We start from the raw sequence: 72,089 nt of genomic DNA, 5'->3' as shown, positions 1-72,089 counted from the left end.
TTTACTCAACGCTTCACTGATACACCAGCAGGTCTTCTCTGTAGATTATGGCAAGAAGTTATGAGCTCGAACCAACAATGAAAGTAATGAATCCATTTACATGGCGAATGAAAGATATTAATGGACGCCCCCTAAAACGAAAAGTTTCATCCCCTAAAACAACAATTGTTGTGTGGTTGCATGAACACAAGAATACCCAAGATCAGAGAGCTGTACCAAACTCCAACTATCTGCCTGCTTTCAACAATGTGTAACATCTTTACAACCCAATTAATCAACGATATCGAAGATTTATGCATCCCTTCAAACATACTCCAATCCTGCGTTAAAGAATAACTCATGTCGGATCAGAATCTATCCAGTAAAATCCCTGCCATCCCAATAACCACATGGTGGGTGCATTGTAGTTGATGGTAGAGTGGGTATCTATGCCCTTCACGTCCCTGGTAAGAAGAAATGTGCACAAATTATGAAATATTGTGCATGTACAAGGTATTATAAGTATGAAAAATATAGTGTTTGAAAGGTAAAAGGAATTAAGGTGAATACGGAAAAAGGAAAGATGGCAAACCTTAATCTACAAGTAATAGCCAACACCAATATCCTACAACCAAAGTACAAGAAGCACCCTTGGAAAGCTTATGAGGTAATGGGGCATTCTCTAGAATCCCATTGTATGGAATTATATATGGGGGATATCTATAAATACATCTATGCATTTTTGCATAGCAATTAAGAGGACAACACTAGATAAATGTCTGGACTTTCCCATGTTCTCTTGTTTTGATAGTGTGTTTTGATAGTTGGGTTAGGGTTCTGCTTACCCACATATATGAAGACTTCTAATATCTAAGCCTCATTAGACTGGAGAAAAACATTAATGTGAGTGAAGACTAATCAACATTAATATTTGACCAAAGAGGAGCACTAAATGTTATGCAAGTTATGGCACTCATGTGCATAGCTCCAGAAAAAAGGAATTTGTTGATCTAGATGAAAGAGTATGGTATGCAACCAAGAGGATAGCATATAAAATCTACTACACAAACTAGGACTCCTCTATCGCAAAGGTCGTATAGATTATATTTGAGATGCTACACAAGGAATAATATGATCTCCACGAAGCTTTAAATAGTAGTTGTAGTCACATAAATCTGTCCACTTAATTAAATGAATATTTACTATTTATTTCATTATTTAACCATCAATAATCAGTTAATTAAATTAATTTTTAATTAATTCATCCTCAAACCCTTCTCCTATTAATTAAATAAATTATTCAATTTATTTAAATTAATTCATTTAGCCACACTTAAAATCAATTAAATGAATAAATCATATTTATTTAATTCAACCCCCGCCCCCCCCGCCCCCCCCCTCTTTCCTCTTTTTAAATAAATAATTAAAACATTTATTTAAATCCCTAAAGTACCCCTCACTTGCATTCTCCTACAAATGCAAGTTGCAACCATAATTGAAATAAATTAATTTTATTTTTAAATAAAATCTTATTTTCCCTCACCCACCAAACCCAATTGCAGTCCTAAATCCCCTTGTAGACTCTTCTAAACCATTCCTAATTAGCCCAATCCATCCCCTAAATATTGTCACATTCCTAAGCAACTTGGAGTCACTTTTCAAAGCCTTCAAAGTCTTTGAAAAGCATTTAATGTTTTATGTGTTCAACAAGCTAACCCCTAAAGTCTTCCAAACCACTAATGGCTCTTACATGACCATTTATGACTCTTACATAACCATTTATGGTTAACTCCACTTGCCCCCATGGTTAGAGACTTTCCCTCTAACTCAACTCTCATTTAACCCATGGGTCTCTTCAAGCATTTATTGTTTTGACCATGGTTATCCTCACTAACTCTTGCACAAGAGTTTATCCATTGGATAAAAACATTATATATTGGATAATGGCTTTATTCTTTCAACTCAACATTAATCTTACCTCCCAAGTTAACCCTCAAGTCATGTCAAGCATTTAATGCTTATTCCCTCTCCTCTAAACCTATCTCTTGTTGACATTTGTTGACATTTGTATCCTGGGATTGGATTGAAAGCCCTCACATGGATCATAAACCCCTCAATCCTGACCTTTGTTGAGATTACTCAATCTCAACCATTCATTGCTCCATTTTACCTATAAATAGAACTCACATTCCTCATTTTCAAATCTTCAAGCATTCTTAAGCACATCTATAATCCTGAAATCTGGCATGCATCTAATTTATAGTGAATTTTAGAGAGCATTTAGCATAATCATCTATATTTGTCATTTTGGGCTAAAATTAATATTAGATAATGAGATAATATATCATTTTAGCTTGTTCACAATTGCATTCTCATAATCATCCATTTTACAATCTTGAACCTCCATAAGACATCCAAAATAGTGCAAAAAGCTACTGAGAGCTACACTCATTTGGGAACTTGGAGAGGAGAGAAACAAGGGAGGAGAAGCTACAACCATGGTGGGGGGCATTTTGAGATGCCTTGTTGCATTTCTTAGAGTTATCAAGCTTTCTATTTTATGTGTTGTGTCTCTCTTGATATGCTTGCTTAGGATAGTGTTTGATTTGTGAGTTCTAACACTAACATCTGGTTTTGTTGCTTGTTGTTTTGTGTTTGTCTTGACAATATCATAACCATCCCTGTTTGCAGAGCATCAATAGCTAATAGATAACCTCACAAAGACTAAAATGGTATCAAAGATTCTAAGACTAGAAGGGAAGCAATATGGGATGCAAGTCCAATGGTCAAAAAAAATATTAAATAACATTAAATCCTATGGAAATTAAATGAGTTATCTCCAAGACTAAGGAAACCCTAAAAGATAGGTATTTTGAAAATATTAAGGAAACCATAAAAGATACGTATTTTTAAAATATTAGGAAACCTTAAAAGATAGGTACTTTAAAAATATTAAGGAAACCATAAACGATAGAGAAGATTATCAAGGACACTCAATGAGTACGAGCAAGTTGAAACCTTCATAATAGACATTGATTATACCTACCTAGAGGATATTTAACCTAGAACTACATTTGTGTCACCTCTACCCAATGAAGAAGAATAAAGTGGATGTAATGTTGTAAACTCCACTAGGTTATCCAAAGGATGCGAAAGTGCCAAGATTTGGGACATAAAAAGAATTTTAGAAAACAAGGTATAAGGAAGAAAAAGAAAAAGTGTAACAAGAGAAACACAAATCTTAAGGAGGGAAAAAGACTAAAAAGAGAGGACCCCTATATACAACCCCACTAGTTGAGATTTTTGATAACCTTGAGATAGAAAAAGGGAAAGGAAAAATAGGAAACACCCCAATAAGGTCCACAAGACTCAATTCTTCAAGTCTAGGGATACCACAAGATTCCCCATAATTTGAAATGAACTCAAAAAAGTCAAGGAAGACATTGGGCACTTGTGATGGTACTTTTCTCTATGGTTAATTTTGTCATTAGCAACAGATTAAATAAATAAAATATTAATCTAAATCTAATGTAATCCACCTTTTACCTACAATAAATAATTTAATAGTAAGGTGTTTAATTTACTATTTATTATAAAGTGTTTACACAATATTTTAATAAAGTATCAAAGTAATTTATTCAAGTAATGATAAACTAATTACTCATAATATATAAAACATCGAGATAATGATTTGCAATAGTGAAAATATTGGGGCAATGACTAAATAAAATCGATTAATACATATATGTAAATCACGGAGAGACTGCTTTCCACACAGAGGATTAGTTATAGGCCTAGGGTTTCCAGGCAAGGAAGCACTCCAGGAGGACACGGTTCCTACACAGAACCCCACATGCCTTCACGGCATGAAATAAACATAGTCTTGGCCAGGACACTCTCGGGTGTACGTTGTACCCCGAGTTGGACACACACTGTATGCGCCTTCTCCAATGCCCAACCACCAGACCTTAACTATCCTCTCACTTTTGCTTCTTTCAATTTCTTTTTCTTCTATTATTTTCTCCCTCTCTCTGTGTATCCTTCTTTATTAATTCACGGATTTATATAATGTCACAGGGTGGTCCCCTTTCATAACTATAATAATGTTCATAATTACATTTATTTAATTATATTATTACAATTTATTTCCATGGGAAAAAGTCCCGTAACATTTCTCCCCCTGTAAATCAGTTGCTGCCCTCAGTAGCATGAGGAGTTTCTGCATCATTAACACACGTAAAATAATATTTAGTCAAACAATTGTGGATATTGAACTCTAATAAAAACAGCTTTTTCCCATGTAGCACTATCATTACCACAATGACTCCATTTAACTTTTACTTCTTCTATAATTCTATTTCTTAATGTTCTAGTTCTTTTTTCAATTATTCTTTATGGTTCACGAGAAGGTTCAATAGAAATACTTTTCCAATCAATAACATGATCTACATTATAAACATATTTCTTAAGTAAACTTACATGAAATACATCATGAATTTGTAACTGAGGAGGTAAAGCAAGTCTATAAGCAACATTTCCTATTCTTTCTAATATTTTAAAAGGACCACAAAAATGAGGAGCTATTTTAGAATACTTTCCAAGCTTTAATGAGCTCCTTTTCATTTTGACTCTTAAGAAAACATGATCACCAACATCAAAATCTCGAGTAGCCCTCTTGGAATCAACCCAACTTTTATATCGATCCTAGGCATCTTTCATGTTTTGTTTGGCTTTGTTAATAATAGCATCCATCTCTAACAAGTTTTCATTTTCATACCAAATCTTATGAACAGGGTCAGACCAAGAGATTGGTGTGTTACAATTACAATCATACATAGCTTCAAAAGGTGACATCTTAATGGTTGAATGATATCCTTGATTGTAGGCAAACTCAACTAAATGTAAGTAGTCCTCCCATGATTTGGGTTTATCCATGGTATACATGTGTAGCATATCTTCTAAGACTCTATTAATTCGTTCAGTTTGCCCATCAGATTCAGGGTGATATGCAGTACTGAAGCTTAATTTAGTGCCAAGTTCAAAAAAAGGAGATTTCCAAAAAGATGATGTAAATCTAGGGTCTCGATCTGAAACAATGTTCCTTGGAATACCATGCAATCTAACAATTTCTTTAACAAATATGTGGGCAATGTCAGAAGCAGAAGATTTTATCTTGATGGGTAGAAAATGTGTCATTTTGGTTAATCAATCTACTACTACAAAGATAGAATCATGACCTTTTCGGGTTCGAGGTAATCCAGTGATAAAATCCATACTAATTGATTCCCATTTCCACTCTGGAATAGACAAGGGTTGCAAGAGGCCAAGAGGTTTACATTGTTCCGCTTTTACCTTTTGACAAGTTAAGCATTGTTGCACATAAGTACGGATCTCACTCTTCATTTGATGCCAAAAGTAATTTTTCTTGATTGAAAGATGGGTTTTTTGAAATCTAGGGTGTCCGGCTATAGGTATAGCACGAGAATCTTTAAATATTTGTGATTTAATGCCAAGTATTAGGAATACACAATCTTCCTTTGAAATAGAGGAGTCCACTGCTACTTAGTAAATATTGTTCTAATCGATCTTTCAAATGGATATTAGGAGATTGATTTTGGAGGCCTTCATAAATTGGTTGGAAATAGTCATCGATAGGTAATTTGGATTTGATATCATGTTCAAATTGGCTCCTTACCAACATCAAAGCATTAACACATAATCTTTTTCGACTTAAGGCATATGCCACTACATTCTCTTTTCCAGGAACATACTGGATAGTGAAATCATATTCAATTAAGAGTTCCATCCACCTTCTTTGTCTCATGTTAAGTTGAGGTTGATTAAATATGTGTTGAAGACTACGATGGTCTATTTTCAAAATAAACTTGTTTCCCAATAAATAGTGTCGCCAAACCTTTAAGGCATGGACAATCCCTAATAATTCAAGATCATGAATAGGATAGTTTCTTTCGGCAGGTAATAATTTTCTTGATTCATAGCATACAACTTGGCTGTCCTGCATTAGAACACCACCTATACTTGTCCCACATGCATCTGTAATCACAACAAAAGGTTTGCTAAAATTTAGGATGCAAAGAATAGGTGCAGTTGTTAGCAATGTTTTTAATGTTTTAAAAGCCTTATCACATTCATTAGTCCATTTATAATTTTGATCTTTCTTAGTTAGGTCGGTTAAAGGTGCAGCAATTTTTGAATAGTTTTTAACAAACTGATGATAGAACCCAAATAATCCTAGGAAACTTCTTACTTCATGAGCATCCTTGGGGATAGGTCAATCTTGAATTGCTTTAATCTTAGCAGAGTCTGATGAATACCTTTTCCTGAAACCATATGACCTAAATAAGATACCTCTAATTTAAAGAATTCACACTTGCTTAATTTGGCATATAATTTGTGTTTTCGTAAGGTTTCTAGTACCATCCTCAAATGTTGCTCATGTTCTTGCTCATTTTTTGAGTATATTAATATGTCATCTAAAAATATGATAACAAATACATCTAGAAATGGTCAAAAGATATCATGCATCAAGGTCATAAAGGTTGCAGGTGCGTTAGTTAGACCAAAAGGCATTACCACAAATTCATAACGACCATATCGTGTTCGAAATGTCGTTTTGGAAATGTCAGATTCTTTAATACGAATTTGATGGTATCCTAACCGTAGATATATTTTGGAAAAGCATTTGGCACCATGTAACTGGTCTAGAAGGTCATCAATTCGAGGCAAGGGGTACTTGTTCTTTATGGTTAATTTGTTAAGTTGTCTATAATCTACGCATAACCTCATGGTCCCGTCTTTCTTCAAAACTTAATAAAATAAAAAATATTCAGCATATCAAAATTCAATTTTCTTAACAAGTTAATTTGTTAAGAAAATTGAATTTTGATATATATAGAACAAGTTATGTGTTCAAACGTACACCTATATCTAAATTATAATTAGTCAAACTTCAAAACTTAATAAAATAAAAAATATTCAGCATATCACTATCAAACCAACTGCATGCCCTGGGTATTGATGTTATAAACCAAAATTCAAAAGAATTAAGTTTTTATCATTTATAGAAAAAAAAATTATGCCTTTCGGGATACACATCACTTTTAAAAAATGTTGTTTGCTATAAAAAATTACTTTTTGAGGGAGATGGAAAAATCAATAAAATTTTATTCACACAAATTTGAAAAAAATATATTTAGAATCTACAAACAATATGTTAAAAACCACTAGTTTGTATCATCTTCAAATTCTTAACGGTTTAAAAGTTGTAGGTGTCTGAAAGTGAAGGTTTTTAACAAAATATTCATATAAGTGTCAAAGTTGGTCAAAAAGTGGGAACCAGTATTGTGAGTTCACCTATCATACGTACCTAGATTTAATATGTGAAAATGATCATATGTTACAAGCTTATCTAATTCAAATTTTAAATTTTCAATAATTGCACCTGTTTGTTTAACTATCCTACCATCTGCCATTTCGACATCTAAAGGTTCTATTGATTTAGATGCAATCCTTAGTTGTGCTACAACCCTAGGAGAAATAAAGTTATAACTACTTCTTGAATCAACAAGAAAAACAATGGGATGATTATTTATAGAACCTTTAATTTCAATTAAAGAAGGTTGGTAATGCACCGTACCTATATCTACAACTGCATAAATCTTCATGTTGGAAGGGGTGAAAACTTTATTATCTTGATTTTGGTGTTGTTGGGGGTTGCATGAACGATCATTTTTACGGTGGTTCTTGCAACATTTCCCACAATAAGGGTGCATTCAAGGACAATTTCGTTGAAGATGATTCTCACCACAAGCCCAACATTGCATTCTTGATGATGTTTTGTGGTCTTTGTTGAAATGGGACATATTGGTGGATCTATACTGAACTGTATTTTGGTTGGAATATTTGCTTCCTTGTTTGAAAGTTTCCTTATATGATCCTTCCCTATTTCTTTTGCGATTTTCTCTTTTTTGTCTTGAAATTTGATGATAATTTTCAATTTTTTCTGCAATTTGTGTAGCTTCATCTATTGATACTGGCTTGTCGCACCATTCTTGAGCTTGGTATTCATATCTTAAACCATTGATAAATCTAACAACACGATCATGTCCTTCGATGAAGGGTACAAATCTATTAAGTCTTTCAAAGTTTTGTTTATATTCACTTCCGGTTTGTAGCCTTTGTTTCAATTCAAAATATTCATTCTTTTTTTTTTGTAAAAATAAATCGGAAAGATATTTCTATTGAAATAATTGATTAAATTGTGACCATTATGTTCTATCAGTTTGTAGCTTTAAAGATCTAACTGTATCTTGCCACCAATTTAATGCACTACTTATCAATTGGTAGGTGGCGATCTTTGTTCTAGCATAGCTACTTGTGTTTTGTAAGTAAAATATCTTTCTAGGTTAGTCAACCATTGCTCTGCTTCCTATCCTGTACCAGTGTCACCACTATATTCAAGTAGCTTGATTTTACAGGCAAAATTATATAATTCTCGTTGTGTTCGTTTGCTAAATGTATTTTCTAAGGATTCTGATTCATGAGTGTTAGAGTTGCTTGATTTGGAAGTGTCACTCTCTTTGAATGATTCTCGTCGTCGTTCACTTTTTGTTCTATGTTTTTCATTTCTTTTGTTTTGATGTCGTGTTGATCGAAAACTTTTCTTGCTTTCTAGGATTGACATATCTTGTTGTTTGCTTCGTTCTATAGATTCCTTCTTAAGTTGATTGACTCGGGCTGCTAGTTCAGCGATTTCATTTAATAGGACTTGATTGATTCTCTCTAGGTCTTCGTAAGCTTTTCGGTCATTTTTTAAAGCCATTGTGATGGGTCAATTCCCTTTTTCCTAAGGTCTTACCAAATTTTTGTCTTAAGGAGATTCTCTAGCTTAGAGTTGTTTCAATTATTTAAAGATATATATGTTTACTTTCAAATGTACTTCCTTTGCTTAACCAATTTATTTTCCTTACAAGACAATTTAGATTTTTTTTTCTAAATGCCAAGAGCAACAAATATCAAGTTGGGAATCCAGCAAGGAACTAGTGAAAATAATTTTACAACAAGGGATAGAAATGCATCATCTTATTTAATGCCCTGAGAGAGTTGCAAAAGGCAAAGATGATGTGGATCTCTCTCTCTCTCTCTGAAATCCAGGGTTTTTGTTAGATACTCATAGACAATTAAAAAAAACATAAATAAAATTAAAACAAATGTCATCGGTTCAAAAAAAAATTAATACATACAACAAACTAAAATATAATTTAACTCTAAAAGATTGATAGATTATGTGTAATCTAAGATTTATCTCCCAAATCTTCCAATTCCTCCCTCTTTAAAAAAAACATACAAAGGGTTAATTAAAAGTTACTGTCTACTAAGAATGGCTACTTTTTCTCACATAATTTACCATATTTACATTTAAAGATGTTAAAATTTGGCCTATTCTATTAGTAATTATTTCTTAATGAGAAGTAATCCACTCATAAAGTCATATTCAGTAATAAAAATGTGATGGTAAATACTTTGGTAAATGATTTATAGAGAATCTAATAATCTTGAATCAAAACCTAAAGTAAAAAGTAACTACTATTTTATTGTCTTGGTGGTAAATACTTTGGTAAATAATTTAATAGAGAATCTAATAATCTTGATTCAAAAAGTTAAAAGTAACTACTATTTTATTGTCTTTGTGGTAAATACTTTGGTAAATAATTTATAGAGAATCTAATAATCTTGAATCAAAAAGTTAAAAGTAACTACTATTTTATTGTCTTGGTGGTAAATACTTTGATAAATAATTTATAGGGAATCTAATAATCTTGAATCAAAAAGTAAAAAGTAACTACAATTTTATTGTCTTTGTGGTAAATACTTTGGTAAATAATTTATAGGGAATCTAATGTGTAATGCAAGGAAGATAAATGTGTAACAAGAGAATCAAATAAAATTGGATGATCTCTTATAGACTCTCAAGATCCATTTGGCTTTGATAACAAATGTGATGGTACTTTTCTCTATGGTTAATTTTGTCATTAGCAGCAGATTAAATAAATATAATATTAATCTAAATCTAATATAATCAACCTTTTACCTACAATAAATAATTTAATAGTAAGGTGTTTAATTTACTATTTATTATGAAGTGTTTACACAATATTTTAATAAAGTATCAAAGTAATTTATTCAAGTAATGATAAACTAATTACTCATAATATATAAAACATTGAGAATGATTTGCAATAGTGAAAATATTGGAGCAATGACTAAATAAAATTGATTAATACATATTTGTAAATCACAGAGAGGCTCCTTTCCACACACAGAGGATTAGTTATAGGCCTAGGGTTTCCAGGCAAGGAAGCATTCCAAGAGGACACGGTTCGTACACAGAATTGCACATGCCTTCACGGCATGAAATAAACACAGCCCTGACCAGGACACTCCCGGGTGTACGTTGTACCCCGAGTTGGACACACATTGTATGCCCCTTCTCCAATGCCCAATGCTCAACCACCAGACCTTAACTATCCTCTGGCTTTTGTTTCTTTCAATTTATTTTTCTTCTATTATTTTCTCCCTCTTTGTGTATCCTCCTTTATTAATTCACGGGTTTATATAATGTCACAAGGTGGTTACCAAAAATCACACCCTTTCATAACTATAATAACATTCATAATTACATTTATTTAATTATATTTATTACAATTTATTTCTACGAGATAAAGTAAAGAATTACAATAAATATCATCACAATATATGATGAGTAGAAAGGGAGAAAGAAAAGACTAAATCACCAAAAGAGCTACAATGATTGTCACATATGAGTCCTTGAAGAATAAGGTGGAAGAGCCATCACTGAGAATGAGAATGAAAGCCAAAGCTGAGAGAGATTTGTTATGATAATCAAGCAATGAGTCCTCTACAAGCGATAAATCGAGACAAGAACAACAAGGCCAAGATGAGGTACATAAAGTTACAAAATAGCCATAGAGGAAGAAACACAAGGTCAAGAGAAAATATAAAATAAAATAAGCGGCCAAGGAATCTACAAAAGAAAAACAAGAAGTGAAACAAGAAATGAAACAAAAAGAAAAAGATGTTTAACTGAATGTAAAAACATTATATAAATCTGTGTTTGCAAAAGGGATAACACTTCGAGTAGCTAAAAGTTATCTGATCACTGCCACAACAAATAGATAAAATTACAGAGGCAATGATGTGCTATACTATAGGTAACCCATTCTATAGATGCACTGTGTAGGGCTTCCAAAAGGAGTTATGCAACAAAATAAAAAGGGAAAATGGAGAGATATCGTTTCAGAAATAGAGATCTCTATAGAGCAAACTCCTCAAAAACTTACTTGAAGAATTGAAACTTTCTCCCTTAACATAGAATGAGCTTCAAAAATATCAAGACAAAGAAGTGTAGAATAAACAAAGAGTAGACTCCTATACAGATGGGGCACAAAGATAAGTGCACAACGAAAATTCAAAAGGAAGCTATATGAGCACCTAGGGTTGTATGGCAACTTTTGGGTGAAAGGGTTGTTCAAGAAGCAGAAAATTTGGAGGCAAAAAGATCCAACCTCAGCAGCTGCTGCACACTCGAAGAAAGACCCTCAAGAAAAGTGAGACAAAATGAAAAGCACCTCCAAAAGGAGAACGAGAAAAGAACAAAAGAAGAAACTCCCATTCAAACTGACCAACAAAAAAGGGCAAATAGAAGAGCTTGTGGAAGCAGAAAAGAATAATTAAGTACAATTCCAAAACAAATAGCAGAGTTTTGATACAATATAGGGGTCAAGCTGAGAGAATTAACTACAAGAAGAAAACCAAACCCAAACAAAAAACATAGAGAAGCATGTGGAAATAGAGGGAGATATAGAACATGAAAGGAAAGAACAAGAAGGCAGCCAAAAGGATGAAGAAAAAGATACAACTAGAAAGACTCAAAAATAGATTATGGTTGGAATATCACAACCCTCAACATGGGATACATTGAGCAAAATCGAAGAATTTTTAACCTGAAAAAATCCGTGATTACAATTGTAACTTACAAGGGAATCCAGTGGATCTAGGCAAGCTCACCGTAAAAAAAATATGACCTGGTGGATGTATTGGAGATAAGTGCACATAAAAACTACATAGATAGATGCATAAAATCAGAAAAATTAAAAGTAAAATTGTTACAAAAACTGCAGTGGCACAACCACAAATCAAAATTGATCTGATATTAAATACCACAAAGAAATTGGATGGGGTAGTATGAAGTTCAATAGCACATGTAAGTAATTTGCAGAGTGTGTAGACCCAAATCAACCAACAGACAATTCAAGAAAATGAACCGCAACAACTTGATAATGCAAAAACATAAATTGGTGTGGAAAAGGGAGATTTACTAACTGTAGTTAAGGAACTTGAATACAATGTGCAGTAACGCCACAACACTACAATACTCTCTAAGCTATCCAGCAACCACCAAAAAGCAAAAGACAAAGTTGGGTGCCTTGAAGAATAATTTTCATAAAGGTCTGCTTCCTATGACCCTAATCATGACACAACAAATAATTGTTGTATTATATACTCAATATCAACTGAAAAAGGAGCATATGGCCCAAATAATTGCACAAATGAAGGAACTTAGTATACTTAATGTTCATTTGGCCCCGATAGCGAATACATTAGAGATTTTAAAGAACCTCATCTTCACTTAAGGGGCTAAATCAGATCCATCAACACTTCAAGATGCAAACTCAAATTTGGTTGAGGTAAAAGTTATTGGAGATTTTAAAGAACCTCATCTTCACTTAAGGGGCTAAATCAGATCCATCAACACTTCAAGATGCAAACTCAAATTTGGTTGAGGTAAAAGTCTTGCTGTGGCAAGCCAAGAAAAGTCATTTTAGTAGGATAATGCCTATCAGTGCATTCAGGTCAAATATTAGAACATCTTACCTAGAAAAATGAGATCGGTAACACAATTTTGTAGAATTTTAAAATTTTAAATCAGCTTAAGAGCATTTTGAGACAATTTTAGTTAGCAAATCCAAAACTGAATGTCTCAAAATATAATTTCAAGTCTGAATATAATGTTGGCAAGATCAGGACTTGATTGATAAGGCTGACAACCACTCGGCACCTGATTAAAACTCCTATTAGGTTGAAACCCTGCAGAGGTAGCCTTAACAGACACTTGAGGTGAGCCCAAAAGATTACCACAAGTTAATCTACATAAGAAAATCCCACACTTGGCAACAAAAAGAGAAAAGCCATAACCGATACTACACATGCAAGAAAGCAAGGACAGAACACAGATGTGGCTAAAAAGGAAGATGTGTGGCACCTACAGAAGAGCAAATAAATGAGAAACATACTAGAGAAAAAGTATTACCTCGTGAAAAGCAACATACAAATGTAAACATGTTGCACATGAGATATATATAATAGAGGATAATGTAGGATGATGAAAAGACAAGATATGTGTGAACATAATAGACTCGTAAATATGAGTACATCATATGAAAGACACTGTATATGACCATGGAAGGAATATATATGGTCCTACCTTATGGTCTTTAATAGTATGTGAATGTGTATGTTTTATTTTTGAGTTAGTCTGTTATTTGCATACATAACTCCTCGTTCCCTATTGCATGACACCAAAATAAAAATTAAATATAATCAAAACAAATCTCAGGTATAGTTTTTACGTCAACTATAAAATTGGAATTGACCAGCTACAACTTAAGACCTTCAATTGCTGCTAAGTGCACACAATCGAGCTATGCATTCCTCTACGAGGTATTGAACGTGTATTGTTTCCAAAACCCCTCTTAATCCACACTTGTGTGCTTCATGTTTGTAATCTTGACTATGATTCCCTACTAAATTATGATGAACCAGCTAGAGCTCGAATCTAGAACCTCACCCATTGCAACAAAAGTTCAATAAGAGAGACAAACCTCGATAAGTAACTTTACTTTTATCATGATAACATTCATTGCCTAATAAAGACCCACAACATCATCACCAGGTGTATGCTTTACATAATCTTGTATAGGACTCCAGTAAAAGAATCCCAAAATTTAATCTGGTTAATAAATTCGAAATCAAGTTAAGGTAAAAAAGCAATGAAAATGAAAATGAAAAATAATCTTGTAGAATAAACATTTCTTGAATTATGATTGTTAAACATACAAGGGAGTGTGCTTCACCTGGCATACAACTATACAACTACAACTTATGGCTAATGTATCTTAGCTAAAATATACAAAAAATACAGAGTTAATAACCATGCAGCAAAAGAAAAAAGGAAAGATAAAAATGACTTTGTTGCATTGCAGCAATATATCCTTGGCCTTTAAAGTTAGCTTTACAGAATGTAATAAGTTTGTTTCAGTTAGCAGAAGGATTAATCAATGAGAGGCAGTGCATAGTCTAAAATGCCTCATGATTTCCAATACATAATTTTCCTTTACTTAAAATCAACAATACCTGCTTCTGCAAATGAAAATACTTACTTCTGAGGTGGCTGTTAAAACCTATATGCTTCTATAATGCTTATTAACAGATTCTTTGTGGTCTGATTTTTTTACAGATTTCAGTATCTGGACTAAGTAGCATCAAGGTTAATGGACTATATTTGGCAAACCATCAATTTGTCAAATCTCATCTTTCAACAGTAAGGAAAGCAGTTTAGAAACATTAGACTTGGCATGACTATAAAAAAATATGTATGTCATCGGCCAATTTGAGCCTCAATGGAAATTTAAATGCATAACCCATGTTGCTGATTTGGATATGAGATTGGAAGTTCACCAAAAAACATACTGCGTTTGGTGATTTGTTTCAAAAACATTAATAACTGGGGGAAATATCAATTAAGGCTCAGTGACCAGGCATATGGGCATAGCCAGCAACATAGTTAAACCAAATACAGTAGGACTATCGGCAGTTAAGTTGTGTTGTTTTCTGCTTTTAGCGTATCAGATTTCCTTTTTTCCCCTTTAATATTATAAATATGATAAAATATCCTACCTGGACCTGCGCTGTTTTTTAAAAATGTTTTTTCTATGACAGACAGGTACTGAGTAATAGAAGAACTTGTGAGGTCCCCAGACAGTACCAGGAACAGAACAATACCGGAAAAGTGGGCATCTAGGGCAGAACCCAATAACATAGTGATAACACTATATTCCCGGTATGGGAGGGACTTACCTTGTATCAAAATAATTTATAATTTCAAATACTACAGCACAACACGTCATCACAACTAGGGTGTTAAATCACTTAATTACAAAATACATCTGTCTCCAGAAAGAGGAAATATCTATTTCATTTGAACACCATCCTTTTGACTTAGGGTAAATAAATCATTTGTAGGGCAAAGCAAAGTGGATAGATGTACAATTTTATCCAAGTTACATTTATATCAGTAATGGAGGCATTGCGGATAGATGTATAATTTTATCCAAGTTACATTTATATCAGTAATGGAGGCATTTGTTTACAAAATGAAAACTTCTATTTCCAACTGAATCTGCATCTTAGGCCATATCAATGATACAACCGAATCTACGCCAAAAAATTTATTTACAAAGCTAATCAGACGTTACATGTGGTGTTGATGTGATCCTTAAAAACATTGACTTTCGGAAAGGAGACTATTCCTCAGTGCAAGATACTGCAATGATCATATCAACCTTTTTTTGCAATTTAGAAGCAACACGTTTACTTGATGATATTAAAAACAATGGTAAGTCTCATTGTAAAACGTTTGGAACATGAGGCTGTCCAGTCCAGAAGATTACAAAAATTGAAACTGATGTAAATTTGTTCAGTATACGAAACTATAACCATAGTACAACCTAGATGAATCAGTCACACAGTTGATCTGATCAAGTCCACAGGAACAATTAACCAATTTCTTAGAAACCAAGTTCCTCCTGCAGGAAGACCATATAATACAATATAACCAACTTTGTATAAAACTTCCAGAATTCTGAACTGTGAAATATTTACTCAACTGCGCTGTGGTCCCAGAGGAACTTGGAGCAGAAAGCTAAGATTATTATTTTTTATTAGTCAGATAAAGATAATGAAACAACTATCTTTGATCCTTACAGAACCATGTGTGATTCTCGAGTGTCTTTTCTCCTTACCAAACCATGCATGATTCAACATATCAAATTACACTGGCACCCTTCTCTGCCTCGAGCCAAATAGCTATAGAAAAATTACAACTATTGATTAGTACTTTAATACATAGAACCCCCAAAACACTTAGCATTGGCAGGAATTTTGGATTAAAGTTTTCCAGAAGTAGCTCTAGAACTTTAGATTAAGTAAATGTTACTTACCGATTTAATGAATGGTAGTTGGAATACCCAACCGAGTACAGGAATCCTGTTCAAGAATACCACAAAAGTAGGCCAGAAACCACTGCCAAGACAAAAAAAAAAGGGTTGACAAAAAGCATCATAAATTATAATATTAGATAAAAATGTTTTTCTCTAGAAATAGTGCGTACTTGAGTGGTCAACAAAGTGTAATAAAGAGGATTTGAATGAAATAATAAAAAGGCAGCAAGCAACAAAAGGATTAACCTGAAGAGAAAAATAAAGCCATAGGTTTCCAATATCATCCCAATGACAGGCCATCCAATAAGAACAAAGAAGAATCCAATCACAAAAGAGATGGATCCCTGCAGACAGCAAGAAAAAAATTACTTCATAGAATAATTCACTGAGATTGATACTTTTTCAAGATTATAAAGGTAACCTCCTGTACCTAATATCAAATATGCTCTATTCTTCTGGTTAATCTTCAACATATAAATAATTTTTTTTAGTTCTGCAATATTATTTTTCACAAATCAAAAGCCTGTTAATATCAAGTTAATCTTCTTGACCCCTATCTTTCACAAGAAGCCATACTCATGAGATTGAAGGTCTACTTGGCAGTCAATGTGTCCAGGTAAATATAATTACCTAGGAAATTGCTGAGTTCTTACTATTTATTACTAAGTAAATATTTGATAATGCCTAGAATACTGAAACTACTAGAACTCAGTTCAAGTTTAATATCCAAATGATTGCAATTGACTAGAAAATATAATATTTTATAACAAAGATATGCACTTTTTACAAACTCAGCTTTAGAAAAAACAGTTTTCAAAGTTTTAGGAATATATGCAAACTATGAAAATTGGTATTTGTAAAAGATTTTCTGTTTCTAAATTGATATACTGATAGTACTGCAGTAACACATAATGGATGTCTGCACAGTTGCGTGCTGTATATCTATGCTGAAAAGCCTGAAACACAAACTACAACTATCTTAATGAAAAATACTAACTTGGAGACTTGGAAAACTTCATACCTTGTAATGGCTGCGTTTCATAAAGAATTGTGCCGTTGACTTCACACCAATTGTTAACATAACGCCTGCCAAGAAGAGGATCTGATAAGGATCGCAAGTTAGCATTGCCTGGGTGAGCATTCATATCGACATCTTGAAGCAAAGTGTCAAAAAATGGCAAATGCTATAATAACTTACATTTCCCATTGCCAGTAGACCCTCATCAAAGAAGAAGATAATTCCCAAGAAAAAGAACAAAACACCAAAGCCTGTTAGGCCCATCCCAATTTCTGTTACATGGCAAAACACAATTTGTGTAAATATGTAGAATGTTAAAAGCCAGTAATCTATGTCAAATTTGGCCAAGACCATGTCAACCAATATGTCAGATAAAAAAGAAATAGAATAGCAGGTAATATCTTTAAGTATGCCAAATCAAAAGCCTGGAATGATAATGTGCCAATCGTATGAGAACCCTACATCTTAATATTTGCATAAAAATGCCAAAGAGATGATCAAGCCATGTGAATTCCATTCACTCATCATAAATTTACAAAAAAAACACCAAAAGCACATCTAATCAGGATCTTAGTGTTGACAGTCAGACAAGGCAAAAACTTGGCAAGTCGAATTTTGTCTCTGACTCAGACTCGGTGCCAAAACTTGGTGAAGCCTCAGCAAAACTCGGCAATTTTTAAATATCATTGGAAAATAGTGGAATTTATGGGAAAAACTTACTATATCACAGCATCTCATCTCAAAATAACCTCAGATATCATAATAGCATCACTCAGAATCCTGATTGACTGGGCAAACCAGAAGCATAAATCGAATTCAATTACTCAAAAAAATGCTACTTTTCCATTCGCCACAACACGAAACTACTTGTGTTGGGTCTATATGATCTCTCACAGACTCACCGAGGGCACCTCATACTCGGACTTGCAAGACCAGGGTGAGTCACAACACTAGGTAGGATTAGTTCTGCAACAATCCGACCATGGACTCATGCAATCATCCTAAAAGTAGAGAAAACGGAAACAACAAACTGAAAATGTTTTTTTTTTTTGTGAATTTTAGCATCCTTCTGATTCTTTCCCGTAGTCAATATATCAGCCACAAGACTTATCCTATTCATACCAAATAATTGAGATCACTGGGATGCATTGCATGAAAAAAAAAGAAGAAAACGCTAACAGATTGAAGTTCATAGTGCTGCACTTGAACACAAAAAATATAACATACGACACATCAAAGATTGATACAAACATCACACAGAAAAGCATACCAACAAAAGCAACATCATTATAAAAACCACTTCTTTATGGTAAGTACTTCTATAATCCAGAACAACCCAATAAATACCTAATTTGGTATCCATCATCTAAATTCTAAACTACATAAGAGTATATTGGAACAGCCCTATATATTATACGGAAGATTTGCCTGCAAATAGGTGTTGCCTATTCAACCAGTGAATCATAAAGGTGTATAAAGCCTATGATTAATGGCCTCATCATTGCATAAATTATAAATATCAAACTATATTTATTCCTTCAATATCATTTCTTCACCATAATGACATTTTAAAAGATCAAATTCATCGGCATATCTAGACTAATGCTCAATCTCAGTAACAAATGTATGAGCAAAATAAATTCAAATGGATTCTCCTGTCCCCAGCAAAGTAAACCCTAATGTGATGGATGTGACTATAGATCTAGGAATAGGTCATGTGGCAACAAGATTCCACGATGCATCCAAGCTTGGGAAGGATTTTAATTACCCATACAAAGGAATCCTCCCTGGCAGCTTCCAAGGGTCCCGGGGTCCCTGTGATACCTTGTAACTGGGCCTGACACAGAATATTTGTGGTATGAGAGCCACTAATTTAAGGGATTAAGCAGAAGTCAAAGGCATCACTGCTTTTGGATGCGGTGGAAGGTGTCAAGGATGCTGAAAGGAAGAAATGCTTTAAGTAGGATGATCATAAGTGGAAGCAGCAGCCTATCCCATGTGTCGAAGTGCCTCCGGTGCTCAAGTGGGGAAAGAAGTGTTGTAGGAGAGGATAAGTTCTCCAAGAAAGAACTAATTTATAAGTTTGGTGCCTTTTGGCCAAGTTTGGCCAATCCACATGCCTCGATCTCTAGCTCCTGGAGTGCTAGTCTCAAAAATACAATAGGAAGGATTTTTTGTGCTTTTCAATGAATCCTCTGCAGATAGATCAATTATTTTAACAAAAGGTCCTTAGGTCAAGATAAACATGTGATACTGGTGAAACCTTGGAATCTGGAGTTCAATACAATGACCAAATCCTTCTATGTAATGCCTATATGGGTGCATCTTCTAAATCTTCCACTGCACTATTTGGTAGATTCATGTTTTCAAGGTGTAGATAATACCCTAGAAAGATTTTTGGTACTAGGTCTGGGAATGGATGGCATTGCTCATTCTACGTTGGCTAGTATACAGGCTGAGCCAGATTTAGCCATAGTCTTCCAGGTGAAATTCAGCTGAAAGTGGAAGCAAGTGCTGGAATATGCAAATATCCCATTTCGATGTAGGAAATAGTTGCAGATAGGTTCTCTAGCCTCAGTGTGTAAAGCAGGGAAGACTATGAGAGTAGCAGTGAGAGTAGTGATAGTGAGAATGATGAAGTTGAAATTGAAGAAAGAACTCAAACTAGACCTAAAACTAGAAATGGGGCAGCCATTGGTGGGACTTCAGGAAGTGTGGATGTAGACGATCGAAGAAGTTAGTGGTTGTTCACAGTGCATTGCTGTACAAAGATCGCCAGAATCCTGAGTATCGCCAGACTCCAGACTTACATTGGGATGTCAATCCCATATAGATGATATGCAGGTTGAGAAGGAGGAGGAGACACCTCCAGGATTGGTTGGGGTTCCATTGGTTGAGGCAGCCGCTCATGGTGACATTGCTCAGACAGAGACTCAAGCTCTGATTTTGATTATGGACAGCCATATTTTCATAGTTCTATCTTCTCATTATTATGGACAGCTGATTATGGACTTCTATGTTTTTTGTTTACAGTTCATGTCATTTCAAGTTATGGATGTTTAATATTTATGTCTATTATGGATGTTTATGAGATATGTTTATTGACAATGATGAATGAAAGCATTTGAATTTTGGTAATATGATTGTCAATTCTCATGTGAAATCTCAATTGAAGTCTAATGCTATGTATTAATGTCTATGATGAATTCTTTATTATTAGAATAATACTTTATTATTTTATTATTAATGCTCAATATTGTAAACTTAGTGTAAATATCTTAATAAGATCTTACTCGATCTTATTGGCAGTGTCTTTTTAGAAACTTGCCCTCTTGTAATTCTTTGTAATCCTATTTATTGAGCGTTTGCTCATTGTTAATAGTCATCCATTTTTTTACCAATTACTTGTGTAATATGGTATCAGAGCCAAGTTATTTTCGAAAATAATTTTTCAATTAAAAATCCGTCACGAATTTTTAACAGTTTTTTTGAAAAATTTATTTGTTTATTCGAAATTGCTACTTTGGCAGTTCGTTTTGGCTGCAGCTCCTAGGGTTTTCTCGCTATTTTCTGCCCTCTCCCGCGACCCGTCTCTCCTGCATTTCGCGCAACAACGCGACGCGTTTTTTCCCCGCCTGCAGATTTTTTTCTGCCATTTTTGGACGGAAATCTGCATTTTCGGCTAGGGTTTTGACCCTCCAGATTCAGTTGAAAAATATTTCTGAGCACAGATTTGTGGTGGGTTTTTCGAGATCTCAACTGGGTCGTCGTCAGAATTTTTTGGGTGCCTCGATTTTTGAGCCAGCGGATCCAAATTCCGACAACAGATTCTTTCTCGGTTTTTTGCAAGGATTTTTGGGTTGTCTTTGGATTTTTTTGGGTCAGCCAGAATTTTTTTCTTGGAATTTGTGCCAGTCGTACTTCATTTTTTGAAGTTTGTACCTACATCTGCCTCTGTTTCTGCAGTGGGATTCAAATTTTTTGAATTCCGTGCCAGCACCTCTTCTCAGTTTTTTCATTTTCCGTGCATTGGGAAACGTGCAAGATGGCATCATTGACCAACTTGATGTTGGAAGACAGTCAGCGATTTAATGGAACAAATTATAACACCTGGAAGCAGTGCATGCTGACTATTTTTTAATATCGCCGCCTGGATAATCTTGTTTTGGGCACGGAGTCCCGTCCTCAAACACCTAGAGCTGACTAGGACAAGTTTGATGACCGCAATCAAAAAGCTGTTATGCTTCTCAAGCTCTCTATTACAGATGACCAGCTACCTCAAATTCCTTCCGGCAAGTCAGCTGCAGAAATCTGGAAGCATCTGAAGGAGTTGCATGAGACATCCGACAAGAGTCTAGCCTTTTTTCTGAAGAATCAGTTGTTCTCCATTATGATGGATGAACGCATGTCCTTACAGAAGTATCTTAAAAAGATTAAGGACATTCGAGATTAGCTCGAAGCTATTGGTCGGCAAATGGAGGAAGAGGATATGGTAGTCATTACTCTTAAAAGTCTACCAAAACCGTATGAGCACTTTATAGAGACTCTCAACCAGAGTTCCCAAACTCGTCGCAAGTCAGGCAAGTTCGCCGAGTTTGCCAGTCGAGCCAAGCTCGGCGAGTTTTGCTGACTCGGGACTCGGACTCGGCGAGTTTTGACCATAACTCACCTGACTCGCGAGTCAGGCGAGTTATGGCAAAACTCGCCGAGTCCAAGCTCCAAGACTCAGCCACAACAGGTCAATGTTTTGACTTGTTTGACAAGTTAGTCTCTTCGTCATGATTCATATATGGAATATAACATTTAAGTATAAGTGACATTTCCTTATGTCTTTTCTCTTTCTTATACTTTAAGTTATATTCCATATATATTGTCAAGATGTTTGAGAGTGGTTTCGAACCTCCATGAGTTATAATGCAAAATCTAGTTTTTGGAGGATCCTTCAAATTTCCAAACTTAGTCAAATTTCAGGCCATTTCAGGATCAGGATGACATTCCAGACTTAAGGCAAGTTCACTCTGACCTTGATGTAAGGGACGGGACCTAGGAGGACACTATGCATACAACCAAGGTTTGATTTAGCAACTTGAAGTGTGACCAGATAGTACACAAAAACCCTAGGAATGATCTAAATAACCCCTAATCACTCAACTGACCTAACCTCCTTCACTCCACCTTGAGGAGATCCACCTGAATTGATGACCTTTGAGAAGCTCAATCCCTTCAATGCAAAGGCTAAGACACTAAAACGACCAACAACAAAAATAAAAGAGCTAACCCTAGAAAGCAAAAAGTGGGGGTCTTCATTTGCAATGGAGCGATGTGTGAGTACCTCACAACAGGGATGTTTCTTAAAATTTTGAAAAAAGGGGGTGAGTTGGGGACATTTCCTACCTATCCCCACATCCCAAAAAATCCCCCCTGGGGCACAAGGTTATTTTTGGCAAGGGACATGTCTCTGAGGAGCATATTTTCAAACCCTTATGGCCTCACAATTCCCCCTTCCATCCAACATATATATAGCCTAAAAACTAAGAGGTCCAAGAAAGACCAAGCTCAACTATAGTCCCAAGGTAAAACCTAAGTTCAACAAGCACACTATTTAATGCTACCATACACAAGCACTCCTTACAGTTTCCAAGTGAAGATGTTCATGATGTCTCATGTTGGTGCTCCCAGAATTTCAATTTGGCCAAAGAAAATACTAAACAGAAGCCCCAAACAAGTAGATACTCTACCAGCATGCCTTTCATGGCATAACAAGCTAGCACACACTATAATTGGGCTTTATTCAATAATGGGTGCATGAAACAAGTTTTAAATTGATAAAAATCTCTTAATTTCAAGGGTTTTTTAATTTTGCCGAGTCATTGCCGAGTCGTTGCCGGGTCATAGCCGAGTCACGAGTCGAGTCGGCCTTGCCGAGTCCGAGCTGAGTCCGAGTCTGGGAACTTTTCTCTCAACATTACTTCTACTAATGTTGATCTGAAATTTCCAAAGTTATGCACCAAACTTCTGCAGCAGGATCGTTGGAAACAACAGTTTGGTAGCGGTGCTACTTCAGCCTCCTCAGAACATGCCTTTGCTGCCAAATGCTTTCACAAGGATAAAGGCAAATCCCAGTCATCCCAGTCCTTTCAGCAGAAGGGCTCTTCTCAGTCTCAGGATGGTTCCAAAAAAAAGAAGGTGCAATGCAATTACTGTCACAAATTTGGTCATGTGATCAAAGATTGTCGTACCAGATTGGCTTCCGAGCAGCAAAAGCAAGGAGGGTCTCACCCTAAAGCCAATGCTGCTGAGCACATAGAGCAGAAAGAGTCTGCATTTTATGCCTTCGTGGCTAAAAGACCTGCAGATCATGTGAAGTCTTTTGCCTGGTACATTAATTTTGGTGCTTCTCGTCATTTCACTCATAGGCGTGACTGGTTTGTTGAGTTCTCTCCCTATACCGATTCAGTTATTTTTGGAGGTGGTGAAGAGTACACTATCGGCAAGGGCAACATTCAGATACAACCTAGAGGGAGGAATCTCATATTCCTCAATGTGTACTATGTTCCTGGTATGGAACTTAACCTCCTTTCTGTCAGTCAGATTATGCGGCATTCTCCTCAGCTGGATGTCATTTTTAGTAAACATAAGTGCTCGATTGTTGATCGTGCTTCTAGCACTACTGTAGTTGTTGGCATTGAGATTCATGGTCTATATAGACTTGTGGATACAGGTGATTCTCTTGAGCATGCCTTTGTAGCTAAATCTTCATCTATCAACAGTCTCTGGCATCAGCAATATGGTCACCTGAACATCCATTATCTTGCACAGCTTGTTCGGGAAGACTTAGTACATGGTCTCCCTGATATTCAAACTCAGAATCATCGTGTTTGTGAAGCTTGCCAGGCTGGGAAACAACACCAGACACCGTTCAAGGATGGTGACTCATGGCGAGCCTCTAAGGTACTGCAATTGGTCCACGCTGATGTATGTGGTCCTATGAATACTACTTATGTTACTGGGTGCAGGTATTTCTTGCTTTTTGTTGATGATTTCAGTCATAAAATGTGGGTGTATTTCCTTAAGCACAAATCAGATGTGTTTACTGTATTTCAGAAATTTAAGGCCTTAGTAGAAAAAGAGTCTAGTTCTTCTATTATTACTCTTAGGTCTGATAATGGGGGGGAGTTTTGTTCTTCTGCTTTCTCTACTTTCTGTGATACAAATGGCATCAAACGTCAGTTAACCACACCATACACCCCTTAGCAAAACGACGTTGTAGAACGTCGTAACCGCACCATTACAGAAATTGCTAGGTCTACGATGGAACATAGAAACGTTCCTAAGAAATATTGGGCAGAAGCAATGTTCACAACAGTCTATCTTCTTAATAGGTCACCCACTCATGTTGTTAAAAATAAGACTCCTAAGGAAGCATGGTCTGGTCGCAAACCTAGGATCAGCCATTTGAAAGTTTTTGGCTCTTTAGCTTATGTGTGGATTCTCGATGCCAAGCGCACTAAGTTGGATTCCAAGAGTCAGAAGCTCATGTTTACAAGGTACAGTGACAACCATAAGGCTTACCGATTGATTGATGTAGACTTTGATCGTCTTATCTTCAATCGTGATGTTGTCTTTGATGAAGAACGAGGACCATTTCAGCTTTCCTCGTCTCAGCAGCATTCTGAGGATCAACCTTTGAAGGCTTCTGACTTAGGTATCTGTCTTCCATTCGGTTCACCTGATGGGAGGGATGATGCGGATTTTGTATTTGATGATGCACTACCTGAGTTTCCTCCGGAAGATACTCATCTTCCTCCTGATCCTAATCTGCTTCCTCTTCTAGTTATTCCTCCTGCTCCTGATGTTGGCACATCTACTCTTCGGCCTAAATGGTGGGCTAAGACCATCAATGATCTTCGTCCTGATGAGCTCATTGAGGGTAGAGCTTCTAGAAATAAGGGCAAACAGCAAAACACAGTTAATTTTGCTCTTATGGCTAACATCCACAGTATCTATGAGCCTTACACATATGCGAAGGCCAAAGGGATTCCAGAGTGGGAACAGGCAATGGATGCTGAGTTCCAAAGTCTTCAGAAGAATCACACCTAGGTTCTTTCAAATCTTCCTCTAGGGAAGAAACCCATTAGCTGTAAATGGGTATATAAGGTCAAGTATCATGCAGATGGTACCTTAGATAAATATAAGGCCAGATTAGTTGCTCGAGGATTCACACAGCGAGAAGGCATTGACTATGAGGAAACTTTTGCTCCTACTGCTAAGATGAGTACTATTCGTCTTCTTCTCGCCATTGCAGCTCAGTATGGTTGGAAAGTCCATCAAATGGACGTGAAGAGTGCCTTCCTCAATGGTGAATTGCAGGAAGAAGTCTACATGACGCAGCCTCCTGGTTTCAAGGTTGCCGATTCAAAACCACAAGTGTGTAGACTCCGGAAAGCACTCTATGGACTTAAGCAGGCTCCTCGAACATGGTACATAAAAATTGATCAGTACTTGGTTGCTCATGGCTTTCAGCGTAGTCCTTCAGACAGTAATCTGTATATCAAACACTCTGGTAATGATATTCTCTTTCTTGTTGTCTATGTGGATGACTTGATCATTACTGGGAATTCAACACATTTGATTTCAGAAATCAAACAGGATTTATGCAGCACTTTTGATATGACAGATTTAGGACTTCTTCATTATTGTTTGGGTGTTGAGGTTTGGCAGACTGATAACAGCATCTTCCTTTCTCAGTCTAAGTATGCTAGAAGCTTGCTTGAGAGGTTTCGAATGCAGGATTGCAAACCTGCTTCCACACCTATGGAGACTGGTCTGAAATTGTCAGCCAAGTTTGATTCTCCTCTTGTAGATGAAACACAATTCAAGCAACTAGTGGGCAGTCTCATCTATCTCACTGCCACTAGACCTGACCTCAGTTTTGCAGTGAGCTACATCTCACGCTTCATGACGGCCCCCAGGGCTGATCATTAGGTAGCAGCGAAGCGTGTCCTGCGCTATGTGAAAGGCACCTCGGATTATGGACTTCTTTACACTAGGAGTGATGATCCTCGACTCAGTGGGTTCACAAATTCAGATTGGGCAGGCTCGGTTGATGACAGGAAATCAACCTCTGGATATGTGTTCAGTTTGGGATGTGGTGCAGTCACCTGGACTAGTAAGAAGCAGCAGGCAGTGGCTCTCTCTTTGACAGAAGCAAAGTATAGAGGAGTTGTTAAGGCAGCTTGTGAGGCAGTTTGGCTTCACCGAATGCTTGGAGATATGCAAATATCTCAAGCAGGTCCGACTCCCTTGTTTTCGGACAATCAGGGAGTTCTCAAACTTGCCAAGAATTCAGTCTTCCATGAAAGAACCAAACATATAGAACTTCATTGTCACTACATTCGGCAGTTGGTTGAAGACGGATCCATTCAGTTGCTGTATGTTCCTACCTCGGAGCAGACAGCAAATATTTTCACCAAACCCCTCACTCCAGATAAGTTTGTAAAATTCAGGGGGTCTATTGGTGTAGTTGATAGATTGAGCATTAAGGGAGGGTATTAGAATAATACTTTATTATTTTATTATTAATGCTCAATATTGTAAACTTAGTGTAAATATCTTAATAAGATCTTGCCCGATCTTATTGGCAGTTTCTTTTTAGAAACTTGCCCTCTTGTAATTCTTTGTAATCCTATTTATTGAGCGTTTGCTCATTGTTAATAGTCATCCAATTTTTTACCAGTTACTTGTGTAATTTATCATTGTTATGATATCCATATTTGAAATTTCTCTATATTTTTAAAATTCTCCATATTTCTTTAACAACCATCCCCTGCTGTCCTCAAGAAAATGGCCCAAAAGTACCCCCACCCCCAAAAATCCATGGAACATAGAAGTATATCAAATATTTTCTACATCAAATCATTATATTTTCATCTCATTCCATTCACCACCAAGCTAAGCACGAGTAGCCCAATTACAATTAATTAATCATTTACCATATCAAGCTTTTAACCATCAATTTAATAGTTTGGATAGGTCTATATCATAATTCACAACTCAATTTAAATGTCTTAATCACTTAATCAAAATCGCATGGCTCTAGTCCAAATCCTAGCTAAACTACTTAAGAAGAAAAGAGTGGTCCTTTATGGCCCTAACACTAGATCCCACCCCCCCTTGCATGAGAAACAACAGGTTTCTTACATCTTCTCTAGATGCTTATTAGCAATTGTTCCAACAGCGGATGGTAAATTGATTTAATATTAGATATTGTTCAATTTAAGATATACTAGTTCTAAGGAAGAGCATAATTTTGGCTAACTTTTCATAGGATGTCTTGTGCAATAGCTCCATCCAATCCAGTCGCCTTAAGAGCCTCAATATACATTCAATTAGTCATTCATACAGTTGACAAGCATATATGCTTGTCTAGATGTTGGGATACCACAAAAACACCTACAAAATCTTCTAAGAATTCTACTCTAATCGTCAACAAACTCTAATATGTTTTGTTGCAAATACTCAACTCTATGTCATGTTCATTACTAAGCTTTTTACCAAATACATCCAAGAGAAGAGAAAAGAACTCATACTAGTCAAGGATCTCATCCTTGAGATCATCTTGAAGATCCAAGTCATGGTGATGCCAATAAGCGTATTGATGCAAACTGATTTTTTTTTAATCGGTCATCAAATGCACGTTAAAATAAACATCAAATTTATGAATCCATACATGTGGCTCAATTTCTGTTCTTCAATAAAAAATGTCAAGTTTTTGCATCCAAGGTCAGATTTCAGCTTTAGAATGGTTATTCCTTTCTTCCAGCTTGCCTACATTAGCCCTTCTCATATCACAATATGCCTGAATATTATAATTAATATGAGGTCATCATCTGTTGGCCTTGTAAACTCCCCATATCCTTCTACTAGTGTCTCCGTTAATGTTTCTTGCCTCTCCCTTTGGATTCCTTTTGTCTTGGACAAGGACAATATTACTGCTCAAAAAGTCTCTGTGTTTACTTATCCTGATGGCCATTTTATGCAATAGTCGTTACATGGCTGGATTATTTCTCTAAAATCCTTACTCTTATAATTTATGTTTTCAACCATGAGGCTCAAAACCCTCTTCCATTGCTCGTTTGAACTTAATTCTATCTTGTTCTTCCTAAGACCCCATTTTGGGTATCCTGTTATAACTTCACAGGTTTTCATATCATTGCTTTGATACTACTCTTATGAGCCTAGAAAAATCTCATCTGAAATTATAAAAATCTAGAAAAGAAAAATGCCTATAAAATTCCAAAATATAAAATTGAGATGTGAAAGAAAATGAATTTTACAAGCAAACATTATGTTAGATATAGCACTATTCTGATCAAAGCTAGTGAACAGTACAGCCCAAGATCACGGAAGAGTCACTTGAAATTTTGAGGACAACCAATCTCAATTAAGTGTGAAATTACATAACTTCATTTCAGATAATCTTGCCTCTTACAATAAGTCTTGGCATTTTATAGCCAAGCAAACCTTGTCTAAAAATATCTGACCTTTGCTTCCCGATGGAGCAATCCAAAGAAAAAGTAATTTTACTTAAGCAGAAAGCAACCTAATATTTCCTATAACAAATCTACATGTAGCCTTCCATGGCTTTATTTCACTGCAGTGTTCCATGGGGGCCTATGCTCCAAACCTTGTCTAAAAATATCTGACCTTTGCTTCCCGATGGAGCAATCCAAAAAAAAGTAATTTTACTTAAGCAGAAAGCAACCTAATATTTCCTATAACAAATCTACATGTAGCCTTCCATGGCTTTATTTCACTGCAGTGTTCCATGGGGGCCTATGCTCCAAAAAATGGGTTAATTTTTCTGGAATTTTCTCCTCTAGCTCTCTATTATCCTGATGAGGATCACAGAGTCTGACTGAAATGTTGATGCCAAATAAATTTTACACTACCAAATCCAGAAACTATGTGTGTTCAATCTTATGGATTGTGGAAATCTAATGTCTTTAAAATGGATCATTTGAAGCATAAATTGGGAAAAAATCTCCAACCCAAAAACGGTCCCAACTTTTCGAGTAATAAAATTGTGATTTTTGTATAAGTAATTGACTCACAAGTTTGACTCATTTTTGCACATTAATCATTATTAAATTGCTGTATTCAGATTTGACCGATTTTCAACACAACTTTCACCCACCCACACAATTTCTTTTCCAGTTGAGTTTAGGTGCAATTTAGTCATGTGATTGAATGCTTTTTGCAATGTTTTTCATGCAGTTCAAGGCCATATTTTGATCAACACACAACTAGGGCATATTCTGCTCATATGCAAAAGCAACTTCATTTTCAACTACAGCCAGTTCATTTGAAATTGCAGCAACGGGAAGGTTTCAACATTAAGTTTCAGTGAATCCGTTGAAGATAATCAGCACAGTAAGGTAGTCTGCAACCGCACCCTTTTTTTATCTTCTTTCATTTTGTCAAGGGGTCAACCAAGAGATTGACACTCAGATAACGTCAGTTAAAAATAATTTGGATTTTTTGCTGAAATTAATTTGTTTGCATTGGGTTGCTGTGTTCAAACAGTCATCCAGTCAGAAATAGTTATCAGCTACAGTCATTTCTCAAGTTTTAGGTAGCTGGCTACTATAAAATCATGCAAAATTCTCTTGAAGTCCTCAACTATTGTGCTCATCTTATCATGATATGACAGAAATCAAACACATAAAGAAAAACAAGATAACTTGAGAAAGTTTTCCATATCGAATGATCGAGAAGGGAAAGCCTTCTTGATAAAGTTACAAACTAGTGAATCAACCAACTTTATAAATGTGGGATAAACCAAGAAACACAGTAAAGAGAAATAAAGCATAAAATAACCTAAAGTTAAAATGACTTAATTAATGCCCCTGTCTAAAACCTAACCATTACTATTTTGATATTTTTACTTTAATACATCTAGTGTAATAATTTAGTGCAAAGTCTCACAATTGACAGAAAGATAACTGACAATACAAGCAGTAAATCAATACAAGAATGCTCCCATATAAAGGGTGCCTTTTAGGGTAGCTAAATACAAGAATGATCTAAAAAGCAATAATGAAATTAAATTGAATTGATGGATATAGGTGGAGGCATAACCCCTCATGTATCCCACCTGTTTCTAAGATGACATACATTGCTGAAATGTGTCCTCAAGTTATACCATAAGATTTGTAACTCAAAGGGAATGATGAGACAATTTTATTTACTCTTAACATCCCCTTTAAAACACAATTAAAATGGACTACCAAAGGTGTCATTTACTTGCTAAGCTCCTTGGAAGGGAGGCATTTACTTGCCGTTTAATAATAGTTCCTTAAAGCCTAAACAAGTCTTAGAATATGTTGAGCCTTACCTCAACAGGTAGCTCTGTTTAGACATCTGCCATATATCCATAGGTTTTGACAAATTAGAGATCCGACATCCCTTCTTGAATGCAATGTTGAATTTAAGTTTCAAGATTAATTGGGAATCTTATGGACAACACATCAAATTGCACAAATGGGTAAATGTATTAGAGAAAAACAGAGAAATTGTGAGCAACACAACACAATACTGAGTACAGTGAATTTCCAGCCAACAATCCCTTAGGAGTTAGGTGCTCTTTATCCACTAATTGCAATTTGTAGTGTTGTGACCATTTCACACATCACCCCATCAAAATGGGGACCCCCTTTTTTTCTAGCAGCTCAAGTTGATTGATTGAGTAGCTAATATTCTTAGTCGGACTCCAAATTGAAGGTTTCCCTTGCCTTAGGATAGTTCAAATCTTGATGACAATTCAAGAGGTCTTTTGGGGTTAAATGAATACAAAAATGAAAGTTGAAGTGGTCTAGGTCTGAATGAGAAATAGAGTCATCAGGATCACTCTCAGGGAAGATAGATGATGTGACCTCATAGCACAGGCCGAATAGGGATTTTAAGATGAAAATAGGCTAAGGCCTCATTTCGAGTTTGAACAGATGAGAACTTTGAAATCCAGATTTGATTGAGGTACGAATGAAACATAAAATGAACAAGGTATGAATAAGGGTGAAAATTCCGCCCTTCAAGTTGGAGATTTCACAAAATGGAAGTGGTATGAATAAAATGAGGAACGAATTTAGTCCAAATGAAGGTGAAAATTCCACCCTCCAAGATTTAGAGTTTTGAACTTGGAAGTAGTACGAACGAAATATGAAAGGAATTTGGTGCGAATGGATGACAAAATACCGCCTTACTCAAGTTTGAAATTGATAAAGAAAGGAGGTACGAACAAAATATGAAACGGAAATGGTGCAAATGAAACACCTAAGTGCAAATAAAGCTCCAATCACCGATTTGAGGAGGTTTTCATCAAGTGCAAATGAAGATCAAAATGCCGCCATGATGATGAAGTGCAAAAGAAGAATGAAAAGCTTGCTCAAATTAAATGGTGCAAACGAAGCATGAAAGGCCGCCATGATGATGAGGTGCAAACGAAGCATGAAAAGCCGCTTGAATCATAAGGTGCAAACGAAAGGGGAAAAGCCGCCAAGATCTATAAGTCCAAATGAACTCAAGAAAACCACCAAGTTCAAAGGGTACAAATAAAAATCAAATCTCACCCAAGGTGTCAAAATGAAAATAGTGCAAAAAAAGTGCAAAACACCGAGGTACAAACAAAGAGCCTAAGACCAATTTGAAAAGAAGTTTTGAATCAAATCCAAATGAAGATCAAAAGGCTGCCAAGTTGTCTAAATGCAAACGAATTCAAAACAACCGCTTACGATGGTAAGTACAAACCAACAAATGTTTCGCCATCAATGAAATCTGAAAATTTGACTTGACATAAGTCCAAATGAGACATCAAAAGCCAAAAACATTGTGCAAGTGAAAAGACCAATCAAAAAGAGAAGTTGGCCATGAAGGAGAAGCGCTCAGCTGAAAAAATGAATTAAAATGTTTTTGTTAAGATACAAAGTCGGCCTATGTGGGATTTTGAGATGAAAGGTGTTGACTCTATGTCTTTAGCGACTATATAAGAAGGCATTCAAGTTCATTTTTAAAACATCATTCAAACAAAATTCGATCTGCAAGTTCAAAGACATCAGCGATTTTATCATTCAAGGCGATAATTTTGAAGAACAAATTTCATCTTCAGGCCAGCAATTGGACAAAGAAAGTCAGCAATTTAGACAAAGGATTTTGATCATTTCATTGATCAAAATGAACCTTTAAGAAAAGCGATTTGGAATAGAACAATTCTAAATCCAATCCGGAAAATTTCCAGTCCAAATTGAAGGCGACATTGACAGAATTTAGTGAAATTGTATGCATCATTAGACTTACAGCAGCATAGAGAGACAAATAAAAGTTAAATCCGGTGTGGACATTTGGCAAATCTCTATTTGTAAAACCATTTTTCAATGCAAAAAATACTTTTACAAACCCTAAGGTTTAAATAGTTGCTATAAAGGTTTGAAAATCAGATTTTATTTTCTCATTTCCAGGTCTGATTTTTGTCATCTCAAAGGGTTGTAGCTTGTAAGTTTCTTAAGGAAAGATTTTGTTTGTCTAGTTCAGGTATGAGATGTCATCGATCAAACTAAATTTTACTAGCGTTCTTATCTATCATACCTTATTCTTTAGAACTTCAAAATCCATATCAACTTGGTAACAAGATCATTCTGTTTGTAGGCTAATGTCTGACATAAAGACACAACAAAATCGAAGGCAAGCACTAATGAAGAACGAATTCAAAGACATGCTCTTTGATACTAAGCTCATATCCAAATGGCGGAAGATTAGCAACACCAACTTTGGACACACAGATATGGATGACTTCCGAGATCGAGTGTTTGGGAGAGGCAAGTACAATACCTCCAAGATAGTGAAGAAGCTCACAAGGAATGGCATATCTCATATAGCTTGCTTCCCACCGGCAGTCCAATGTAGCGAGCTGATCCTCGAATGTGCTAAGCATTACCACCCGGAGCAGAGGCAAATCGTAGCACCAGATGGAAGGAAGATAGCATATCTCACAGAACTATCAGTAGCTGAAGTGTTCAATGTTCCTACATACGACAAGATGATCTACAAAAGCAAAGATGATGCCTGAGCTTTGTACCAAAGAAAACCAAAAGCTTGTGACGACATCCTCAATAGGAATTGGATCCTTGAGCCTAGAAAAAGTCATACGAGAGTACCGAAGAAAACACTCCTCAAATCAGATTTCAAGGAAGGATTAGCAGAATTGATCATGATGCTAAACAGAGTCATGGGATCTTCTCAAGCTTCATCATATGAACCATGGATGTGGTACTACATTGAAGAAGTAACCAAAGGAGCTAACACCATCAACTGGGTGAAATTAGTAAGTGATAATTTACATAAGCAATTGATGTATGTGGAACAAACTAAAACATTTTACATGAGCTCATACTTGATGTGCATCTTAGCTAGATATGGTAAATACAAGGGATTGAATTGTAGAGCACCAGTAGGACCAGCTGAGGGTCAAATGTTGTCATATGATGCATATCCACAATTGCAATTGAAGAATAGTATTGCCCATTATAGAAGGGTGAATGATGCCTTCACCATGCACATTGTAAGAACCTTGCAAGGAGGCACCCATATTTGGTTGTCTGAGGAATCTAAGAAGTTGATGAAAAAATATGGTTTTTGGTACATTCAGTTTCCAAAAATCATCTACTTGAGAATACAAGGATGCTCTTCTTATGCTTATCATCTTCCTAGATATCCTAGGAACAGAATGGTACTATTGTTAGTACCTAGGCATGTTAGAATATGATGCACTCGAGAGAAGAAAAAAGAAAGCTAAGACTACCTTCCCAGTCAAGATAGGTAAGTCACTTGAAACATGCCCAACTATTTCAGCAGCACAAGGATCAGAGGAAGAGCTATAGCACTACAATCTCAAGAAGATTATGACATAAGAGAGATAAACATTGGTCCTATCACTCGGCACTCAAGTAGTTGAAGAATTTAGAGGATCAGCCTCTAACGTGGAAGAACAATTGGAGATTGAGGTGAGGAAAAGGAGGCAACTTAAGGAGGAAAACAAGCAATTGATAAACTACATTCACCACATGACATCCCGGCAAGAAGAAGACACACCATGCCCACCATAGATACTCTCCAAAGAAGCAGTTGAAGGAATGGAAGAGACAAGGATGATAGCCCAAGTCACTAAAACATGGATTGAGAATGCTTTTCAACAAGCTAGTACTTTTACTCAAGAATTCATGCAAACATATAACAGAGTCACCACATTCTTGTGCAAGATCCAGAACATCATAGAGATATGGGAAGAGTTTCAATTTATCTGGGATAAGACCATACCACGATTGCAAGCATTGAAGGAAATTCCCAAACAAGTGCTAATTGATGGTGGAGTGATGGAAGCAAAAGCAGTCTATGATTTCAACAGGTGGTATTGTATTCTCATGACAAGGAAGGAAACTCTTGATAAAACAAGAGAGGATCGTATCAAGATGGAAGAAACACTTAAAAGAATTCAAGAACAATTTATGATCTCAACTAGGGAAGTGTTTATCTAGGACATGCTTGATGAAGATGGTTTCATTGTTGATGAATTGCATAACAAGATAAAGTCTATCTTCTTTCCAACTACCGGCTTCTCAGATAATGTTTTGAATGAAGTTTGTTTATTCATGGTCTTCATGGGGATATTCCGAAAAACAAGAAATAGAATGGCAAAAGATCTTCGCCACTTGTTCTGACACATTGGAGGTGACTGAGTTTAAACTCAATAATTTGCCTAGTTTGTCCATGGAGGAGCTCAACGTAGTGATGTCCAGATTCATTGCCTTTGCCGTCAAAGAGAGGGATCAAGGAAATGAGCTTCTAGAAGAAAATTTGTTGTGAGCTCCATGTGATGCTTATTTTCTCATTGGAGGAAATTTACTCAAAGTTTGTGTCAGAAACATGCTTAATTTCTATTGGTTGATTATGGAGTTAACTTGTTGGCTACAACTAACCCTAATCAAGGTTTTAATCTCAGCCATTCATTTCAGAGCAATCTTAGCCCTATATTTCATTTTGGAGCTCTATAAAAGCTACCATTTTTTATTTTGTGATGTATGAGATAGACTTGAACAACTGTTGCTATTTTACTGCTGGATTAACAAAGACATTGAAGTGTGGTGTTTTCTATTCAATCTTTGGAGCATTTGCATGGTTATTCATCTTCTCAATTTAAGCTTTAGAATTTTGTTAAGTATTCAAATTGAATGATGGAATGTTGTGTATGATTTATGTGAAACTCGTAACCAATACCACTAGCAGTTTGTTCATTGCAAATTTGCTTGTGGTCAATTGGAACCCCTGAATGTGCTTAATTTCAATTGTTATTCAATCATTGATATGCATTTAATTAATGGTATCCATGTTTAGTAATGATTTGAAAATCATCTAATCCCCTTACAAGATTGCATTAGCCTTTGCGTAGTTATTCTTGCATGTCGAAACAAAGACTAGTAGAGTTTCACTAAAAGTCATCCTTCATCCTTGCATTCTTAGGCATAGTAAATGAGCTACAGTGCATATCATTCAAAAAGTATTCCTTGAAAGTTAAACATTCATCCCTTAAGAAATACGTAAGGCCCCTTGGAATAACAGCAATCACAACGGCCAATTGTGCTTATCCACAAGTTGAGACCCGACAATAGAAACCTTGGAGTCTTCTAATTGATCACAGAGTTTAGCATTTAGGAAGATTTTGATCAAGAGAGGATAGGATACTCTCGGTATCTTATTCTGTGTTTGAAGTGTCTATAAAACACATCAACAGGTAGGATGGAAAATAATAAGGATAGGTACATGCCATTGTGGGGCATAATCAATAGATGGGATCAACGGATACACTCCCCACTCCATGGTGTTGGATACTATCTGAATCCAACATTATTTGTAGCCCCTCATTAAAAGATAATGTTTAAGTCACACAAGGCCAACTCAAATGCATGGAAAAACTGTTCCCTACCCCAACAATATTGAATACAATTATGTAAGAGTTGCTAATTTGCACATAAGCAAGAATTTTTCAGACCAAGTAGACTCCATAAACTTTTGATAGTCTATATATGTTGCATACATGCAATGGTGTTAAACTTTCAGTAGATCTTACATGATATCATCTCAAAAGTATTTTTTTCCCACACCATGGTGGGATATTTGTGGCCAAGATGCCAATAATCTTTGATAGATAGCAATGCACATTTTAAGCCAGCCATGCAATTCATCTACTTCTGAGCATACTTGCATGTTTTTTAACACATAGATTCCAACAAACGCAACCATCAAACACAACAACAGCTGAATGATTTGATTTTCAATCACCACAGAGTCTACCTGAAGCTAAAGAAAGTTCAAGGTTAGAGTTTTGAATACTTGTAATTGTAAATATAAATTGTAATCATAGTTTTCGCATCACTTTCAATTGCCAAGTCTAATTTTTATATGGAAAAAAATCTGTTAATTTTGTGGATCAGAATTAAAATTTATCTTGTTCTATGTATTATCTATCACTGAATTGTTGTATAAATCTGATTGTCTTCTTTTATGTTGCAGGAGAGGAGGAGCATTTTTATTTTAATGTCCATTCTCACACATTTCATTTGGTATATGTAGTGGGCTGGGTACGGTCAAGCGATGCCTTGACCGGCCATGTCTTTTGGACATGGCCGATCAAGACATGTCACTTGATCGTGCCCCCTCACGATAATAAATGTTTGAATGAGAGACTTCATTTATCTCTCATTCAATCATTTATCTTACCGAGGCTATCATGCATTAAACACTCCCTCTTAGCTAAGTAAGATAAATGTAAAAGGTATTGGGAGCAATATTCATAAATCATATGATGCTTATCTTGGGACCATAGTTTCAAGATGTGAATTGCCTCTGTCGGCGATTCTATTCACAAACTCTTGAGTGGATTGCCTCTGTCGGCGATTCTATCCATAAGCTCTTGTGTGGATTGCCTTAGTCGGCGATTCTATCCGCAAGCTCTTGTGTGGATTGCCTCAGTCAGCGATTCTATCCACAAGCTCTTACGTGGATTGCCTCAGTCGGCGATTCTATCCACAAGCTCTTATGTGGATTGCCTCAGTTGGCGATTCTATCCACAAGCTCTTAACGTGGATTGCCTCAGTCGGCGATTCTATCCATGAGCCCTTGTGTGGATTGCCTCTGTCGGCAATTCTATCCACAAGCTTTTACGTGGATTGCCTCAATCAGCGATTCTATCCACAATCTTGAGTTATTGTAAGATCGTCACCTTCCAATAACCTCAAAAATACAAGTGGAAATCATTTGGAAGTCGTCACTTCCTTATGATTTACACAGGGCCCATAAAAAAATTATTAGTATTAATAATAATAATCAATATTTACAATTTTTACCTTAGAAGTGCTCAATCTTGATTAGTAAGCTCCCTCTCAATCACAAGGTATCTTGAGTTTCTTCTAGAGAACATATTTTTCTGAACGTACGTCTGAATTTCTGACTTCAGCAAGGGACGCTTGTAGTTTAAGTTTGAGAGGACAAGTTCTTGCAATGTGGCCATATTCGAGACTTTCAAGGAGATATCAATATGATCTTAATCGGATCTTCCTTCAGGCGGTTAGGCTTTATAGAAGGAAACCTGGCTCTGATACCATGTTAATTTTGTGGATCAGAATTAAAATTTATCTTGTTCTATGTATTATCTATCACTGAATTGTTGTATAAATCTGATTGTCTTCTTTTATGTTGCAGGAGAGGAGGAGCATTTTTATTTTAATGTCCATTCTCACACATTTCATTTGGTATATGTAGTGGGTTGGGTACGGTCAAGCGATGCCTTGACCGGCCATGTCTTTTGGACATGGTTGATCAAGACATCACTTGATCGTGCCCCCTCACGATAATAAATGTTTGAATGAGAGACTTCATTTATCTCTCATTCAATCATTTATCTTACCGAGGCTATCATGCATTAACAAAATCAAATATCATCGAGAAAGACCAGCCAATTGACCTTGATGAGATCAATCTAGATTATAAGTGGATTACAAATGATGATGTCCTCGTGTAACAACCCACCCTACTTTTTTTATTTTTTGCAATATTTAAGATGTAATGCAATGTCTTAACTTTCTAATCACCTAGATCCCGAAGTGGACAAGGTGAGAGCATATGGTACCTCCAACCAGACAACTAATCTAAATGAATGCAATTACAATAATACAGTGGCAAGCTGACAAGAATACGTAGGCAACCAAACCAGCCTATTCAACATCTCTTCAACAAACTATGTAGAATGACACACAGGTGGCAAAGCCAACCTTCAACACCACTTCGGAAGACTACATTCAAAGATCTAGGGATGGGGGACTATGGACAAAAAGTTAGGGATGATGGCTGGTGATGCAAATATAAATTATACACATGTAAATAAAATAATATTATATATCCCGCCAAAGGGCCGTCTGAAACTGAACTTTGACAGTGCTTCCAAAGGGAACCATGGACCATCTAGAGCCGGTTTCATTGTGAGAAGCGACACTGGTGATTTCGTATGGGGAGGATCTATTAAGCTTCCTGACGACTCCAACAATGATGCCGAATTTGCAGCCCCCCTCGGTGTACTAAGAATTTGCAAGGAACAGAATCTCCTCAGTATTGATATTGAGGGTGATTCCTTAAATGTAATTCAAACTGTAAGTTTTGGAGATGCTCCTAGTTGGAAATCCAGAATGGGGGTTAACAGCATATGAGAAATCTTAGAAGGAATGGATTTCTCAATAAGACATTTTCTGCAAAGCAAATCAAGATGCAGACTTTCTCTCCAACTATGCCATCGATCAGGAAATCGATACAATCATCTCAGACAACATAATGGCCTAGACTGGTCTTAGTCTTCAGTGACAGCGTCCCTTCAGACAAGGCCTGCAGAAGGTAACAGAGAATACTTTCATTGGGATATGCAGAGCAGAGGTGGATTAAGCAGAGATCTTTGTGGGATTCAACCAGATCACTGTGCCGATTCTTTCGGGATTATTGGACAGAAAAGACTTCCCACATAGAAATTGCTATCCTCTATCCTGTCTATAAAATCGAGAATGCAGATGACCACCAAGCAAAAAATAGAGGATGGAGGGGTCGGGGTCGGCGGATCTAGACATTTTGAAGTGTGAGTGTGAGTGCAAGCAGGCGTTGGTGGATGCACAGCTGAAGGAAATATTCGTGTTAGATGGGGATGAGGCAAAGGAAGCAATGAAGAAGGTTTGGGAGATGCATGCCTATCCCGTGCACATGTCCACAGTGTCGAGCTCTTGGGAACTATGAGGCTATGGAGAGGGCCATCAGACGTATGGTTGTCCCTCACCTCCAGGGCTCAATTGTGAGGGCCCTGAAGAGGCTCAAGTTCAAAGCCTTTAACGGTCTAGTTGCTGATGCTTTTGTCATAGAAAAGGTTTTGGAAAACAAGGATATGCATGATAATGTAATGTCTCTAAGAGATGGCCTGAGCAAAAATAACCTTGAGACCTATGAGTATATGATGAGTGTTAATGGGGATTTGTTCCCTTCTGAGCAGTTGAGCAGAGCTCAAGAGGTGATAGAGGCCATTAGGACTCTGTTTGCCTTCTGTTGAATATATCTTTTTTTCTGTGATCAATGAAATGGGTGCTACCCCCTTCGTAGCAATTTGCCAAAAAAAAATACTGTTATATGCATCTATTATTTAGACTAATTAATAATAAATATATTGTCTTCCCAACAATTCCCATGTTTTCTTTGACAGCAAGAACTTATTTATTTTAATCAAATTTTCATTTTTCAAATAACTAAAGATGAAGCCAGGGTAAATGCAAGCTGATAAAAGGGGCGATAATGTCTTGAAAAGGGTGAATCTAAACAAGGGGCTATTGATGACCCTTTTTTGGAAAGTTGTCCGAAAGGAAGCTTGACCTTGGAGACCTGCGTTTTCACCTTCTATGATTGAAATTATGTTTTTGATTAAAGGATAAAGCAGGTTTTGAAGGGACCCGAAACCCTTTACAAAAATGAATAGCTGATGTACAAGATAAGCTATGCCAAACAACAACCATCAGCCAGGCAACAGAAAGCCAATTTCTGCAAACCAACAGCCAACTAGGCACAAATAGATTTTGAAGGGCTCCTAAAACCCTTTATAAACAACAGCAAGAAAGAGACTAAAAGATGGAAACTAAACCACCTTTGGAAACTTTCAACCACCACGAGCAACCTTAACTGGGGACAGAGAGGCATGGTTATGCTTAGGAAGACCTCTCTTCTCTACACAAGCAACCTTAACTGGGGACAGAGAGGCATGGTTATGCTTAGGAAGACCTCTCTTCTCTACACAACCACCCAAGAAAGACCATCCTCTGAATGTATAGAGCAAGGCAAAGCAGGAAGACCAACCGCCAAAGGCTTTGAGGAAGAGAGACAGGAGCAGAAACCATAGCCAAATCATCATGCGGGAAAGCCACAATAAGCTCTGGAGGCAAAGTCAAATTCACACATTGTTCAATAGGACCATAAAGAATCTCTAAAGTAGCCACAACCTTTGAAACCAATTTCTCATCCCCAGAATCATCCTCAAGATTAAAAAATTCTCCCACAGTAAGATGCTCACTAAGAGCACTTTTCCACCATGTTGCATCATTACGATGAGATTTTTGGAAATCTGTAGCGAGGTGACCAGTAGCAAAACATCTCCTGCAGCGAAAAGGGAGACCCTCATAGTCAAGAATCTGAGAACACTGCCTATCCTCAACAATCAAGATGACCACTCCAGGCAAATCTTTTGAGGTATCAATATCCACAAGAATGCGAGTAAAAGTAAGGTGATCATAGATTAGAGAAAAAGCATTAGCCATAATGAACCTATCAATAGCATTTCCAATAGATTCAAAGAAAGACAAGCAAGACTTAGCTCAATACAAGAGAGGCAAATTAGATGCCTAACCCAAGTAGGAAAAACACTAATAGATTCAAAGAGGGTTGGAAGAAGGGAACCAAGGCCTAAGAGAAAGTGAATGCTTACCCCACAACCAAACCCCGCCTTCAAGCACTTGAGCCCTATCATCCTCAAATTGAAAGGCTACCAAAAAAAAAACCCTAGTAGAAGGATAAAGTTCAATCCTATCATCAATAATGGGCCTCCAAGAATCTAAAATCCATTTGCTCAAATCTGGAAGGGAAGGCCTTAGACCATTGAACTTGCAGATAAAAGCAACACGAGAGTACTCTTCTTTTTCCAAAACATGTAGTCCACAAATAACAGAAGGGGAGGAAGAAGAACGCTGCAAGGGTTTACCACTATGAGAGGGATGAGCAGGAGCAGAAGAGGGTTTACCACCAGAAGACCTAGCCACCTTATCATAGGAAAGAGATGCTGGGTTAGAGGTAGGGGCATCCACATGCACCAAACTAGAACCTAAAGGAGGAAAATATGCAGCATCAGGGACACCACCATTCATATGCTGCGAACTAGCAGTGGATGGCAACTGCAAACTGGCGCCATGTAGCAAACCAGCAGCGGTTAGCGACAACAAACTAGCAACAAGCAACGAACCACCACCAGATGGCAAACCAGCACCAAACTGTGATCTAGCAGCAAATGGCAAACCAAAAAAAGGTCATCTATAGCCCCCCTGTTTAGATTCACCCTTTTCAAGACATAATCGCCCCTTTTATCAGCTTGCATTCACCCTGGGTTCATCTTTAGTTATTTGAAAAATGAAAATTGGATTAAAATAAATAAGTACTCAGTGTCAAAGAAAACATAGGAATTGTTGGGAAGACAATATATTTATTATTAATTAGTCTAATATATATATGTATATAATATTATTTATTTACATATGTGTATAATTTATATTTGTCCCAAAAAAAGGTCATCTACAGCCCAAAAAAATGGCAAACCAAAAAAATGGCAAATGGCAAACCAAAAAAAGGTCATCTATAGCCCCCCTGTTTAGATTCACCCTTTTCAAGACATAATAATTAATTAGTCTAATATATTTATTATTAATTAGTCTAATATATATATGTATATAATATTATTTATTTACATATGTGTATAATTTATATTTGCCCCAAAAAAAGGTCATCTATAGCCCAAAAAAATGGCAAACCAAAAAAAGGTCATCTATAGCCCCCCTGTTTAGATTCACCCTTTTCAAGACATAATCGCCCCTTTTATCAGCTTGCATTCACCCTGGGTTCATCTTTAGTTATTTGAAAAATGAAAATTGGATTAAAATAAATAAGTACTCGGTGTCAAAGAAAACATAGGAATTGTTGGGAAGACAATATATTTATTATTAATTAGTCTAATATATATATGTATATAATATTATTTATTTACATGTGTATAATTTATATTTGCATCACCAGCCATCATCCCCAACTTTTTGTCCATAGTCCCCCATCCCTAGATCCTTGAATCTGCTTATTCCAAAACTCCATGAAACGTAGTCTATTTGTTCTTTATTTCTTATTGTCTAAATTTCTAAAATTAAAAATACATTACGTCATCTATTAACAATGAAACTAACTAAACTCAGCAAATTCTATCTTTATCCTTTATATGCAAGTTTATCATCTCTCACATAGTTGGCAGACAAGTACTTGTTGAGTTGCCAAAACTCGCCAGGTTTTTTGCAAAACGAGTTTTTCCCATGTTTACTAACCAAGTTTTTGGCAAGTACTCACTAAAAACTCAACGAGTTTGACAAAAAAACTCACCAAACACATTAAAAATGTGAAACACGAAAAAAAATGCAAAACAAAATACGAAAAAAAGTCAAGAAAGTCACTATTTTACTCTATAAATGCATGAACGCTCCTCACACTTCCTCACATAGCACTTGGAGAACAAATATTCTTTATAAAAATGTGCCAAGTACCTAATTTCTCCCTAAGTGATAACATTGTGAAATGGTGTGCAACAAAAAAGTTGTATGGTTTCAAAGGCCTTCGTGTGGGCTTGGTGGCAATGGTGCGACCCCTCGACCCCACCCTGTATTGCAACTGGTAATGTGCCCAAGGCACTGCCCCCAAACCACACATGGGGCACCTACCCCTTGACCCTGTTGGGGGCATTGCCCCTAGACCCCCACAAGAGGATACTCCTCAGACCCATTGGAAGCATTGCCTCTAAACCCCCACAAGGGGCATGCCCCATGACCGCATTGTGATCTCCACTCCTAGACCCCTACTAGTTATTGGGATATCTTCTCATATAAGAAATTTGATTACAATGAGGGGATTTGGGAGTGGACACCAGAACCAACAACTTAGGCAGTTATTTTTATCACTATCATAATATCATTGATCAATGATGAAGTATCATACTACAAGTATCAAAAATTCAAAATGCCATTATTAGTATAAAATACCATACAACCTTCAACCTTGCACAAGAAAGGTAGACAACAAATCAAAGGTGTTCGTTGATTTAGTCGAATCAGAGCCACAAACACATCCTTCGATGTTGAGCAAGGAGCTACAACGGAGTGCAAAGATTAGAACCTCTCCCCAAGTTATCATTAGACTAAGAGGAAAATGTTAAATGCTGTAATATGCAATTTATGATTTATGATGATGGTTTTCAAAGGCAATCATCATAAATTCATAATAGTTTCCAGCTAAATATTGTATAAAGGTTTCACATGATGATGCAATTTTGTACTCAATTTGTATTCAAATGAACCAAATTTAATAGAAAATATTTTTGAACTCATTTATGGACTCACTGGATATATTTTGTCTTTGAGCAAATGTGTTTTCAAAGAAAGTTGAGCAATTTTTTAAATTGTCAAGTTCTTTGCTGAGTTACAATTTTTTGTCTACCGAGTTTTTGCCAAGTCCAAGTTTTCCAACTATGATCTCTCATATCTTTTACCCTTTTCTCATGAATTGTCTCATAAGATGTATCCGGCTGACTACACACCATCCCCTAATAATTGGCATCTTCAGCAATTTGCAAAATAATTCCCCTCATTTCCCCATGCCCTAATCCAAGGAACTTGTGTAATCTTCATATATAAGTGCACAAACATATATAAAACACTGAATCTATCCAAATATAAATAATATATGAGAGAAAATTATACTAGGCTAAGACAAACTCGACAAAAAATAAATACTATTGCCCTAAGTAATATAAATTTATAAAATATCTAAAGATCTTCCATTAACTTGCAATAAACTCTGATTAAGAAACACATTCTGATTCGGATAAGCTTCAGCACAGTTGCAAAGCAAAAATACTAACCTAGTAGTAAAATTATGGCTACCAATAATATAAATTAAGTTTCCAAACTCATAAATTAGCTTTAACTACCATAAAGCAAAAGTCAACTATGGCATTGAAATTATAATCTCCATGAAGCACTTTGTCAACAGCTATAAAGTTATAAACAATTAAATTATAACAAAATGATGATGAACATGTACAAATATGTGTTTCGTCTATGTGTGCACATCAGTGCATACAAAAAAAAAAGTGATCTTACTTTTGCGGTCATTCATTTTGAAGGAAAGCATGATGGCGATTTGAATTTATACCAATCTGCCCAGCAAACGAAGTGCAGTTATAAAGCCAATCTGCCCAGCAAACAAATGCAGTTATAAGACTGGGCTTATCTTGTTCACAAACATCTCTTCAGCACTAAAAAAAGCTTGAAAAAAACATGTGAAAACATCCAATTATATGTTTGGCACCTTTAAGAATTCTGCATGAAAAAAACAAAGTATAAAATAGGAGTGTTAATACCTTTCATTAATTGATACTGGAATATGTACGATAAAAATAAACATCATCCACATTTCCAATTTTGTAGCTAAAGCTGAAAAACAATCTGAAATACTTAATCACAACTTTCAAAGCTAACACCAACTCTGGTTTCTATTACATCACAATCTTTACAGAAGGATCCTTTTACGATGTGACTTATTATTGAATTATAAAATAAAGACGCTGCATACAGTTATGAAGAAAAGATTAAAAACCACTGTTCAACTAATAAAACCAAGTTAGAGGTGTACTGATCTAATTGTTTCTTTTCGCTTCTCCAGTTAATGTAATGGTATAACACCGGTCCCCTTTACCTTCTCCAATTGCAATGATGTGACTTTTAGTGGAACTTTGTCGTCTTTCATCTGCCTTTTTCATATTTATTCAGTTGTTTGGTACTTCTTATAAGGTGATTGCTTCACCATTTTCTTTCACATAGTAGGAGTAGGTAATGTTTCTCCTCTAAAGACAAGCAGCTTTGACTAGTAGGCGCACATTTTCAGATTAATGTACTTTGGTAACACTGTTTTCATCATTTCCATTCACTATGTTAAGATGTCATAGTCTAACACTGTTCACCTGACATGTTCCAAACTCACAACTCCAGTATATGGACCAAGAATATCTAAGCCCATGTTTGTGTAACAGTTAACCTTTAATTATCCCTACTAAATTCTTAATTCAGCTGCGTAACCTCATTCAATTATTGCATGGCCTCAATTTATTTTTGAATGAGCTTTATCTCCAAATATCTTTGATTCGTCGAATGTTTTGAATAACTTGAAATTGCTGTGATAATTAGACTTATTTGTGTTAGAGCATAATGTTTATTTGGAGATCACACCTATAAGTGGTCCTAATAACATTAATAAGGCTCTACAATAATATAAGATTTAACCATATATAAAAATATGGCCATATAAATTTGAATCGACTATTAATTTATTATTATATACCTTAATGAAAAGGTATAACCTTTCAATTGTTGCAGATGATAGCATCCTGTCCTATACTTAAGGGATTCCCATTTATGGAAAAATCATCATTAGATGATGTGTTTGAGAGTGCCATGGCCCTTTTTCTGGTCTAAAATAATTAATAATATTTTTTAGGTTGGGCTTGGTAATTTCTAATTTTGGGGGGCAATTAGATAATATTATTATAATCAATATAAAAATTAAAAGAATAAATATTTTTAAACACTTAAAATAATAAGTAATTTTATATATTTGGAGGGAAATTTAAATCTAAAGGCCCCATATGGAAAGGTATATCAAGGAGGTGCCTAACTTCATTTCATCATCAAGATGCATTTTGACATTCTCATTTGGGGTTCCAAGTTTGAAAAGGCATTCAAGGATGAAAGATTTGGCTATTTTCAGTGGGGCCTGGGAGGGTAAAAACCCTCGACTCTTCATTTCTGGATTTGGGGAGGAAAACCCTCACCTAGGTATTCTCACATGGAAGCGAGAGCAATGGGCAAGTTTATGTGAGTTTCTCGACATTTGGTGATTGAGCTTCGCAAGCAAACAGTTTACAACATCCAGACCCTCAACTCCTCATTTCTGGATTTGGGGACAAAAACCCTCACATCCACCTAGGCATCCTCACATGGAAGTGAGAGCAATTAATTAAGTTTATATGAGTTTCCAGGCATTTAAACTGAGATTCGCAAGTAAATATTTTACAACATCAAGAAGGTTCATCATTGGCAATCTTCAGTCATTAATTGCTGTTTCAGACCCTACCATACAATTCCTAGGCATTCTGTACATCATTTTAGTGTTGTGAAGGGGCGATCAGCTTCATAGACCCCTATGCAAGCCATACCAACACCAGGGAGGCCCTTTCTGCTGCTATACAGCAATTTCCAGCAATTTTATTCCCTGTTACACTCATCTGCCACTGCCATACACATCCAGCAGATTTCCATACCATCCATTTCTGAACTTTTGACAGCCATACAGCCAACTGTACCTGCTATACGAGTCTTTTCAAATCTGAACTGTTCGGATCCACCACCAAAAACTCAGGGTTTCCAACTCTTCCTACCAGATATGCCAACCAGTGAGTGATTTTAAAACGTAAAACAAATCTCTAGCAATGTTTTCAGTAAATTTATCAGATTTGTAAATTTCCAGAAATTGCTGCAATAATCAAAACTAGGGTTTCTAGGGTTGCAAATTGGCATATAGTGTGATTGTTTGCATGTTGCATTCATTACAATTCAGATATGGATATTTAATATCTACCTAGGGCTTGCAAATGCTGTTATTTGTCTAAATTTAAAATTATCCATTTCCAGCACTTCGTATTTGTGATCAGCATTGATTTTGGTTTCTAAGTATCTGTTCTTTTGCAAAGCTTCAATAAAGTACAAAAACAAATCAGTAATTCAGATGTGGTTACGTGTTGGGGACATTACTGAGGGAAATTGGAAATACTAAAAGGGGTATTCATGCACTGAAAGTAGGGGAGGAGAGATTGGTGATCATCAGGTTCTTGAGTCTAGTTGACAAATATTATAAGTTTTCTCATATTAAGAATGATGCTTTTGTGCGGTGTTTGACTATAAGATTTTCCCCACAAATTCTTGTGTAATGAGTTGAGATTTGTTTATTCTACAATTTCATTTCAGTTATTTACTTCTAGATTATTTTTATTTCTTAATTAATTATGATCAGCCCATATCAATCTCAATCCATTTACATCGTATCAAATCCCATGTAGGCTATACTAATTATTTAGTTTATTTTATTTGATAAAAATATTTACAAAAAAGACAAGTTTGATAAATTGGAACCTGCAAAACAAAATTCACCAAAATGACCAGCAGCCAAAAACCAAAATTAGTTGACCTTTAAGTGCTCACAGAAACAGTTCATCCTCTGAGGACTGAGGAGTCGTTGATGGTGTAGAGGAAGTAGTAGCAATAAGTGGCATGGAAGATGGAGCAGGAGCACAACGTAACAAGAGCCACAGGGTACTGAAAATTTCTGCATATGAAGCTACCAAGTTCTGGGCCATTAGCTAATAATGCTTTTTGAAATTATTTCCCAAGATTGAGCTGCAGACCAGTTTTCATTGTCCTATAAACACATCTCTACGCTTCATTGCCCTGTAAACATGCCTACACTTCATTGTTTTCTAGCAGGAGGCGGGGAAATATACCTCCTATGGGAGCAGAGCCATCTGAGAACACATAATCAGCAATAGCCACACTAAATTTATCCTTCGGCAGCAGGTAAGGTTGAATGAAGTTGAGTCTCAAGAGATGCACCAACCACATATCTTGGATATGATCCATGGCATTAGCCCAGAAAGTCAACACCACCTCACTGTAGAAGAGTTGATGCAGAAAGATATTCAACTCATCATGCTTAGCAACAAATATAAGAGCCTTTTCTACTCACAGATAGTTGAATGAGTACACAAATCCTAGCTTTGCATGGTCAATAGGGCCAAACTCCACCAGCTCCCATTTGCAGGGAGCAATGTCGAATCTTCTATTTTTTGTTACTGTTTTCATGATGGTGGAGAGATCAAGAAATAGAATGGAAAAAAAAGGGGTGGGACACCAATATACAACACCACAGAAATGGCATGTGGCAATAAATAAATTATCAACTTGGGAAAAAAAACAATGAGGCTGCACAATAGGCTTGTACAAGAAGTCACCAGGTTGGGCATGTACTAATTATGTCATATAGAGAACTGAGAACTGAAAGCACTAAGTTGCACGAATAAATGCTGTTAAAATTGTAGGCATGCTCGAATTTTTCGTTCTTTCCAAAAGTTGGAGGTATTTCTATACCTTTGCAAAACCAACAAATATTTTTTCTTAACATTGTTAGATTGTTGTAGTTGGCAAAGAATAAAGTACATTGTTATAGTCGAATAAATAAATAATTATTATGTTTTGTATTTGCAGTGTTAGTTCCCAACCAAGTGTTAGTTGTCAGTTGGTAATTACCGGCAATTGGTAGCCTTAACCAACATTGGTATACTATTTATATGTACCTACTGTTCATAGTCGGGGACCACTCTGATGATATTGTACTTATGCATATTTGAAAATTGGTAATAAAGCTATAACTTCTGAATATGTTGTCAGGTAGTTCTATTCCTATGTTCTGTAACTTTATATTTCCATTTACTCTGTAATCCTATAAAAGTAGAATAAGCAAGTAAACATTTGGCACTGTTGCCAATACAAACTTTGGCCAAACATAAGTCACAGACGAGAATCATGACATTCTAATGGGGCAGCCCATTGACAAACCATTACAAGCCAATGAAGAAAGAGAAAATCAATTGACACAAGACATGATAAATCTATCGGACATCTCGTTACAAGAGTACATTCAGAGGGAAGCTCCCATCAAGGAGGTCCCTCAAGGCCGCTATCTTGGACAACCTGACTGTAAACAAGGAGGTTGATTGTCTGTTGCAAAGACTGCCAAGGCTTATCGCACGACACTTCATCATCCTTCAAGACATTCGAGAAGAGAGGGATCAAAAGCAACAAAGGTGACAAATATTGCAACGGTACGAGAAAAGGAAGTGGCGGGAAGAGGAAGAACACGACACCAGTGGAAGACATACCCTTGAGAATTAATGCCCGTGCAACCAAACAAATATAGAACACAAATCCCAAGCGGTCAGAAAGTGACAGAGGGATCGATAAGAAGATTCCTTCAACTGAGACAACAAAGTGACAAAGGTGATTGAGGAGAATTGTTGAAGAATCTGATAGCCCAAGCCCGCCAAAAGTAAGAGCAGAAGTGTCAACCAAAGTCTTACCCAAGAAGAAAGACAAACATCTAGTGAAGAACGTACGCAAAATTAGTGAGAGGAAATTGCTAGACACTTACCACTCCCAGACAAAGTACACCAAGACCTTGTTGACCAAGCACACAATTCCTCCATACAGTCAAACATCAGATGAGGAGCACGAAGAAAGAAACCCTAAATAAACTGAGATATTTGAGAGTGACATACACCACATTGAGAGGCTATTCATCTTGAAGGAACCGAGAATTGGAGGAACTGAACCAAAGACCCCTGCACAAAGGGAGTGCAGGAACGAGCCTGAAGAGATCCAAAGTGCAAGGGATGTTGAAGGAGGACATGTAGAGGACTTGTATGTGGCTGAGAGTGCAAGGCAGGCATCAGAAGGTAGAGGTCAAGACAATCCACTCAGGTCCAATGCACAAGGACGAAAGCAGGCTTGAAATATGGTGACTCCCCCAGCAAGCCTGAGCGTGGAAAACCAAGGTAAGACTAAAGACGCTAAGGCTCATAGACATGTTCTGTGTTAAATGACATCAAGAAGAAATAATGTTGTGCACCTTTCTGCGGTAAAAAAAGAGCTACATCCTTTTCACAGTGCATACAAAGCAAATTATAGGGGACTCTTCCTGTGCCATGCAATGGAAAACAACACTAGGAGAAGTCTAGATGATTGGAGACCAACATAGACAAATGTCAAACTATGAAATTTTGTTGCATACAAAAGGCAGAACAAATTTTTAGCGAGAAAATTCTTCTTTGCGGTTAACAAAACTTGATACTTTTAACGATAGACCTTCCAAACACAATCATATTAAAAATTGCTTCTAAAACAATGTTGAATCATTTCAAATTGACGCAAAAGCAGAGATGCCAGCTCTATTTGTTTGTGGGAAGATGATCTCTCAAATGTAGCATCCTTGTTTTTGTTGTAGTAACATAGAAAAGTGGCTTCTAAAAGGAATGTAATCATATCAAAGGCATTTTGATATCTGATTATACCGCTGAGTCCTAATCATGTAACCGACCATGTTAGAGGATGTACCCATCTGGAAAACCAAGCTATTTGTTACTTGTTCAACACAATCTTCTAAAATTTTAAAATTTTTTGTCACAACAATCCCTTGCCTTGTGATGTTTAGTCTTAAAGTACAAGAGCCAATATAATGGCACAAAACTCTGAAGAATTTTGCCGTACAATGTATAACGCTTGTGAAGAAGAATGTGACAAGTTTAACATATAAAGATGGTCTGATCCCTTTATTCACTCTATGTGAAAATAGTTCTGGCAACCATTGCATTTGCAGCATCAGCAGTAACGAGTATTCATTCAATACTAAATAATTCTGTCACAAAAATTACCTCACCCACAGGAAATCAAACCAAATAAAAATTTAAAACCACCAAATAAACGTAAAATTCATTTCACAGCTCAAATTATCTCTACATAAAAATTTTTAAAAAAAGGATATAACAGTAGGTTTACAATAATATCATATATGAAAATAGTCATAGATAAGACCACAGAACCAATGCCATTTATTTAACAGATAACAACAGAATTGTTTTCGAATGAAATAAAACACAGCAAAAATAATCCGGTCGCGTACAGATTCCGGAAAAGAAAAAATCACTAAAACTATGGCAAGTGACTGACCTTGGTTCTCCACAAATTGTGTTGTATTGTCAACGATGCCGGTCAGAAAAAATAGCCAGAGTTTGCAGAAAAAATATTACGAAACCCTAACAGAGGAAATTTGTTTTAAATGAGGCGAATCGAAATCACTCTCCCTACAGCTGCCGCTTCAATCATTCACAGTCAGCGAAAAGTGGATCTAAAGATATCGAGGTTTTATAGCAACCAGATTCTTGAGGTCAAGACAAGATTTCTGCAGCGTTTTAAACGAAACATTTGTCGCGAGTTAAAATTTGTTTTCAGGCGTTGGCAAAGAATGTTTGATTTGCCTGAAAGTTGTTTTCCCGGCGTTAGATTAACTTCCCGGCCTAAAAAGCTGCTACATAATATAGTCGTTAGAGGTCCTCGTCTGCTGGTTAAAATTGTAGAATTTTTGATAAATTTATTGAGGTTCAAATTTTTTTTGTGTTTGTAGGTTTGGATGTAAATTTTCAATTTAAACCTTAAAAAAAAAGAAAAAGGGTTGACTTCAATCATGAGGGTAGCTTCTTTTCAATATAATTAGTTTTTTAACACCATTTTTTTATTTAATTTAATATTTTTATGGAAAAATATGACTTAATTTTTTAATTTTCAACATAATAATTGAAGACTATTTAATTAGTGGTTTATATTTTTATATTACAAAGCGAAATAATTATTTTCAAAGTTAAATTGAATTGATATTTGGATCGTTAAGGTTATGTGGAGTCTTGTCCAAAAATCTAATGGAGGAGTGTGTAATCAAACCGACATAACAAGGTGCTTCCAAATGGTGTGTTTGCTTCTTTGATGTTTGTGAAGGAATAGGGATGGTATGTGACATCTTAAAATCTTCGTTTGCAAAGAAGATGTATTGCACATTGATTTTGCTCACTATTGGCCTCATAAATGTAGTTTTGTTGTTGGAAAAAATATGTGAAGATGGAATCAAAAGTTTAATATGGTTGCATATTTGAATTCCTCTCAAACAGTTTGTGTGAATTCAAATAATAGCACCTCGTTTTAAGTCCATATGCAAAAGTTGTTGCTTTTGAAGGAACCCAATCAATATGCATTACTAAAGTGGCAAACTTGAGTTCTTAATAGTGGCAAACATGTCATGGGAAGTGGCTAACTCTCATGGAAGTGTCAAATTTATCAATAGCAAAGTGTCAAATCATTCTTTGTGTGGGTAAAGAGTTGGCTTTTAGAACACGATATGTTTTCTTTTCCATTTTGCATTTGATCTTCCAAATTCTTGTTTTGGGGAAGGTGTGGGAAAGATTTTAAAACCCTTCTTTGCACGTAGAAGAGGTCAAACACTATTATTGGTGGGATGTAGAGACATCATTTAATATATATGTGTGAGTTTACATGTCTATTTATAACAAGGGGGTGTGAGAAATAAAAATTCTTAAGTGACATTGGAGCTTGTTAAGGTTGAGTTGGCTATTGCACATTCATTGTACTTATATATTACATAGTGGAATGGGAATAAATTGGTTTTTAGACTAAATTGTTTGACCCATAGTGGATAATCTCCAAATAAATTTGTTGATCCTTATTTTTGCATGTTGTCATGTTAGTTATGTGCTATGTTAATGTTTAGATAGCTATTGTGTTTTGTTGTCCATGCCTTTTGATATTGGTAAACCATTGTAGCTGGTAGAAGTGATTTTCTTAGCATCCAAAATACATTCATTGATGACTTTGAGTAAGGCATGGCCACCCAAGTTTATAGATTAGGTGGTATTAAAGCAATCAATCTTTTGAACTATTGGTTATTTGCTTGTTTATAGGTTTATAGCATCCACAAGATCAAGTGAAAAAGAAGTTTTATGACCATTTAGCCCTAAAATAGAGTTAATATAATGGTTAAGAATCACGAGGACAGTGAGTATTGTGGAAGAATATGGAAAAGCAATATTTTGAAGGTTGAGAGAAGATGTCGCAAAATTCAGCTAGTTAAATGGAAGACTGATAGGTTGAAAATTATGGTGCTTATGTTGATTGTAAGAATGGATGGTAACAAGGTGCACTAAGATGAAGGTGAAACTAAGAAAGTGAGTGTTCAATAAGAAGACACTCTAAAATTTGATAAGTTATTTAAATCCGAGCTAAAATAAACATCAACCATGTAATAGAGAGATAATTGTAGAGAAGTTAGACGAATGGGTGTCTATATTTGAAATGTACATTAATTTGCACTATCTTTCTTCACAAATGATAAATTTCTTTTGATGAGAAAAAAAAAAGTTCATGCATGCTCTCACATGGAATGAGAGTTGTGGTGTCTATGGAAATCCAAAAGGTTGCACCAATCTCCAAGTGAAATTTGATTTCAAAAATCTTTTGCTAAAGCAATTTTACTGCATTTTCCATGAAGAAGAGTGGGTGATGCAATTGCATGATTTAAAGTAGGGAAAAGGGAAAGGTGTTCAAGTTCACATAAATGAATTCAAGAAATGAGTATATTAGCTTGGGAAAGATGTCATTATTAGAAATTTTATTTACAATAAGAAAGAAATAAATGAAGACCTAATATCATAATGATAGCCATGACACTACTCAAGACCAAATAATAGGTTAATGATGTTATTTTTCATTCGTCAAGAAAGAAAATATAGAATGATCTAGATCACTCTTGAGAGAGCAAGGAAGAGTGAGAGGATGAGTGAGTAAAAACTTGATGAGTGTATTATAAAAAATGCAAAGGAGGAAGAAGGTAGAAACCTCATCCATGCTCACTCGCGACTTTAAGCCTATAGATAGGCCTACCTAAGCAAGCTAAAATAAGCGTAGGAAAAAAAATAACAAACTAATAAATAAATAAATTTAAATTAAAACCTACAATAAAGTCTCGCCCCCTTAAATTCAACTTAGGTGGGTGAAAGATGGGTCTAGAGAAGTGTGTGGCCATATTAGGTTCCTATAAACATATAATTTCCTTATCTATAGGAGACCCCAAATAAAATAGAGAAACTCCTCAAAGTGGAGAGAGTGAGAAAGAGAAAATATGCAACCCTGCTATGTGTACCCTTCTACACTAGAATTGACTATTACCTTCATATTCCATGAGAGAATGTGAAGGAAGAAATCATAAAATAAACATATCTAAGTCCCATGCAACTATTCATGTCTTGACGTTGAGATATATCACTATTTGATCAAGAGTCCCAAACCTAACTACATAAAGGCAAAAACTAAAAACTATGTAAAGTGGGAGCCAAAATAGGTGTCAAAGAAGATGAAGATCTACAATAATAAGAGCATTGCCATTAATGAGAGAAATCATGTTATCAATGGTATCCTCCAAATATAAAAGGTGGGACTCTTTAAAGATATATGTGATGAATAATGATGAACAACAAATACCCTAACTGGTACTGAGAGAGGGGGTGAATCAGTGCATACAAAAACTTCTCTACAACTTATCAAGTTAAGACAATGCTAACCGGTTGTCTTCATCACTGAACTTAACCATGGCAATATCGGTTAAACACAGTAAGACATCAGACAGCTTAAACCAGTAAAACTGAATACTTCAAATAACATTCAACACTTGATAACTACTTCACCAATATACATATGCATGTGTTGTATCAGTAATACTATAATTATTAGCTCTGCATGCATAATCACCTAAACAAAGAATACTCAATCATCACATGAAAAGTGTACAACTCATGACACACAAATTTTTCACGTGGAAACCCAAATGGGAAAAACCACGGTGGGGATTAATACCCACGAGCTTGTTTTGAACTCTTTTGAAGCTTGCTCTATTAGGAGCCTAGTCTGGTTAAAGACTTTACAATAAGGTTCTATTAGGAACCAATCCTGTTAAAGATCACCCAATAAAGGGATGGCTATATACCCTATTAAAGGTTGAAACCCTGTTAAAGGTTACCTTGCTAGAGGATTTGAAGAACTCAATGAACTTGAGTCACCTGGTTAAAGGATTTACAATAAGCCTGTTAAAGCTACCCGACAAAGGGATTTTCCTACTGTTGAAATGGTTAGAAGACAACAGGTAAAGCTCTGATTTGATAACAACACTACATGCTAAGGCATATCCTTTTCAGCTCCTCTACTCTACAATCACACAATCACACTCTGCAGTTTTCCACTCACCTACTCTGCAATCACACTATAGTTTTCCACTCACGGGTCTGGCAAGTATCTCATCACTCGGATACAAACACAACATTTGCTAACACTTACAATAACAAACATCATCAACCTTATAGACAACAATTAGGTCGGTAACATAAACCCTAAACCCTAAGCATTTTAGGTTTACAATTACAAGCAGTCCAATCCTGACCGTCCAAACACTTGCATAGAATAAAATAATCTCAAACATATCACGTCATTCTGCATCGTCCATTCTTCACCGCATATGGAAATTAGTAACCCATCATGCTCACTTCACATACTGCTAAGAAAAATGTTCATTCCTGAGGTAGACATTTAATGCAATCGGTCTTCACATGCAATATCCTCAAGGAAATCCTCCATGTGCACAAAATTGGCGTGGCATCTCGATCTCATCCTTATTTCTTAGCTAACTCATCACAGAATATCACTGGTTGCATCGCACAAGCTAGATTGCCAAACCAGAAACCCTAGAGCTGAGGACTACCAACTGATAGTCACACTTAGTGAAACCTTGACACCGGTTCACTTCATCTCTTCATATCGGTTCTCCAACTTGAACATCAATAACAACTTATTCCAATCTTCATATCGGTTCACCTGCACTTATTGACATCAATGACAACATACATTATCATCATATCATCATACCGGTTCATCATATGCCAACAATATGATATGTCTAATAAGAATGCATACTAGTGCAATGTACCAAAAAGACAAAATAAGATCGCGTTACAAGAAAATTTTGGAAACCCTTGATGAAGCAACATTTAACTCTTATGAAGTGGGTGATGATAATGGAATCTCGATGCATATCATTAGACTAAATTGTTCATTCCACAATGCATCCATACCAAATGCCTTAGTGTAAACGATAAATAAATCTATTAATAATGAAATATAGGAGTAATCAACCTCATAATGGTTACTTGTGTTGATAAACTAATGAATGATTATAATGAAATTATATGTTTAAAGTGTTCAAATCCAGTTATTCAAAATAGATAAATATATAATTAGACATTAAATTTGAAGTGTGAAATGGAAAAACATGCAGAATAGTAAATTAAAATCAACAAATAGATGTAGTTCATTAGGTGCATGTGGAGAAACCCTTTCAAAAAAAACTCCTGGTAAAGAGACTACAAGCTTGTATTAATCACAATAAGAGTGTTACATCAATACAATCTACTCCAATCCTTTGATATGATAATATTTTAGCAAAATAATAGTAATTGAGAAATAATAATATAAAAAATTTGTCATATGCCTCCAATATATAGGGGGAGCGGGGGACACCTAAATGGTTTACAAAATAATGGATCAAAACCATAAGCCCAAGTAGATGTCCTTGTTTAAGTCGGAAATTTAATGTCCCATCTATGAAGAACATCTTCCACTTGAATAAAATATAAATCCTAACTAGGTGGTGAAAGTAAAAGTCAATTTGTATCTCTCCAAATGCTCCACAAAGGCTCTATTTACAAGGCACTACTCTTTCTATTCTAAAGTGATATTATATCTTTTTTTTCCTCTTTTTATGTATTTTTGCAATAATAATTGAAGAATAGTACTTCATATTGTTTTCCCACCACACATAGGCATCCAGGTTCATCCATTCCATGTAGTAAGGTTTAAATACATTAATTATCAATCTGCACTTGTAATCAAATATATTAAACATGAAGACTTTCAAAATAGATATCACATAATCCCAACATTCTCCTAATTTAATATTTGAATTGTAAAGGCATTTGAGAAATATAAAAAATAAATCAAGTATAAGATATCATGGCCATGTCCTCCCTACCCCAAGAGCACTTATCCATTTCCATTAGTTTCGTACGTGAATCTACAACATTATCCAAAGTTTCAACATTTTGAATCATGGCCTCACCACTCTCCACTACCTCACAATCAAAGTGATACTACACATCAATGTGCCTAGTATGATCATGGTACATGATATTCCTAGCCAAAAAATATCACTCTAACAATCACATCCAACCGTAACCACCCTATAAACAAAACCAACTCCTAAACACAATATTTATGACCATTATACCTCATTACAAGAATATGTTTAGGAATATACTCTACTAGGAAACAATGCAATTATGGGTTAAATCTTATTCATCTAATTGACAACTCCGCCAACCATGTCCATTAATGGACCTCCAACTATCCAGGTCACTTAAGTAATATTTAATAAAGTTAAATGTATGCCCAATAACTTGCATGCATTATTAGAGCCATGATTATAAATAATAATTAAAATCTCCCCACAGATATCTCGATACCCTCTCAACATAAGTATAATTCTATTTATTATAGTTGAACACAAACTTGCTAGGAATGTAAGAAATGAAAGAAATTGCAACAATATGAAAATCTAAAATAAACTTGCAAATATGAAATTATAGTGTATATGGTGAAAATGGATAACAATAATAACAATATTGAAAGGCTAAATGAATTCAACCACCAAACCCTAGCCTAACAACAACAAAGATCCACCATAACATATGAAGATTACCTAAGACAATGCAAGTAAAACGAAATCACAAAGATTATACCATCACATGTCCAATAGGGTTTTGGTCTTCATTCTTCCTATCTCCATTGATCTTGCTTGATATATTTGCTCTCAGATTTTATGTGCACAAGAGCTCAACAAAGAACGGAATGTGGTTGCAAGTAGGATCGTAGTGTAGTAAAAAATGATCATTAGGGTTTGATAATGAAGGAAGCATCTCTTTAAATAGAAGACACCATATGAAATGGAGGGATAAGATTGAGAGGTGTAAAAAGGAGGTCGGCTAGGATTAGAGGGTAGGTAGAAGAAATAATAAAATAATGAAAGAGGTAGATAGTGTAGGAATTAAGAGATGAATGACATGTGTCATGTGTAGAAAAAGATAATGAATTAATTAAATAAATAAAGATTTATTTAATTAATAGAAGAAGTGGGATCAATTAAATAAATAAGATATTTATTTAATTTAGGAAGAGGATAATTTAAATAAATAAATGTATTTATTTAAACGAGAAATAAGGCTAGAAGAGGATAAATGAATTAATTAAATAAATAAAGATTTATTTAATTAATAGAAGAATTAGGCTTAAATAATTAAATAAATAAAATATTTATTTAATTAGAGTGGACAATTTTGAGTGTCTACATTTTGCCTCTCTTTGAGACAATGTGGCTTGTCGCGTTGTTTCAAAGAAGATAAGATGAACTGATACAACGTTGCCCCATAATGGGAATGATATGCCCCCTCGAGAGATTGGATGAAAATGTCTGAAAAGATTGCAGACAATCTCTCGATAAGAAAGAAAGGCTAGAATGGACTGACCGAACAAAGTGACAAAGTCACGGGATGAGGAAGACTGACTCGGGAAATGAAGGCTAAGGCTAGGGTAGGCTATAAGATAGACCACGGGCAAAAGACATCCTCATTGTCATCTACACCTTCACGAGATCAAAGTGCAGAGCAAGAAAAGAGCAGCAGCAGTCAGCAGCGATGGCTTTCGTGCACAGATTCGACCGCGTTCGACGATTTCAGAGGCCAGCAGAGGCAGGAGAGCCGGTAAGTACCACCAAACCTCCTCGTACTTTGATGTATTTGTTGTTGTCATTAATGCATGCTAGTTAGAGCAATAAATGCGCTTAAGAATAGAGTACAAAAAAGTCTAAAATCGTGTAACCGCGTCTGTGTCCAACAGGCGCGTCTGTGTCGGTGCCAAGCACGTCTGTGTCTGGAACCGCGTCTATGTGAAATGCGGGCGCGTCTGCGATGTGCAGGGGCGTCTGCGTAGTATAGTCGCGTTTATGCACAGCCTAGGCACGTCTATGTCATACAGACGCGTCTGTATTTTTCAGGCGCGCTTGTGCAGTCTGTAGGCGCGTTTGTGTCAGTCAAGTGCGTTTGCGTTGAAAAAATGCAAGTTTGGTCTTCGAGGTCAAATCGACAGTTCTGTGATGAACATACGCTGTCGATTGGATAAGCTGCTGAGAGGATACACTCAAGCAGGTCCTCTAGGAAGACTAGGATAGATCAAGGCACTTTGTGATGAACAGTGAGTACCCAAAGTATGAGCAGCACTTTGTGATGAACAGGGAGTGCAAATGTGAGTAACACTTTGTGATGAACAGTGAGTGTCACACACGTAGTACTTTGTGATGAACAGGGAGTACCACTAGGATAGAAACAACACTTTGTGATGAACAGTGAGTGTCACTAGGATAGATAACCATATGCATTTAGATAAAAAGTAGCATTTTGTGATGAACAGTGAATGCCACCATGACTGACATGATTAATTTGCTTGACTGCAGGAGTACTTGCCTATGTTGGAGTCACGGGAGAGATTCCCGTCGACACAGAGATTGTGACCTGAGTTGTCGTTTCAGGATAGAGCTGCCATCGAGGAGATGGGTTTGAGATATATATTGTATGTGCCTGAGTTTCGGGCAAACATGGGTTTGCTGACTGCGCTTGCTGAGAGATGGCACTCGGAGACGTGCACCTTCCATTTGTCGATGGGTGAGATGACAGTCACCCTTGAGGATGTCTACAGGATTCTGCGGATACCGATTGATGGAGATTTGATTCCATATGACCGTGACAGAGACAAGGAGGCATTGAGACGGGTGTTCCAGGATCTCGGACTGGAGATGAGGGCAGGACACGTGGCATGGGACACCATGACCGCCACAGGGTTAGCATTGCCGGCCGTGATCGGAGGAGCGATCAGTGGATTTCTATACCCAGACAGGGCGACACGGGGATTGGCTGTGGGCTGGGGGGGAGCACTGGAGACACTGGTGACACATCACACCAGATATGCCTGGGGACCATGTGTATTGGCCCACCTGTACTATGAGCTTCACCAGTTTGTCTATCACGGGTCAGTGGGATTAGGCTGCGGGGTGACACTATTGCAGGTATGGGCCTATGAGCATCTGCCAGTGACGAGGCCGATACACTTCTGAGGCAGGGAACATGGACGCAGTTTTGTGCATTTATATGACATGATCACCTCGCAGCCGCGGATTGGCAGGTTAGAGCATTGGCGGCGAGTGCTGGATGATATTGATGTAGTCATCTGGAGACCGTATCTAGGATGCGAGGAGTGGGAGGATGACGCAGTGGAGCTGCCATACACCTTCCGGAGCAGGTACCTGATTGGGCGGATGCCCTATGTATTAGAGAGGCAGCTTGTGGATAGGGTATGTAGGCAGTATGGCAGGATCCAGAGGATGCCACGAGGCTCGGGTATGTATGCCTGTACAGTTAAGGACCAGGCGCAGTTTGGGTCTTTATTGTCATATGATCAGGCGGTCACACAGCTGGCAGAAATGGTACCCCTACCCTGGGACATGTGGCCAGAGGTCGACGATGTCGGGATGGATGCTGAGTATTTAGCATATTGGGCGGAGCATCCATTCCCACGACTGACAGATCCAGGGGAGCTGTTGGATGGAGATGGAGGTGGGGACGATGATGATGATGGCGGAGGTGATGGGGGTAGAGGCCGACCGAGGCGAAGGGGAGTAGTTGGGGAGAGGAGGGTTGCACCTCGGAGAGAGGGTGGAGAGGAGCGGCAGGCTCGGGTGGTGAGGGGTCGCGGTGGATTACCCCTACAGGTACCAGCAGCACAAGGTCCCAAGCAGAGACAGGGACAGGGACAGGTACAGGGATAGGTGCAGGGACAGAGGCATGCACAGAGACAGGTACCCGTACAGGCACCAGTACAGGTACCGATACAGGGGCAGGCACCTGCAAAGGGAGAGCCACAGGCAGAGGCAAAGGGTGGGGATCCAGAGGAGGATGAGCTGATTGAGCTCAGGGAGATCTGCCAAGGTCAGGCAGATGAGATACAGGAGTTGGAGAGGGAGAGAGATCGGCTCCAGACTAGGCTCGGAGATACTGAGCGGGAGAGAGATCAGGCGATCCAGCGCTATACCGAGGCTGAGACAGCGCTGAGGGCAGGGAGACAGGTGGCGGAGGACACAAGGGCAGGATATGCATATGTCCTGCGGGCTGGAGAGGAGATAGGATACTGGAGGGACCTCTACTACGGTGCAGTGCCGACAGATCAGCGGGCGAGGAGCTTCCATAGACCGTCGCGTACAGCGACAGCTATGGGAGGGAGTCGGAGGAGGCAGGCATCGAGTGGTGGGGTCATGGGTCCTCCACCACCACCAGATAGAGGGGGCAGGCAGGATGATCCTGGGGTGGGTGCTTCGGGGGCTCAAATTCCGTCGAGGCCAGGCGGCTCCGAGGGAGGGAGTTCATCATAGCCTTAGAGGGCTCCCATTGTATCAGTTTTGTACCATTGTTTTGTATTGTAGACACCTGCAGGTGCTTTTGTAGCCATATGATTTTTTGACATCATTGTATCATGACACTTTTGATTATATATATGAGATGATTCATTTTTGCGGCAGCTATATGCATGTGTACCTATGTGATGAGATGTTTCATGATGTATGTTTCTATGTGATGCTTATGATATGGATGCTTATGATATGGATGCAAATATGTATATGATGCAATGCAATATATTTTGTTATTTTATGTTTTATATATGTGTATGCATGATGCAAATGTGAATGTATGTCATGCAGATGAATATGATGATGCAAATGTAAATTGTGCTAACAGGTGTTGTGTGCAGGATGTGATGCAGTTGTGATATCTATATGTATGTATGAAATGCTTATATGTGGTAATGCAGGTGCAACTACATGAGATGCAAATGTTTTTGGTGTGTCATTATACTCAGTCATGTGATAACAGGCTACGCGGACTTGAAAAGGACGATGGAAGTCAATCAAGAAAGGGGGATGGAAGACAAAAGATATGAAAGTGAAAGAGCTTCTTGTGCATTATCATCATTGAGCTTTATTATGGCAAAATAGGTTATGACAATCGAGGCATATGTTCGACCCAGAAAGTCATTGTACCTGTTTGCATGGAGACAAGACAGTCACAAACAAGGAATGCCCCAATTCACACTAGACTCACAGTGTCCTCATATCCTTGGACAAGTCATCGCATTACTAAGAGACAATCCACAGATAGTAAATGCCAATAGGTGACGATACCCCATCCTCGCCTTTCTAGTCAAAGACATCCTGGAGATAGAATCTCTAGTCAGAGACATCCTGGAAAAGCTAAAAGACATGTCACTAGAAAAAGAAAACCAAGACTCAACACCAACACCCACTGTAGTCCTCAAGTTTAGTGTCTCTTGTCACCTGTATAAGTCTTATTTGATTGTGGTCACAATGTTTACTTTCACAGAAATGATCGATAGCACTGAACCATAATGTTGTCTGAGTCTGTTGAAATATTTGATTTGTTGAAGCCCATTGTTGCTGCTGTGTCTCATCTGAAACTGATTGAATCCATGAAACTGATACTTTATTGCGGAGAAGACGAAACTTTATTGCGGATCTGTGATGCAAATGTTGCTTTATTGCGGATTGTGCACGAATAGATTGAAGGAAGCTGGAAGAAACTGTACTCCTTGAAACATGTGATGTTCTCAGTTCCACACCCATCACTAGACGTAAGATTTTGCCTTAGCCACAGATAGGGTCTGATTTGTTATGGATGGAAAGGGAGGTGAAAAGGGAGGTTTATTATGAATGGTTAACCAATCTTAGGTAGATCAATAACAAGCCATGATGGGAATGGGTAAGTTTGTTATGAACGAATAGGTTGTGAGTGTGTGCAAAGTGAAAGGATGAAAGAGAATCCTAAAGGAGGGAGGAGCAATGTCTCTACGCATGGCGCTGGTGACCCAGTTTTCACCATGGTACTTGCCCAGGGCACCACCAAAGTGGTTTTCACCATTGGACGAAATTATTTCTCTTTACTTTTTTCGATTTTTTCAATGTTTTTTGTGTCACAAGGCGCCTGTTTGCCAAGTTTTCACCAAGTAATGATTTTTTTGTTTTATAATTTTTTTTTTGTATTTTTGAATTTTTTTTATTTTTTTGTATTTTCAAATTAGGATATTCCGAAGAGCTATGTGTAGAACTTGCGAAGGTGCATGTTGTTGACAGGATCCTCCAAAGGTTCACCTTCTGTAGTTGAGAGCTGATATGCCCCAGATCCATAGGCTGCTGTAACGATGTAAGGACCAAGCCAGTTTGGTTCGAACTTGCCCTTCTTCTCTCTGTCTTGCTGATTCTTGGGGTTTTCTCTGAGAACCAAGTCACCTACCTCAAATGTGTGAGGCTTGACCTTGTGATTGTAGCTACGACTCATTCGTTGTTGGTAAGCCTTGAGATGATTAAAAGCAGTTTGTCTCCGTTCATCCAGCAGTTCTAGTTCTTGTAAGCGAGAGACCCTATAGTCTTCATCAGTGATGATGTTTTGCAAAGAGACCCGTAAAGAGGGTAGCTCGACCTCAATAGGCAAGATGGCTTCAGAACCATAGACTAGTGAATAGGGTGTAGCTCCTGTAGGTGTGCGGACACTTGTGCGGTAGGCCCAAAGTGCAGGATTGAGTTGGATATGCCAATTACGGCTAGCGTCGTCGACTGTCTTCTTGAGGATTTTAAGAATTATTTTATTAGACGCCTCAGCTTGGCCATTACCTTGGGGGTAATACGGTGTGGAGAAATGATGGGAAATATGGAAGCGGTCACAGAGTTCACGAACATCCTGATTTTTTAATGGACGCCCGTTATCAGTAATAATGGAAACAGGAATACCATATCGGCATATGATATAGTTTAGGATGAAGGTAGCAATCTGTTTTCCAGTGACTTGTGTGAGAGGCACGACTTCAATCCATTTTGTGAAATACTCTGTGGCTGTGATAATGAATTTATGACCATTAGAGGAAGGAGGGTGAATCTTGCCTATGAGATCGAGTCCCCACTGACAAAAGGGCCAAGGAGACGCAAGTGGTTGTAATTCTTGTGTTGGCGCATGTATGAGGTCTCCATGAATTTGACATTGCTTACATTTCTTGACAAACTGATATGAGTCTTTTTCCATATTGGGTCAGTAATATCCAGTCCTAATGAGTTTCTTGGCCAAGGTAGGACCACTAGCATGTGGACCACATATCCCTTCATGCACTTCACGTAACGCTATCTGAGCTTCGTCGCTTTCTAAACATCTAAGAAGAGTGCCATCTAGACCTCGTCGGTATAGGATATCAGCTACAATGACATATCGAGAGGATTGGCGAATAAAGGTACGACGTTGGTTATTTGATAGATCAGGAGGTAAAGTATTGTCACATAGGTATGTGAAAATGGAACCATATAACTGGGATTCGAGACCAACAACGCATATCATTTCAGTAGGAGTGATCTCATATGAAGGAACCAAAAGGTTGTCCACCAAGAACTCGTAGCAGGTCTCATTTTGAGGTAGATCAATCAATGAAGCAATTGTAGCCATGGCATCTGCAGCACGATTCTATTCTCTTGGTATCTGCTCAAAATCTATCTTTGTGAAATGTTGTTTCAAATCGTCCACCATTTGCTTGTAAGGCAGTAATTTTTCATCTTTTGTTTGGTAATCATCAGTTGCTTGACGGATGACAAGTTGGGAATCCCCGAAAACATGAAGTTCCTGGATCTTCCACTGAACTGCAATTCGTAATCCAGTTGTTAATGCCTCATATTCCGCTATATTGTTAGTGCAAGGAAATGATAAGCGGTATGATTTTGGTATAGAATTGCCTTGAGGAGTTATAAAGAGAATACCAGCTCCTGCCCCATGCTGTGTGTATAAGCCGCCAAAATATAGTTGCCATGGCTTTGCATGTGATATTGTTAAAATGGATTCATCTGGAAATTCTAAATTTAGAGGGACATCATCAATCATGGGGGCATCTGCTAATTGATCCGCGATGGCTTGTCCTTTTATTGTTTTTCTGTCCACATACTCGATGTCGAATTCACTAAGTATCATTACCCATTTGGCCAGCCGCCCAGTAAGTGTTGCTTTATTGAGGAGGTATTTCAATGGATCTATCCTTGCAACTAACTTAGTCTTATGAGTAAGCATGTAATGTCGTAATTTTTGTGAAGCAAATACCACGGCGAGACATGCACACTCGATTGGCGTGTAGTTTAGCTCATATCCCACCAATGTGCGACTAATATAGTATACTGCTTTTTCCTTGCCATCAGCAATTTGTTGTGCTAGGAGTGCCCCCAGTGCTGTTGGAGTAGCTGATATGTATAGTAGCAAAGGCTGATCTGGAACTGGTGGCATCAAAACTGGTGGATTCAAAAGATAATCTTTGAGCGTCTGAAAAGCTTGTTGACAGTTATCATCCCATTTAAATTTGATATTTTTATGTATCAGGTGTTGAAAATGATTACACTTATCTGCCAGTTGTGCTATGAATCTTCGAATGGACTGGAGTCTTCCTTGTAAGGATCGAAGTTGACTGATATTTTTGGGTGGTTGCATGTCCAAGATAGCCTTGACTTTTGCTGGATCGGCTTCGATTCCTCTTTTGGACACAATGAATCCTAGGAGCTTCCTGGAGGTTACTCCAAAGACACATTTCTTGGGGTTTAATCTTACTTTGTATTTTTCCAACCGATCAAAGACGACTGAAAGTATGTCCAAATGTGTATCTCTGTCTATTGATTTACCCAAGAGATCGTCAACATAATCTTCCACAGTTATGTGCATGAGATCATGAAAGATAGTGGTCATTGCTCTTTGATACGTAGCACCTGCATTTTTTAGCCCAAAGGGCATGACATTCCAACAGAAAGTTTCCCAAGGACAAGTGAATGATGTTTTGTGTTGATCTTCGGGTGCGATCCTTATTTGATTATAACCAGAAAATCCATCCATTAATGATAACATTTCATGACCTGCCGTGAGATCAACAATCAAGTCAATATTTGGTAATGGGAAGTCATCTTTCGGACAAGCTTTGTTGATGTCTCTGAAATCTGTGCAAATTCTGATGCTGCGATCTGGTTTACTGACAGGTACCAAGTTAGAGATCCATTCCGGATAATCAATTGGGCGTATGAATCCGACATCGAGTAATTTCTCAAGTTCTGCTTTGACTAGTAATGCCACTTGGGCATGCATTTTTCTTAATTTCTGTTTCACTGGCTTTGCCCCCGGTTTGACTGTCAAATGATGCATTACCAAATCCGGATCTAGTCCAGGCATATCAGCATATGACCATGCAAAGTTGATTTGTCGTTCCTTGAAGAAACTTATGAACTGTGACCTTTCGGACTCTGTCAATGATTTAGCCAGGAATATGTTGTGTGGAACCTCTTCCATACCAATGTTTGTTTTGATAGTCTCCTCTACCAGCATGGATGACTTTTCCTCATACGAGGCTGGGAGAATGTCGAGCCTTCCATCTTCGGGTGCCTCAAAGAGGTTTTCACCCTCAGATACGTCCTTTCTTTTTACTTTTTTGGGATCAGATAGCGCCACAGTGTGGTTTTCGCCATAAGATCCTTGATTTGCTCTTATTTTCACATTTTTGCGACTGGAAGGTTCGACACCCTCATCGAAATATGCCATGTTGTTGAGTTCTATAGTGTATCCTGCTTTGTGGTCCCCAGGGGGAAGATCATCTCGTAGGCCAAGATAGTCAATAACAGCTTCATCATTTTGGAATGTGTCAAACTGTGCTGGTCCTTCATAATCCCAGTCAATGAGTTGGTGGTGAACTAGGGGAAGGCCTTTAATGTTTTTGGAGTTTGCGGGGTTAAGAGTGAAGATGTGGTTATATTCGGGTATGTCAAGGTAATTATCGAGGTCATCGATGGCACTCTCCTCATCAGTTTCGATCGTGAGCGAATCCAAATTGTCGTCACTAGTAGCGCATTCTGGGATAGGTGTTCTCATCCTATGTGATTTCAACCTAGAACTGTGAGACAAAGATTGTGTGTAACCCTCCTGGGTTGTTTCTTGACCAACTCTGAACTTTTTATAAAATTCCTCTTCTTCTATGGGTTCATCAGGCTCTCTGAATGTCTCGGTGAGCTCATAGTCACTGGAGGATTTGTCTGAACCCCATTCCCATTCGTTGGAATCTGTGGAATAGCAATTCTCTTGTTGAATTTTGGCAGCTTTGATTTGTAAGGCTTCTTCTGTCCTTTTAGTATGGATCTTGGAAGTCAGAAAACCAAGTCCCTTCGAGCGTTCCCTTTTTACAGTCAATTCAGGTTGTAAGGGCTCCATAACGCCTTCTTTGCGTAACCCAAGAGGGATTTTTCCATCATACCCGAATTTTTGTAGAATCTTGAAGCCTTTGCCATATTTCTCACAGGGTATATTGATCTGATCTTGTGTGTCATCTTCAATATCTTTGTAGAGCATTTTGTATAAACCTTCCTCTTCCAGTTCGCCCCATCTTTGAAAGGTAGTAGGATCCCATTTGAATACCATGATGGATATTTGCTTGTTAGGATGTGGCCTTCCATATTCTTTTGGAGAGCTCATGACTTGTCGTAAATACATGGTCTAATTTAAAGTGTATTCTCCCATGCCTTTGTCCTGAAATTTGCCTTTAAGTTCACCTTGTTTTGATGTCGAAGGTTTCAATGACTTAGGATCAATGTATACCGAAGAAGGGACAGCTTCACGATTACTGGGAATGATGGTTTCCGTATGTGATCTCAGGTTATTGCAATATATGAATGGATTAGGATCACCGTTAACTGTTACTTCGACTCCATTGTGAGGAAACTTAATGCATTGGTGATATGTCGATGGGACTGCCCTCATTTCATGAATCCAAGGACGTCCTAGCAATATATTATAAGTGAGGTCTAGATCCAGGACTTGACAAACCACATCCTTTGTAATTGGCCCAATTCTTAGAAGTAAGGTGACTGTGCCCTTGGATGAGCGCTCTTCATCATCATATGCCTTGATGGTGATTTGATTTGTTGAATTCACAGCTTTATCGGAATATCCCAATTGTTTGATAGTGCTCAAGTACAAATGTTTAGACCAGCTCCTCCATCTATCAGGACTTGTTTTATTCGATGTTTGTGTATGAAGGCTTCAATATGTAATGGTGCATTATGTGGCTGACTTACGGAGGCATCATCGGCTTCTGTGAATGTAAGGGAATGTGGAATGGAAAGCTATCCCACCATGGCTTGAAACTGGTCCACGTTCAGATCGGAAGGAACAACGGTGTCTCTCAAGATTTTGTCCAGAATAGCTTTATGAGCGGGGGATATGTGTAAGAGTTCAAGTATGGAGATGAGCGCGGGTGTCTTCCCTAACTGTTCTACAAGGTCATACTCAGGTTTGGTTGATGAAGAAGCGGTGTTTTTAGTTGAAGCACCTGGCAAAGTAATTTTACCTCGACGGGTTGTAACATGACACTCAGAGGTAGGTTCGGAAGAAGATCCAACACCTCTTAGGACAATCTTGGGTCGCTGAGGAGGATTCTCAGGGTTTTTGTTCTTGATGGTAATAGTAGAGATATGATTGTCCATCGAGATATGATTGATACTTGAATCATAGTTGTAAGGTGCTCTAGTATAGTTGGCTTGATCATCAGTGACTTTAGCTTTTCCATTGTCGTGCTTTGGGAATGGTTCCTTAAACATCTCATGTTCTTGATTGGATGAGTGTCCCTCAATCTCAATGTCACCTCTATCAATGAGATCTTGTACGATGTTCTTCAGTCGATGACAATTTCCTGTCTTATGACCCTTGCTCTTATGAAATTCACAATACTCATCATCATTCCACCAATTCGGCTTAACCTTTGGTTCATATGGAGGAAAATCTGGAACTGTGATTACCTTGTTTGCCACAAGCTTCTTGAAAACTGACTCAAGTGGTTCTTCCAATGGGGTGTACTTCCTTCGTGATCTGGAAGTTGTTTGAGTATTCACTTGATTGTTTGTAGAACTTGATCCTGAAAAGATGAATTTGGGTCGCACTATGTTGGCATCAACAACACCATCATTGACTGTGTTCTTGTTTTTATTCCAAAATCTTGGCTTGTCTTTTCCTTTAAAGTCATCTTTGTTTTCCTTGAATATTTTAATGACTCCTTGTTCAATTAGGACCTTTTCTGTCACTAAGCCTTTTTCAATGATGTCCTTGAAGGTGGACAAACAAGCTTTCCTTAAGTCATAGCCAATGTCTTTGTTAACATTTTGTGTGAACATCTCTACCATTTGTTTTTGTGGAATTTCACAAGAGCATCTGCGAGCTAGATTTCTCCATCTTTGCAAAAATGATGCAAAGGACTCTCCTTCTTTTTGCTTAGTGTTGCACAAAGTAGTGACTGATATGTCTGTCTCTATATTGTAGGAGAAATGTTGAATAAATGCTTCTGCTAGGTCACCCCATGACTTAATACCAGGTGGAAGTTGGGAGAACCATTCCATAGCTTGATCACCTAAGCTTTGTGGGAATAATCTCATCAAATATGTCTCTTCTGCTGCTACCTCAATGCAAGCTGTGAAAAACTGTCTTATGTGCGCCTTAGGATCCCCTTTTCCTCTATACTTATCAAATTTAGGCATCATAAAGTGTGTAGGAAAAGGAGGCATTGGAATGCTCTTGTCAAATGGATAAGGACATATGTCTCTCATTGTGTATGTTGGCTTCGGTGTATTTATGTGCTCCATTTTCTTTTGTAAGTCCCTGATTTGTTGTTCCAAACTGCTCTTAGGTGGAGATCAACTTCTTGGACCATACCCCATGCTTGAGGCACCAATTGGAGGAGGAGCATGTTGCATATATGGATGATATTGATCATACACATGTTCATATGGAGGAGGTCTGTAGTAATGCTGTGTATGTGGACCACTTGGTATAGATTCATGTTGAGGAACACCATATCTATTTTGTGCATGTATACCATACTCTACAGGCATGTCATGTTCTATTGTATTGCCCCCAAATTTGACATGAGGTTTCCTTGTGTCCAAATTTTGAGCATGCCTTGGAATATCCCATTGCTTTGGTGGTTGATCCTTAGCATTGATATGTGATTGAGCATATTTTTCTCCATAAGGCTTCCATAATGGTCTGCGAAGGTGAGTATCATATGTTTGACCATGTGTATGTGGGACCTCTGGTTTTTGAAGCAAAGCTGATGGTGATTCAGGTACCATATGTGGTCCTCTATTTCCTCCATTATTAGGTCTCCTTTGATCCATATTGGAGTGAGGTTGTTGCAAAGGTCTATGTTCCATTATTTGAGACATGTCAAAATCATGAGGTATCTTGGCTCCACTTTGTGCCATCATGTGTAAGAAGTATTGTCTATCTCTCCTCATTATTTCCTCAACCAATTGATTGAAATGGGGATTCATAATGGATTCTTCCACATCTGCTGAATGTACTGAAAAGTTGTCCACATTGTCATTTTGTGTAGCATTGTTGTTTATAGTGTCCATGTTCTCAACATTTGGAATGTTTCTATAGACATCCATGTCCGGCAATGTAGTGTGATCAGTATTGAAAAATAAATCATTGTCATACTCATAAGAACTCATGTTTGTGGACTCTTGAGCCTCTTTAGTTTCTCTCCTAGATTTTTGAAGACGGGTTTCAACCATGAACTAGGAATTGACCAAGATGTGTAAGACTAGATGAAAAATGGAAAGAGTATGGAAGACCAAGAGTTGAATGGAATGTAAATGAATCTGAAGTGTACTTGCAATGTCCAAAGTGTAAGACCAAGTATGTATGTAGTAGAGTAGGTGTGACTTCCAAAGAGAGGATAGTTTCTCTTGATGAGGTAAGTTGACCTTGACTCTAAGTAAGACCAAATGAGACCCAAAGGTAAGAAACCTTGATGAGGGACCACTTAGCAAAGTGTTGTTGTATGTAGTATGTTGACAAAGTATGATGAGGACAAGCAAGTGACCTTTTGACTCAAGTTTAGACAAATGTGAATGTAAAATGAGATGTGAAGCAATGATGGACTATGTGAGACCCAAAGACAGGTTGAATGCTAGATGAAACCTGGAGAAACAACCTAGGAAGCTCAAGTATTCCGAAACTGATTTCTTTTGTTTGCTGGACTGTGAAATTTTCTTGCAATTTTTGAACACAGACGCGCATGTATACTGCATAGACGCGGTTATACGATGCAGACGTGTTTCTATTCAACACAGACGCTGTTATAAACGCAGACGCTATTCTGCCCTTCACAAACGCGTTTATATGACCCAGACGCAGTTAAAACAGACACAGACACGTTTCTGTAAAATTTGTGCAATTTTTC

General features: G+C 37.1%; 1 protein-coding gene across 3 annotated transcripts; it reads right to left on the bottom strand.

Annotated features, from left to right (window-relative positions):
• Positions 1-15,559: 15,559 nt before the first annotated feature.
• LOC131041635 (vesicle transport protein GOT1) lies at positions 15,560-52,117 on the bottom strand. Of its 3 annotated transcripts, none has more exons than XR_009105050.2 (8): positions 51,687-52,112; positions 44,958-45,048; positions 17,557-17,648; positions 17,380-17,460; positions 16,605-16,702; positions 16,359-16,440; positions 16,123-16,224; positions 15,560-15,944 (listed from the first exon to the last, which is right to left on the bottom strand). XR_009105050.2 is itself a non-coding variant. In XM_057974787.2 (8 exons), the coding sequence occupies exons 2-7, from the start codon at positions 44,986-44,988 to the stop codon at positions 16,189-16,191; spliced, it is 420 nt and encodes a 139-aa protein (XP_057830770.1). In that variant the 5' UTR covers positions 44,989-45,048; positions 51,687-52,117; the 3' UTR covers positions 15,560-15,944; positions 16,161-16,188. The 3 variants fall into 3 exon arrangements, 2 of the variants coding, with proteins under 2 accessions (XP_057830770.1, XP_057830769.1); XM_057974787.2 differs by having other exon boundaries at positions 16,161-16,224; positions 51,687-52,117; XM_057974786.2 differs by having other exon boundaries at positions 15,560-16,224; positions 51,687-52,116.
• Between the last annotated feature and the right edge of the window lie 19,972 nt (positions 52,118-72,089).

Source organism: Cryptomeria japonica, chromosome 8, assembly GCF_030272615.1.
Source record: "Cryptomeria japonica chromosome 8, Sugi_1.0, whole genome shotgun sequence".
NCBI lineage: Eukaryota > Viridiplantae > Streptophyta > Pinopsida > Cupressales > Cupressaceae > Cryptomeria > Cryptomeria japonica.
This window is presented reverse-complemented; position numbering and strand designations above follow the sequence as displayed.

What these genes read in the sequence shown, in the direction of transcription:
- LOC131041635 (XM_057974787.2), bottom strand. Translation starts at nt 44,988, where the DNA reads ATGCTTTCCTTCAAAATGAATGACCGCAAAA. An exon ending in GTCTACTGGCAATGGGAAAT is followed by an intron (nt 17,461 to 17,556) that starts GTAAGTTATTAT and finishes GATCCTTATCAG; the next exon opens with ATCCTCTTCTTGGCAGGCGT. An exon ending in AACTACCATTCATTAAATCG is followed by an intron (nt 16,225 to 16,358) that starts GTAAGTAACATT and finishes ATTTTTCTATAG; the next exon opens with CTATTTGGCTCGAGGCAGAG.